The sequence below is a fragment of the Pollachius pollachius genome (assembly GCF_949987615.1).
Source record: "Pollachius pollachius genome assembly, chromosome: 2".
NCBI lineage: Eukaryota > Metazoa > Chordata > Actinopteri > Gadiformes > Gadidae > Pollachius > Pollachius pollachius.
In genome coordinates this window covers 8,620,970-8,678,504 of record NC_136935.1, presented here as the reverse complement: position 1 = coordinate 8,678,504, position 57,535 = coordinate 8,620,970, and the positions used below count along the sequence as shown (strand labels likewise).

The 57,535-nt window shown below is 49.2% G+C and overlaps 6 protein-coding genes across 8 annotated transcripts in view; 2 read left to right on the top strand and 4 right to left on the bottom strand.

Annotated features, from left to right (window-relative positions):
• Positions 1 to 874: 874 nt before the first annotated feature.
• kif11 (kinesin family member 11) lies at positions 875 to 15,835 on the bottom strand. 3 transcript variants are annotated; one of them, XM_079731076.1, is made up of 27 exons: positions 15,762 to 15,835; positions 15,535 to 15,662; positions 11,899 to 12,028; positions 10,275 to 10,372; positions 10,023 to 10,101; positions 9,346 to 9,531; positions 8,893 to 9,017; positions 8,644 to 8,734; positions 8,118 to 8,263; positions 7,733 to 7,829; positions 7,366 to 7,461; positions 6,277 to 6,365; positions 6,103 to 6,190; positions 5,793 to 5,866; positions 5,014 to 5,107; positions 4,856 to 4,927; positions 4,633 to 4,768; positions 4,180 to 4,352; positions 3,974 to 4,099; positions 3,674 to 3,832; positions 3,350 to 3,435; positions 3,097 to 3,257; positions 2,496 to 2,614; positions 2,128 to 2,347; positions 1,397 to 1,560; positions 1,159 to 1,260; positions 875 to 1,080 (listed from the first exon to the last, which is right to left on the bottom strand). In XM_079731076.1, exons 2-27 carry the CDS (start codon positions 15,591 to 15,593, stop codon positions 982 to 984), a joined length of 3,069 nt encoding a protein of 1,022 aa, XP_079587202.1. In that variant the 5' UTR covers positions 15,594 to 15,662; positions 15,762 to 15,835; the 3' UTR covers positions 875 to 981. The 3 variants fall into 3 exon arrangements, with proteins under 3 accessions (XP_079587202.1, XP_079587204.1, XP_079587203.1); XM_079731078.1 differs by having other exon boundaries at positions 875 to 1,077; XM_079731077.1 differs by having other exon boundaries at positions 15,535 to 15,659; positions 15,762 to 15,789.
• A 6,044-nt stretch (positions 15,836 to 21,879) lies between these two features.
• LOC307070555 (early growth response protein 2b-like) lies at positions 21,880 to 22,656 on the top strand (the record flags this gene model as incomplete). The annotated part of the gene is made up of 1 exon (XM_079729062.1): positions 21,880 to 22,656. One exon carries the CDS (start codon positions 21,880 to 21,882, stop codon positions 22,654 to 22,656), a length of 777 nt encoding a protein of 258 aa, XP_079585188.1.
• A 1,035-nt stretch (positions 22,657 to 23,691) lies between these two features.
• adob (2-aminoethanethiol (cysteamine) dioxygenase b) lies at positions 23,692 to 24,805 on the bottom strand. Its single transcript, XM_079758833.1, has one exon. The coding sequence runs from the start codon at positions 24,545 to 24,547 to the stop codon at positions 23,831 to 23,833; it is 717 nt and encodes a 238-aa protein (XP_079614959.1). The 5' UTR covers positions 24,548 to 24,805; the 3' UTR covers positions 23,692 to 23,830.
• A 2,299-nt stretch (positions 24,806 to 27,104) lies between these two features.
• On the bottom strand, positions 27,105 to 29,782 carry znf365 (zinc finger protein 365; the record flags this gene model as incomplete). The annotated part of the gene is made up of 6 exons (XM_079729061.1): positions 27,105 to 27,192; positions 27,749 to 27,789; positions 28,071 to 28,290; positions 28,586 to 28,880; positions 29,158 to 29,307; positions 29,620 to 29,782. 6 exons carry the CDS (start codon positions 29,780 to 29,782, stop codon positions 27,105 to 27,107), a joined length of 957 nt encoding a protein of 318 aa, XP_079585187.1.
• Positions 29,783 to 31,811: 2,029 nt separating this feature from the next.
• Positions 31,812 to 45,209, top strand: slc30a6 (solute carrier family 30 member 6). Its single transcript, XM_079730563.1, has 15 exons — positions 31,812 to 32,003; positions 32,481 to 32,527; positions 33,873 to 33,959; positions 34,695 to 34,779; positions 37,437 to 37,479; positions 38,109 to 38,174; positions 38,476 to 38,556; positions 38,658 to 38,693; positions 38,972 to 39,066; positions 40,540 to 40,588; positions 43,191 to 43,310; positions 43,791 to 43,893; positions 44,132 to 44,179; positions 44,252 to 44,320; positions 44,462 to 45,209. Exons 1-15 carry the CDS (start codon positions 31,817 to 31,819, stop codon positions 44,924 to 44,926), a joined length of 1,581 nt encoding a protein of 526 aa, XP_079586689.1. The 5' UTR covers positions 31,812 to 31,816; the 3' UTR covers positions 44,927 to 45,209.
• An 11,672-nt stretch (positions 45,210 to 56,881) lies between these two features.
• The window catches only part of LOC307091758 (forkhead box protein G1-like), a gene marked incomplete at both ends in the record, with an annotated part of 1,164 nt that continues 510 nt past the window's right edge, over positions 56,882 to 57,535 (bottom strand). Inside the window, one exon of the mRNA XM_079758544.1 lies at positions 56,882 to 57,535. This exon is cut by the window's right edge and continues 510 nt beyond it. Coding sequence (XP_079614670.1) covers positions 56,882 to 57,535 — 654 coding nt within the window.

Genomic DNA, 57,535 nt, shown 5'->3' with positions numbered 1-57,535 from the left:
GGGATGCAGGTCTTTCTAGGGGGATGCAGGTCTGTCTACAGGGTGAAACATGTCTTTCTATAGGGTGAAATGGGTATTTATATAGAGTGATACAGGCCTCTCTAGAGGGTGATACAGGTCTTTCGAGAGGGTGATGCAAGTCTTTTCTAGCCTGGGTCATCTAACAGCTTGCGGTTCACATCCGTCCCACATGCAAGATCAGGACCAGGTGTAATGCCGCCTTCAAACACTCAGTTTCCGGGAGGTTCGGACCTTAAGCTCGGAGGAAAGCGCTTTGAAAACGCTGTTGGGTCGGGTTTTCGCTCTGAGTTTCGTGCGGAAGTACAATGGCTGCCCATTTCATTGATAGACTAAAGTGAACTTGCTAGCACTAGAGGTGAACTTAACACCCATTCTAGCATTTAAATTACGATACATTATAGCTTACAATTATAATCACCTGATAAATTCTCTTTCATGTTCAACCATCGCAAGCAGTTCCAATAACTGATTCATCCAATTCAGCAAAGAAGCGCAAAGTCCCCGCGGTCATCCATACTTGTAGTTGTTATGAAGTCTGGTCTCCAGAACGATCCGTTTTATGTAATAGCCTACGAACTTCTAAGGGGCGTTTCCTGAACACTCTTATTTCGGAATAAGAGGAAGCTTTACGTAAAGTCACATAAGAGCTTCCGAACCTCTGAGCTGTTTTGTAGGCGGCATAAGACCAGGTTCAGAACCAGGGTTTTGGGAGCATGAAGCGGTCAGCTGCCTTGCTCAGGGACACCTGGACTGAGCTGGGAGCCGGGGATCAAACCAACAGTCCCAAGCGAGTGTGTTGAGAGTATTGCCCTGCCCACTTCACTCTGACAGCCTTCACAAAACACACTTCCAAAAATTTCAAAAAACATCTTTATTGATAAAATTCTCCATCAGAGGAGCAGACACTCATCATCATCTATCTTCTATCATCCATCATCCATCATCCATCATCCATCCCGGTCAGTTGTGGGGGTGGAGCGGGTGTCTGGACTGCCTGGGCGTAGCGGGACGCTCGCGCTCCTTCACCTTCTTCCCCGCCTTCCGGCCCTCCTTCTTCTGCTGGGACAAAAGGGCCAGAGGTCAAAACAGGGGTCAGACAAGGGGTCAGACAGGGGGGGTCAAAGGTCAGCGTCTCACCTTGAAGAAGGGGATCCCTCCGTCCTTGCAGCAAACGTTCTCGTCGACGTACGAACTCTCGCTGGTGATGCTCTCGAACATCTGCTCACCCTCCAGAGAGTCCTTCACACAGACAGGGGGGAGAGACACACAGGTCAGACAGGTGGAGAGAGACAGACAGGTCAGACAGGTAGGTCAAACAGGAGGAGAGAAAGGGTTGGAGAGAGACGGGTTAAACCAGAAGCCCTTGTATACGCACCATGCTGGCCGGGCCTCCCTGCTCCTCCTCCTCCTCCTCCTCCTCCTTCAGGGCGCTCCGCAGCGCCTCCTGCTGGCTCCTCAGCCCCTCCAGGAGCTCCCCTCTGCTCCTCAGCCGCTGCACCTTCAGGGGGAACACGAACTCCCTCCTCTGGGGGGTGGAGCCTGGGAGAGGGAGGAGCAGCTACTGAACAACTGGAGGCCACACAACCCTGCTACAGTGTGCTACCAACCCCGCAACGGCGGCTAACGGCAGCTAACTCTGCTGCAGTGTGACTAAAAGCAGCTAACTCTGCTACAGTGTAGCTGACAGCAGCTATATCTGCTACAGTTTGGCTAACACCAGCTAACCCAGCTACATTGTGGCAGAACATAGCGGCTATTATCCACGACACTAACAGCAGCTAACTCTGCTACAGTGTGCCTAAAAGCAGCTAACTCTGCTACGGTGTGCCTAAAATCAGCTAACTCTGCTACAGTATGGCTAAGAGCAGCTAACTCTGCTACAGTGTGGCTAAGACCAGCTAACTCTGCTACAGTGTGGCTAAGACCAGCTAACTCTGCTACAGTGTGGCTAAGAACAGCTAACTCTGCTACATTGTGGCTAAGAGCAGCTAACTCTGCTACATTGTGGCTAACAGCAGCTAACCCTGCTACAGTGTGGCTGAACATAGCGGCTAACAGGAGCTAACCACTTACTGACTGCTTATACAGTACATTAATTGCGCCAACCTGTAGGAACATCCTTTCGTAGCTCCTCCTGCAGGAAGTTGTGCACCAGCTGGCGTCCGGTGTCCATGTGGTTCTGTAGCTCCTCCCTTTGCTCCTCTAGCCCCACCCGGTCCCGGGAAACACACCCCTGGGTTTCCCGGGCCGTTTGATTGGCTTGCTGCCGGTGTTGCTCCAGCTGTCTGGACTCCTGGAGGATCTGAGAGCAGTGGTCGTCCACACCCTGGACACACAGCGGGTAAGCACTAAGCTAGCCTAGCACCGAGCTAGACTAGCTAACACATCTACAATGGGTTAGCACCATGCTAGGCTAGCAGACAAAAGATTAGCATTTGGATGTAGCCGCAAGTGGAGCTAGTGCTCCAGCCTACCTGCTGCAGGGCTTTGACGGCGGCTGAGGTCTGGCCCTGGAGGGCCAGCTCCTCCTGGGCCTGAGAGCCGACTCGCTCGGCGGCCCTGGAGGTCCAGGCTGAGTCCCGCTCCAACAGACCTGTGGGAGGGGAGGGAGGACTTTAAATACAGTCATAGAACTACCTGGATACCTGAGCACTCACCCCTTGGCTATTGGACTGTGTCGTCTTAATGTTCAAACTAATCATGACACTGGTCATTAGTTGACCACGCTGAATGGGCAGTAGTATTAGTTCTTCGGTTGTTGTATTGGGCCAGTAGTATTATTACTCCGGTGCAGTAGAATTAGTACTCATGTGTCACAATATTATTACTCCTGTGTTGGAGGCAGTGGCATTATTACTCCTGTGTTGGGTTAGTAGTATTAGTACTCCGGTGTTGGGGTAGTAGCATTAGTACCCCTGTGTTGGGATGGGGGCAGTAGTATTAGTACTCCTGTGTTGGGGCAGCAGTATTAGTACTCCTGTGTTGTGTTGGGGCAGTAGTACAAGTACTCCTGTTTGGGTATTATATATGGAGTATAAGTACTCCTAGTATTAGCCCTCAGTAGGGGAGTCCTACCTGTGGTGGACTTCTGCATGGAGGAAACGCCCCCCGTCACCTCCTCCAGAGCCTGCAGGCCCTCCTGGCCGAGGAGCAGCAGGGACGAAGACACGGAGCGACAGGAGGAGGAGAGGAGGTCCATCTGGTAGGAGGTCCGCTCCGACACTCTACTGGACCTCCTGCACACACACCACACACCACACACACACACGTTAAGAGCTAACCCCTGTGCTTAAGGGGAGGTGAAGAGAGAAGGAGGAGGAGGACTGACTGTAGTAGGTCGGTGTGGTGGTTCTCCATGGGCTTCTCCAGGGAGGAGGAGGACTGGAGCAGCTTCAGGTAGCGTTTCTGAACCCACTACACCACGCACACACACAGAGGGACACACACACACACACAACCACAAAATTAGGAACCTCATGAACACACCCACACGGCCCCTCCCCCAGGCGCCTCCCTTCGACCCCGCCCCTCAGACTCCTCCTTCCAGGCCCCTCCTTCGACCCCGCCGTCCAGCCCCCGCCCCTTGACCCCTCCCTCCAGGCCCCGCCCCTCAGAGCCCTCCCTCCAGGCCCCGCCCCTCAGCCCTCCTCACCTCCAGGTGCTCCTCCTGCGCCAGGCGGATGTCCTCCTGGTGTTTTTGGAGCTCCGCCTGCATGGCGCCAATGCCCAGCGCGCTGGCCTCCTTCAGGTCCTCAATCTCTTGCAGCAGGTAAGCCCGCAGCATCTCCCCACTCTTCTGCATGGCCTCCACCTGCAGACAGACAGGTGTTAACACAGCGCCCCCTCTGTCCTGGAGGCCTCCACATTCAGACAGACAGGTGTTAACACAGGGTGGAAAACAGGGTCCCTTAGACCTTAATGAGGGAGAACAAGGTCAGAGGGGGAGGAGCACCTTTTGGACCAGCTCCCTCTGGCCCTCCATGCTCCTGCTGAGGGAGGAGCCCAGGTCCTGGAGCGCCGACAGACCCAGCAGCACGTGCACCTGCAGCACATCCTCCACGTCGCGCTGGCGCTCCTCCTGAGGGACACAGGGTCGGGTTAGGTCAGAGCGGCCCTGGAGAGTTACGGGGTCAAGGTCAGAGGGCAGCCAGGCCTCACCAGACACTCCAGGGACTCGTCCCTGTTCTGCAGACACAGCGCCTCCTGCTGACGGCGCCTCCCCTCGCTCTGGGCCGCGCCTTCTGACATCACCTGCCGGACTCCATCCACCAGCGTCACCATGGCGACCTGGGCCTGGCTCAGTGCCACCTGGTTCATGGAGAGAGACTCCTCTACGGGCAGGAAGGAGTCAGACACACAGAGGAGTTAAACCTCCTTAAAGACTACAGGAGTTGACATTAGGCCGGGGTTAAAGGTAGACTACAGGAGGCTTGGGAGGGCAACCTGAAGGGAGGGCTCGGATCTTTTTCAAGTTTGATACTCTCACCAAACATAGTTGAACACACTGAGTAAAACAGTGTTGAAAGTAGGAGTTAGCATAGCTACACTTCCTGATTTAAGCAGTTTAACGTAGAGGAGGTAAACATGGAGGAGGTAAACAGCGGGGCTCACCAACGGCCTGGCTGTAGCTGCTAAACATGCTCTGCTGCCTGCTGCTCTGTAGGGCGATGCTGCTCTGCATGGAGCTGAACACTCCGTCCATCCGCTGGGAGAAGCTCTGCTGCACGCCACTGTTGTGCTGCTCCACCTGCACACCACACGCCTCCGTCAGCTCCCCTCACTCCCCTTTTATCCCTCACGTCCTCTGGGCACACCATCACAGCAGGGGTCTTACCTTGGTCTTGCGGTCCAGTTTGTCTTGAAGGCCGGAGACGTGGTGGGTGCTCTCCTGAGCCGTCGACAGCAGCTACAACACAGTCAACGAACACAGCGAGTTAACCTTAAGTTATTGGGTAGTCAACGTGAGAGCGGTGAGTCGTTAACTGGTCTCACCTGGTCTGCTGTGTTGTAGAGGTTTTCCTGGGTGGAGGTGAGCGCACTGCAGATAAACCTCTCCTGCTCCAGCTCCTCCTTGGTCTTCTCCAGCCTGGAGACAACAGCAGTCAGCACAAGATGAGCACCCCAGGACTACCCTGACCCACCCCAGGACTACCCTGACCCACCCCAGGACTACCCTGACCCACCCCAGGGTAGTCCTGACCCACCCCAGGACCCAGGGCTACCCTGACAATTACAATTACAATTAGGGCATTTAGCAGACGCTTTTATCCAAAGCGACTTACATCGGTTAATATACACATTGACACACCGACAGGCAGTCAACCAGGCTGCAGCCAGCTCGTCAGGAGCAGTTAGGGTTCTTGCTGTGTCTTGCTCAGGGACACATCAACACTCAGCTAGGAGGAGCTGGGGATCGAACTAGCAACCTTTCGGTTACAAGACAACTGCTCTACCTCCTGAGGTAGAGCAGCTCCTCTCCTCCTAAGCCGACCCAACCTACCCCAGGGCTACCCTGACGCACCCCAGGGCTACCCTGACCCACCCCAGGGCTACCAGGTCCATGTGGTTTAGAGCCCCACCAGACCAGGTCAACGTGGTTAAGAGCCCCACCAGACGAGGTCTACGTGGTTTAGAGCCCCACCAGACCAGGTTTACGTGGTTTAGAGCCCCACCAGACCAGGTCTACGTGGTTTAGAGCCCCACCAGACCAGGTCTACGTGGTTTAGAGCCCCACCAGACCAGGTCTGCGTGGTGGTCCTGTTTTATGTTACCTCTGCTCCTTCTGCTCAAGGTCTACGGTGAACTGGTCCAGACGGTCCCGCTGGTCCTCAAACAGCTCCGTCATCTGGAGGGAGACAGGGGTGAGAAACCAGTGCTCACAGGGACAGACAGACACGCAGGGAGACAGACACACACACACACACAGACAGACACAGGGAAACAGACAGACACACACAGGGAGACAGAGAGACAGGTAGAGAGACCTAGAAACATGTGTAGAGAGACCTAGGAGACAGGTAGACATGTGGAGAGACATCGAGACAGGTAGAGAGACCTAAAGACACAGGTAGAGAGTCCAACCTTTCGGAGCTCCTCCTCCATGACAGAGATCTGTCCAGCGTACTCCCCACTCTGCTCGTCCTGCAGCGAGAGGCGGGACACCATGCTCCTAGGGAGACCACACCTTTATGAGAACACCGCTTCAACATAAAAGCCCTCCTGGAGCCAACCAGATTTAAAAATAAGAGTCCTTACTCGTAGCTCTCAGAGGACAGGTACACTCCGTTCTTCTCCCGTGTGGCGGCAAGGTCTTTCTTCAGACGCTCAATCTCTTCTGTGTACTCCTGGAGAGGCCCCACACACACACATCAATACACCACCTCCATACATATACATCACCTATATATACTAGGGATGTGAATAACTCCAATTTTTCATGGTTGAATAATCGGTGGGTGGTATGAACGAATAATCGATTATTCGATGTGTGCCGACATTCACAAGGGCAGCCATGGATCATTGGCAAGAAATCACTTAATATCTAAACGCAAAACAACAACTACCTGCTAAGTAGTTCCAGTCAAATTGTCTGTTCAGCCCTCAAAACGAGAGCTGGTAAATTGTGAAAAATGCATTAAACTGTAATCCGAAAACGCGGTTATATGCTATAGTCCCTACAGTATCTGTGGTATAAAGGCTGAATCGCGACGGTCTACTTTCAACATAAAGAGTACGTATTTATAATTTGAAATTCATCCCAGCCTTCATACCATAAGGTCTATAGCATATAACCGCGTTGTCTGATTACAGTTTAATGTAACAGTAAGCTGACAACATCGCTAGTTAACACCGCAACTGCAAATTAACCGCACAGAGATAACCATGGCAACCGGTCAAACAAATTTTCTTATGGCGATAATTCTGCGTGTACATCCGCCGGGTTGATAAACAAATAAACCCCCTATAAATGAATGGTCTTCATTTATTTTCTATGGCAAGTGACCGTGGTATAAGCGGGATAATGCCCTTGGACACCTGTCCAACATTAGTTCCATCCATAAATTCTTGTTTATTTGAATTGGGAACATTTTTTTACGGTCCAAATGTTAAAAATCGACTTTGACCCTCGGGAACGAATAATCATTAATCGAATATTCTGACCCATCCCTAATATATACACACACGCACATCAATACTGTATGGTAAATGTACATGGCTATGGTGTGGGGGTTCTTAATGTGGTAAATGTACATGGCTGTGGGAGCGTTTGATGTTCTAAATGCATAGGGATCTGGGTGTGGGGGCTCTTCATATGTTAAATGCACAGGGCTCTTATTGTGGTACCTTGATGAGGGTGCGTTTGGTGAGCTTCTGGTTGACCTCCGGTTTGTTCATGATGTTCTTGGCCCGGCTGGCGTACTCCAGGGTGCTCATGGTCTCCTAGATGGGGTCAAAGGTCAGCCATCAGCTGCCAACATAATGAAGACAGTAATAATAATAATAATAATAATAATAATAATAATAATAATCTATGCTACGGCTAGTCTGTGTGTATGACATTAGCTGTCCCCGACCAAGAACCTTGTTAACCTAGCTACCCTAGACTAGCTACCCCAGCCTAGTTATCCTAGCCTGGCTAGCACAGCATAGTTATCCTAGCCCAGCCTGGTTAGCCTATCCTGGCTACCCTAGCCTGGCTATCCCAGCGTACCTCCAGGTTGCTAGAGGAGGGCGACACCGTGGCGATGATTGAGGTCTTGGTGCGGCCGCCCAGCGAGTCCTGCAGGATGCGGGTCAGCTTGGACTCCCTGGGGAGCACAGACAACGGGTTGGTCATCACCATGAAAACATGGTGGTCAACACCATGACAACATCAACCTGCCTACCGTCATGTACTAGAACTAGCACTACTAGAAGTAGTATTACCTGTAGGTTATGTGGGGTAGTATTAGTAATAGGATTAGGATTATTATTACCTGTAGGGTATGTGGGGTAGTTTTAGTAGTAAGATTAGGATTATTATTACCTGTCTGTTATGTGGGTTAGTATTAGTAGTATTACCTGTAGGGTATGTGGGGTAGTATTAGTAGCATTACCTGTAGGGTATGTGTGGACGTTTCTCAACCAGAGCGTTGATGACGCGGCCCAGCGTCAGCAGTGATTGGTTAATGTTTCCCGCCTCTCTGGCTCTCTTGTCCACCGCTCCCGAACGCCCGATGTTCTCGCTGCCGGCCAAGTCCACCTGAGAAGGAACAGGCGGATGTACATTGGAGCTGTGTTCAGGTGGAGGTACAGTGGGGCTGTGTTCAGGTGGAGGTACAGTGGGGCTGTGTTCAGGTGGAGGTACAGTGGGGCTGTGTTCAGGTGGAGGAGGTGAGGCTGTGTTCAGGTAGAGGAGGTGAGGCTGTGTTCAGGTAGAGGTACAGTGAGGCTGTGTTCAGGTGGAGGTACAGTGAGGCTGTGTTCAGGTGGAGGTACAGTGAGGCTGTGTTCAGGTGGAGGTACCGCGGGGCTGTGTTCAGGTGGAGGTACAGCGGGGCTGTGTTCAGGTGGAGGTACAGTGAGGCTGTACCTCTGCACGTGTGAGTACATGTGGTTGATAAATGAAGCCCAGGTGTTTACCAGGTTGAGCTTGCCGATCTTCACCAGCTCCTCCCCGTCCAGGTTCACCTCCTTCATGTGGATGGTGACGGAGAACACAGAGTGGGAGCGACTGCCGAGGGGGAGGGGTTACAGAGGGGGAGGGGTTACAGAGGGGGAGGGGTTACAGCAGTCAGGTCAACGTGTATAGACCAGACAACACACCTGTACTACCAGGGACCAGACTAGCGTGTCACCCGGACTAGCGCGTCACCCGGACTGGCGAGTTACCTGGAGTAGGCGTTCATGAGGGTGGAGGCCGTCTTCCTCTTGGCCGACCCCCTCTTGAGGATCTGGTAGACCTCGTCCTTGTTGTGGACCACCACCTCCTCCAGGCCTTTCACCACCACCCCCCGCTGAAACACACACACACACCGTTACCCCACGCTGTAACACACCATCACCCCCCTGCTGAAACACACAATGTTACCCCACGCTGTAAGACACACCGCTACACCAGCCCCCCGCCCGCAGAAACACACACAATTACCCCACGATCAGCCCCCGTTGAAACCCACACCATCACCACCCGCTGAAACACACACACACCATCACCGAAACACAAACTTACACCACCCTCCCCATGCTGCAACACACACACCGTTATAACCCCCCTCCCTGTTACACACACACACACACACACACACACACACCCCGTAATACCACTCTCCCCCACTGTACCACCTTGTTGCGGGGGTCGTCGAACAGCTGCAGGCGTTCTGTGATGTCATCGCTGGTACTGAGCAGGTCAAACAGCTCCTCGTTGTAGATCTCAAGCAGAGACACCTTGACGGAGAACTCGGTGTTGTTCTCAGAGAGCTTCTCAAAGATCTGGTGCAGGGTCCTGGGGATGATGCCTGCTTGGGGGTCCTGCACACACAGCCAGACAGTCGGACATGAGGTCAACAGCATGATTGGGTCCTTTAGAGGTGGTATGCAGAGCCCTGCAAGACTCTATTGGCAGTCGGGAGCCGGCCGGGCGGCTTCATCTCCTAAAGACCCCCAACCTAAAACCACACCCGACATCATGAGCTGACGTCACCTCGGCTGACCTCTCCATCCACGGGGAAGAGGCAGTACTGTGCGTTACCTGGTCAGCAGTATAAAGTATCTACAAAAACTCTGCATTGAGGGGTTTAGGGGGTCCGTAGTATACAGTATGTATAAGTACTCTGGTGGTCAGCAGTATACAGTATGTATCAGCAGTATATAGTATGTATAAGTACTCTGGTGGACAGCAGTATACAGTATTCATCAGCAGTATACAGTATGTATCAGCAGTATACAGTATGTATCAGCAGTATACAGTATGAATCAGCAGTATACAGTATGAATCAGCAGTATACAATATGCATCAGTACCTCCTCCCAGGTGAACTGCTCTCCTTCGCTCCTCTCTCCCTCCATGGTGAAGGTCTTCCCTGTCCCTGTCTGACCGTACCTGGAGAACAGGACGCACAACATGACACAACATCACACCAATACATGCAACAGCACATCCCACACCACATTATACCCATACACACAACATGACACACAAACACAAACACACACACCACATCATACCGATGCCCAGAGGTCATTGCGTCACACAAGGCCGCCAACACCACTCACGCGAACACGGTGCAGTTGTATCCCATGATGACCTCGTCCAGGATGGGGCAGACCACACCCCGGTAAACGTCAATCTGCTTCGCCGACTGGCCAAACACCTGAGAGAGAAAGAGAGAGTTACACCTGACACATAGAGCAAGAGAGTTACACCTGACAGAGTGAGAGAGAAAGATAGAGACAGACAGAGACCTGACACGGAGAGAGAGAGAGACCTGACACCAATGTTTCCCATACATAGACCAATGTGTGGCGCAGCGCCACAGAAACAACACTGAGATTCACCCGCTCCTCCTCTCAACGCGCCTACAAAGGAAAACCCGAAGCAGCGGGATATTTGGCACAGTGCAGACGGTCGGCGACATCTGGAGTTTACCAATGTGTGCTCAAACACACCTGCCCAAAATTATTGTTGACTCAGAAAAGATAATGTTAGCCTTATGAACTCAACGTTATTGATATTGAACATCCCGCACCCCAAGTCAGCATAGACAACTTGGTAACGGATTTTTTTTATATAGTTTAGATTATTATAGTTTACATCGATTACGGTGTTAAACTGGGTACCCCCAGCCCGTTCTGCCGGCGATTTGAATTCGCTGTGCAGCAGGGGCTGGAGAGCAATACATTTCTTTCTGTTTCCGATCCCCTTTTACTGGAGCCAACCACCAATCACCTTTTCCCCCTTGCGCGCTAATGGCTGGGTTAACACAATGACGACAGGGAAGCGATTGCTGCGATCGAAGCGAACGTTGGTCTGATAGTTTGAAGGACTTATTATTTTTATTATTATTTTTATATTGTTAAATGAGCAATCGCGAAATCCCCCACTCCCCCTTGACACAGAGAGAGAGACTTAACAGAGAGAGAAAGACTTGACACAGAGAGAGAAAGACTTGACACAGAGAGAGAGACTTGACAAAGAGAGAGAGAGACTTGACACAGAGAGAGAGACACTTGACACAGAGAGAGAGACTTGACAAAGAGAGAGAGAGACTTGACAAAGAGAGAGAGAGACTTGACAAAGAGAGAGAGAGACTTGACACAGAGAGAGAGAGACTTGACAAAGAGAGAGAGACTTGACACAGAGAGCGAGAGACTTGACACAGAGAGCGAGAGACTTGACACAGAGAGAGACTTGACACAGAGAGAGACTTGACACAGAGAGAGAGACTTGACAGAGAGAGAGAGAGACTTGACACAGAGAGAGACTTGACACAGAGAGAGAGACTTGACACAGAGAGAGAGACTTGACACAGAGAGAGAGACTTGACACAGAGAGAGAGAGAGACTTGACACAGAGAGAGAGAGAGAGACTTGACAGAGAGAGAGAGAGAGAGACTTGACAGAGAGAGAGAGAGAGAGACTTGACAGAGAGAGAGAGAGAAACTTGACAGAGAGAGAGAGAGACTTGACACACAGAGAGAGACTTGACACACAGAGAGAGAGACTTGACACAGAGAGACTTGACAGAGAGAGAGAGAGACTTGACACAGAGAAAGAGACTTGGAGCCTGTAGGAGACAGACAGCCATATGTAGTGGTGCCTGGGTCCATCCCTATGTTGTAAAGACCCCAGACTCCTGGACCACATGGCCCATGGATCAGGACCCCCCAGGGGGACTCACCATGTCAAAGGTGTAGGTCTTCCTGGTTGCCTTGTCATTGTGCCCCCCGTTCTTCAGAGTCACCTCCTTCCTGTTCGGCTCACAGTCCACCACGCAGGGGGAGCTCTTCCTCTCAGCGGCGTTGAACGGTCTGCCAGGAGGAGACCACAGAGATATGCTTTAGTTTCCGCCGTCTCCTCCCAGCAGATACACAAGTAGGGCCTGCACTTCAGTCCCACTGTACCAACACACATTGGCCCATCATAACCTACCCACCAGGGCTTTAACAATATGCGTATCGAAACCGAAATCGCGACAGTCAAAGCCACAAACCTGTCTCACGGTGTGAGAAGGCAGAAGCGCGACATGCCCTTTCTAACTCCCATTATCCTTCCAGTCAAGACCCAGCCATGTGATATGAGCTGTTAGTGCCAGGGTTTCCGTTGTACGGTAATAGAAAAATTAAATGTCAGACAAAATTGCATCTCTCCGGTCAAATTGTCAGATTGAAATTAGCCAATCTGTCTAAACAATAGTCTGCGACTGATTATGTCATTATTTAAGATACATAGCCTAATAAGAAGGGAAAATAGGATGTTTGACCGAAAACGAAACCTATGCAGGTCACTTTGACCGGCACTGTTGTCTCTAGCGGGAACGCTGGTTAGTGCTACCAAACTATTCAAATTACTATTATTTATTTGACATTAATATTTTCAAATACGTAAGCCTAAACCACAAAACTAGTTAAGGGTTTTTGCCTATCTGCAAGCATCCTCCAACTGCAATCTTTATTTATTTATTCATTTTGCTATAGGCCTACTTTACTAGTATTCTTTCTTTTCAAATCTGTTCAGTGTTCTAAATTATTTGTTATTAAATGTTACATTAATTAAATTGTTATAGAAGTGTTGCTTAAATAAAATGCTTTTTAAATTCAAAAAAATCGTGGGATGAATCGAACCGTGGGTCAAAAATCGTGATACCAACCGAATATTGAGTTGGTGTATCGTTACAGCCCTACTACCCACCAACCTCATTACACACAAACACACACACAGAATATGATCTGACCGCATAATAGCGGAGTGTAGAATCACCACGGGTTATTATATGATATCTGGTAAGAAGTAAAACACTAGGCTCTATTGTGAAAATTTAAAGATCCAACTAGAAAATAATGCATTTCCTGCAGAAAAACACAATTAAGTACAATACAAAAATAAAGTTAGCAACGCTAATAAATGTCATTTGTAAAATAAGTGTTATCTGTTTAATGTTATTTCGTCTTGTGACGCTCAATGAATGAGCGCGAATGTTCATGTACCTTCCTACGTCATCGCTCGAAAAAAAAAAAAAAACTGAAAATAACCACAAAGGTAAAGTTTCAATAGCGTCGCCATTATTGACTCTAGAGCCCCAAAACTTGTTCCATATAAGTATGGCCTCTTTATGGTAATACAACCTTTATTTCTGAAAAATATATTTTTTCTTATTTTTTAGGATTTTTTATTTAGCAACAATTTCAATAGCGTCGCCATTATTAACTCTAGAGCCCCAAAACTCTTTCCATAGAGGCATGGCCTCTTTATGGTCCTACTACAACCTTTAGCTAAGGTTCTGTGTGTTAGCTAAGGTTCTGTGTGTTAGCTAGTAGCGTCACCATTATTGACTCTAGAGCCCCAAAACTTGTTCAATAGAGGCATGGGCTCTTTTGGTCCTACTACAACCTTTGTGATGGGGAGAGGGGAGGGAGTGGGAAGATGCATGGGTTGGAGGCACAGACCTTTTAGATGTTGTAGTATTTGTGTTATGTGATTTTACTGTATAGGGTGGTTGTTGATATTATATATTTTTTGTTAAATATATGTAAATAATTGTTTTAAAGATTATACTTGTTATGTTCAATCTCTCCATATTTCCGCTGCTCATTACAAATGTACTGTATGTACACCCTTCTGGTGCCGGCAGACACATAGAAACCTCGCTTTTTAAGATTGCGAGCGGGAAAAAACATTTCTCCTCCGCTGCTGCAACTCCATCCTAGGGGAAACACTGGTGGTACTAACTATAGTAGTCAGTCGAGGCTTCTCCAGTGAGGAGAAGGAGGAAGATCCTCCTTAACATTTTTGAGAATAAAAAATGTAGATTGTTCAGACTACATTAATGAATTAATGCCCTTAAATAGGACTACTTTAATGCCTTTGTATATGTTATGTTCCGTTTCCCTGGGTAAAGGGACATTAGCATCCCCTATCGCCTATTGACAATTACTTCAGGGAGGACGTTCCTCCCTCAGTCTCCATTGACTCCCATTCATTTCCACGAAAGTGTTGGCGGCCGGTGAATAACATGGGGTTCAATGGGAGAGAGGTGGAAAGTCCTCCTCTGACTGGGTGTGACTAGCTAAGGGATCTGGATCCAACCTACGTCTATTCACAAATAGGCTGAAGCCCTGGTTGCGCTATGAACCAATAAGCAGGACTCCTGGCTGTGGAGCAGCCCAGAGAGAGGGGTTATCCCCTTAAGTCTATGCTACGAGAACCAACGAGCCCGCTCAGTCGAATGCCTCGTTTCCACCGAGCGGTGCGCTACTGTTCGTTGCGGTATAGTGCGGCTCTGTTCGCTTATATTGACGTTTCCGTAGCCCGAGGCCAGGCAAGGCTGCCCTTGGCTGGGCTGCCCGCGGCCGAGCTGCGAGCCCGCGAGGAGGGTTGACTTGATCTATAAATGAAGTCCCCTCATTCTTAATTAGTCCCTCATTATTAATTATTCTTAATTAACACCATAACCAACATTCTGAAACATCCATTAAAATCCTTTGCCTCAAACAATGTTAGGCTTGCAGCCCATGTAAATAGTTGTGAAATAATGTTCTTGTTGTTCTTTTAATTTTGTTACTGTTAATAGTTTGTTACTCTGACCATTGTTTGATATTTTGAAAGGATGTCAGTAAATGATTCAGAGCATGATGCATATTAAATGGCATACTTTTGGTATTGTGTCTTTATTTTTCTTAAAACAATTGTAGCTGAACATAACATAGCCAAATTACAACCAATAGCTTTAGTCATTGAGGGCAATAATAGGCCCAATGATGCCTGATTTGACTAATTGGCTTTGCATCCTTTCCTTCTGCCCTTGTAGTCCAATACATGATGCCCACCAGCGTTTAAAGTACAATGCTGCCACTGCTGGACTTGTATCAATTCACATAATTATCCCATCCTGCTATTTTGTAGTTCAGCAAAACACCCTGAAACAACTTGAGCGTCACATACTTTGGCCACTAACGGTGCGGGCAGGCCAATGGCAACCAATCACGCAGTCCTTCCTCCCTCACTTTAAAAACCACCAGCCGCCACTGATAGTAGTAGTACTACTAACTGTCGTAGTAATGGTAGTAGCCGAAGTAGTATTTGCTGAAGTAGCAGTAGTAGTAGAGGTTCTAGCTGAAGAAGTAGTAATGGTAGTGGAAGTGGTAGTATGAGCAGGAGTACTAAAAGCAGTAGTAGTAGTGGTGGTTAGCTTTAGTGATAGCCACCTCGGGCTGCAGCGACGAGACAAATTTAAGATACGAATTGTTCTTAAACCCTAACCCCCCCGGGTCCCAAGACTCCCCCGATGAGCAACCAGACGCCCCCCGAGTAGCCTCACCTGCACCGTACCGCCACCTTGATGTTGCTGCCCCGCTCGTCTCTCTTCAGACTCGACATGTTGACCCCTGGTCTCGGTCCTGGTCTTGGTGCTGGTCTCGGTCCTGGTCCTGGTCCTTCTCGGTACTGCTGGAGAACAGAGACGTCGTATAACCGAGGTTTTATCTCATTAGCTTGCTTGGGCTAATAAACAATAACAGCCTGATGCTAGCTGAAAAAGCCTCTTACCTGAATCGAACTAACGTCAACCCGGAGCGACGACTGGCGCGCTCTGCCGCTCCCCCAAAATCAAACTGAACGTTCAAAAGTCATCCGACCAATAGCAGGACAGGACAGTGTACCGGCCAACGCCATTGGCCAGACGGGACGGGATTTTTTTATGTGGTTAACAAGCTTTATTGACAAACATGGTAGGAACGCTACACAGAAAATTAGTACTGTTTCGTTACCCTTATAGCGCAATTGCCTAAGTCAAATTGTAAGGTTATTCTTGTAATTTGAGTAAAAAATGCATGAATCAAATAGATGACTTAGGCAGATAGCGATTAAGGAATGTAAAAAGCACTCCGGATTAGGTTTAGGATACAGCCAATGAGCCACATTGAAGTTAGGTAGTAACACAATTTGGCCAAAATATGAATTAGACAACTATGCTATGAGGCTAACGATTTGTATTACATTTGTAATTAAAATACAAATACAAGAGCACTAAAAATACCGTTAATTTATTCAAAAAATGTATTGAAGTTACTATCATAACGATAAATATAATACATAGGTATAATTTATACCGTATAAATTATATATTATATATATACAGGGTGCGATTTGCCGGTGGGGATGGTGGGGATTATCCCCCCCTCTGGTTTACACGTCCTACCCTCTGCTGAATTATTTTTATCCTCGGTGGGGATAAAAATTATCCCCCCCAACCAAAGTATTTTCACCATTACATCGTAATAATTAACAACCAAAATACACAAGGTCCGTCTTCATTTTGAAACATTTTAAAATGTTTCTCAAAATTATCCCCCCCTCTGGTTTTTTCACAAATCGCACCCTGTATATATATATATAATATATAATTTATACCTATGTATTATATTTGTCGTTATGATATATATATATATATATATATATATATATATACATACATAAATATTATCTGCCGTTATTATAGTAACTTCAATAATTTTTATAAACTATTAACGGTATTTTTTGTATTCTTGTGTTTGTATTGTAATTTAATTGTAATATATACCGGTAATTAATAAATAAATCATATACAAACCGGTAATATCACGTGCATGTGTTTGTGTGTGTGTGTGTGTTTTTGTGTGTGTGTCTTTGCATGGGTGTGTGTTTGGGGGGGGAAGGGGTTGTGTTTGCTTGTGTGTGCGTGTGTGTGTGTGTGTGTTTGCTTGTGTGTGTGGGAGTGTGTTTGTGTGTGTGTGTGGGGGGGGGAGTTTGTTTGTGTGTGTGTGTGTGTAAGACATCTATGTTTATTTCCTTGTCTTGCTCTCTCCCCCCAAATCTCCCCCCAAATCTCTCTCTCTCTCTCTCTCTCTCTCTCTCTCTCTCTCTCTCTCTCTCTCTCTCTCTCTCTATGTCTCTCTTTCTTTGTCTCGTCCCACTCACACCCTGGGTGACGATGACCTCTTCCGGGGGCGAGCGAGGAGGCAGGAGCGGGTAACTTCAGTCTCTCACTTCGCTCTCGGAGCGAGGACTCGCTTTACCGCTCCCTCCGTCCCCTCGCTCAGAACCAGAGCCGAGACCACCATCTCAACGCCAGGTAACCTCGCTGTGTGTGTGTGTGTGGTGTGTGTATGTGTATGTGTATGTGTATGTGTATGTTTGTGTGTGTGTGTGTGTGTGTGTGTGTGTGTGTGTCTGTGTGTGTGTGTGTGTGTGTGTGTGTGTGTGATAGGGGTAGAGAATCCAGAACAGAATATCATTTTTTAAATAAGTGAAACGTAGAATACGATGGACCACCAGAAACTGGCCATATATTATATTGCATCATAAATTGTATGTTATCACATATTACATAATATCAGATAAAGATTATATAAAGATATCAAAGAGTACTGTTTAGACCTTATATATCCAGAACAATTAAAACATTTTTGAGCAGATGGACTTTCTCTTGCTGCACTAGACCCTCTGTATACTTATAGTAATAATGAGAATTACTGTTGTAATGCTTATATTACTTCCCTTTACATTATTTATATTTATAAACAGTGTCTGTATCTTTTTTCTTTGTCGATTGTATTTATATGACAACTTATCATCATGTTTGTTGATTATGTTTAATGATCATATATGATACTTTTTTTGTTGATTGTATTGACATGATATATCATATTTAATGTAGGACACCGTATTTAGCGTATTTTCTAGGTTATGATAAAAACAATTAGTGACATCTTTAAGAGTAGGGTTAGGGTATAGGGGGGAGGACAGTGAATGCATCTCATAATTATCGCCAGCCTTGCTCTATTGGTGAGGTGTTCAACGGCTCATTGTTAGCGTCAGAGCACCCGAGCGCCCATTGTGCTGCTGGACCAGCAGAGACCAGCAGAGACACCTCTTTCTGTTTACAACTTTAATCCATGGTTTCCTCCGCGAACAGCAGACAAAGATTTGAAGAGTTAAAGTTGAAACTTTCTATATCCTTGTTTCATTCATTCACACAATATCCAGAAGCAACTTCAATGTACCATGAATATTCAATAGCAGGTCTGATAGTTAGCTTCTGCTGCTAGCCCCTAGCTTCTGGTATTGTGTTCTAATGGAGCCAGTACCCTTTAGCAGGGCTGGAGCCTGTAACCTGTAGCGGGGCTGTACCCTTGAGCGGGGCCAGAGTCTGTACGCTTTAGCGGGGCTGTACCTTGTACCCTGTAGAGGGGGCCAGTACCCTTTAGCGGGACTGGAGCCTGCACCCTGTAGTTGAGCTGGAGACTGTACCCTGTAGCGGGGCTGGAGCCTGTAACCTGTAGCAGGGCTGTACCCTGTACCCTGTAGAGGGGGCCTGTACCCTGGAGTGGGGCCGGAGCCTGTACCCTGTAGCGGGGCTGTACCCTGTACCCTGTAGAGGGGGCCTGTACCCTGGAGCGGGGCCGGAGCCTGTACCCTGTAGCGGGGCTGTACCCTGTACCCTTTTGCGGGGCCGGAGCCTGTACCCTGTAGCGGGGCTGTACCCTTTACCCTGTAGCGGGGCTGTACCCTGTACCCTGTAGCGGGGCCGGAGCCTGTACCCTGTAGCGGGGCTGGAGCTTGTTCCCTGTAGCGGGGCCGGAGCCTGTACCCTGTAGCGGGGCAGTACCCTGTACCCTGTAGCGGGGCTGGAGCTTGTACCCTGTAGCGGGGCTGTACCCTGTACCCTGTAGAGGGGGCCTGTACCCTGGAGCGGGGCTGTACCCTGTACCCTGTAGCGGGGCTGGAGCTTGTTCCCTGTAGCGGGGCCGGAGCCTGTACCCTGTAGCGGGGCCGGAGCCTGTACCCTGTAGCGGGGCAGTACCCTGTACCCTGTAGCGGGGCTGGAGCTTGTACCCTGTAGCGGGGCCGGAGCCTGTACCCTGTAGCGGGGCTGGAGCCTGTACCCTGTAGCGGGCTGCGGGGCCGGACCAAGACCCAGTCTCAAACTGCCACTCTATAGGATGGAGATGGAGAGAGAGATCCATTCATTATCTGGTTAATACACCACAACACTACACACACAGCATAACACAACACACAGAACCACACACTAGACTACAACACTACACACACGAAACTGAACACACAACACAACACATAGAACCACACACTATAATACATAACTAAAGACACAACATAATACAACACAACACACAGAAGCGCACACTACGATAGACCACTGCACAAACAACACTACTATAAAACACCACACACAACCCTAAACACAAAGCACTACACACAACTTACAGAACCGCACTCCAGCATAACAAACTAAAGACAACACACACAACACTTTGCTACACACAAAACACAACACACCCTACACGCTTACTCAGAACAACGTAGGACCCACCCTGTGGGCGAGGGGGGGGGGGGCAGGGGGTCCGGGGAGCAGCCGGCTGAGTGGCGGTCCGGAGGTGGACAAAGATCCATATCCACACAACACACACGTGACACATGATTAATCGGCAGGTTGCGCCCCAGCGGCCCAATAGACCATGTGACCCGCCCCCCTGCCCGGGCCGCTCCGAGGAGCGTGGGCGAAGGTGCAGGAGGGCACCCATCCACCCAGGGAGGGGGGTTGTGTGTGTGTGTGTGTGTGTGTGTGAGAGACTGAAAGTGTGTGTGAGACAGTGTGTGTGTGTGTGTGAGAGCATGAGTGTGTGTGTGTGTGTGTGTGTGTGCGTGTGTGTGTGTGTGTGTGTGTGTGTGTGTGTGAGAGAGAGCTTGAGTGTGTGTGTGTGTGTGAGAATGAGAGTGTGTGTGCGTGTTTGTGTGCGTTTGTGAGACTGAGGGTGTGTGTGTTTGAGACTGAGAGTGTGTGTGTGCAGGGGGGGGGGGGGGTGAGAGAGTGTGTAAGCTTAACTGAAGAAATTATGTTTCATTACTGAATGTCACCGAAAGTTATTCTGCACGTCTTAGATAGAGTTAGATAGAGTTAGAGAGAGAGAGAGAGAGAGAGAGAGAGAGAGAGAGAGAGAGAGAGAGGGAGAGTTCACCAGTGTCTATTGTGAGTTGTGAATCAGCGTGAATGAGTGAACTTATTAAATTATAATGTAGTCATACTCCAATGTTCTGTGTGTGTGTGTGTGTGTGTGTGTGTGTGTGTGTGTGTGTGTGCGTGCGTGTGGGACCTCCATCTGTCAGAAGGTGGGCGGCCCCCAAACCAACATTTTTGTATCTGTGGGCGTTCAAAAGACTGGCGAGAGAGAGGGGGGAGAGGGGGAGAGACAGGGCGTAGAGAGAGGGAGAGAGGGAGAATGAAACCTCTCTTTGTGTATTTGAGATGTTAGTGTTAAGATAAACCTCATTTCTTATGCTTACTATAAATATAATTACATAATATAATTATAATTCTCGCTTATTATTATTAATATTACCATTATTATTTTTATAATGGGGGCTGAGGAATTTTATATAATCATTCATCAATTTTAAGCTTCAAAAATAAAAATAAAAGGATGATCAAATTTATTTATACATAAATTAATTATTCTTAATTATATTTTAGATAGCACCCTTACCCTAATTCTGTATAATATATAATATGTAGAATTATAATAATTCATATTCATAAAAAAGATAATATCTATCAATGATTATATTGTTATAAGATATGTTAAGATAAAGAATTAATCTCAAACCAATCTAAATAAATAATGTAAACGATTCATTTTAGATATAAATGACATATTGGTAATGATAGACAATGTGTGTGTGTGTCACCCAAACTAATGATGACACGTTTGCATGCTTATTTTCTTCTTCTATTTCTATTCCTTGTAACTGATTTGTATTATAACGATCATCATCATCATCATCATCATCATCATCATCATCATCATATGGTAAAACAAGCACCCCTCCCTCAGACTGTATCACCTGGTCCACCAGGTGGGTCTCATACCTTCTCCTCTGGTCCACAGGAGGCCACGCCCACATCTCCACCAGCACCACCCAACGCACCACCCGACGCCCTGCAGAGCCAGGGTGGGGTTACCAAAGGAGAGAGGAGAGGGGTCCAGGAGAGAGGAGAGGGGTCCAGGAGAGAGGAGAGGGGTCCAGGAGAGAGAGAGGGGTCCAGGAGAGAGGAGAGGGGTCCAGGAGAGAGGAGAGAGGAGAGGAGAGGGGCCCAGGAGAGAGAGAGGGTTCCAGGAGAGAGGAGAGGGGTCCAGGAGAGAGGAGAGGGGTCCAGGAGAGAGAGAGGGGTCCAGGAGAGAGGAGAGGGGTCCAGGAGAGAGGAGAGAGGAGAGGAGAGGGGCCCAGGAGAGAGAGAGGGTTCCAGGAGAGAGGAGAGGGGTCCAGGAGAGAGGAGAGGGGTCCAGGAGAGAGAGAGGGGTCCAGGAGAGAGCGGGGTCCAGGAGAGAGAGAGGGGTCCAGGAGAGAGGAGAGGGGTCCAGGAGAGAGAGGGGTCCAGGAGAGAGAGAGGGGTCCAGGAGAGAGGAGAGGGGTCCAGGAGAGAGAGAGGGGTCCAGGAGAGAGGAAAGGGGTCCAGGAGAGAGAGAGGGGTCCAGGAGAGAGGAGAGGGGTCCAGGAGAGAGGAGAGAGGAGAGGAGAGGGGTCCAGGAGAGAGAGAGGGGTCCAGGAGAGGGGTCCAGGAGAGAGGAGAGAAAGAGGAGTCTAGCTCTCCCCCAGGTCCAGCACCATGGCCCACGGCCAGCCTGACGTGAGCCACATGTACGCGGCGCCCCACCCGCCCCCCTCGTACGCCTGCAGCGCAGACCTGTACCCCGACTCGTCGGCCAGCTACCTGGCCACCTCCACCTGCGCCGTGTCCTACCACCACCACCATCACCACCACCCTGCCCCCCCCTACAGCCCCAAGCCCCCCCCTGCCGACGGCCCGCTTCTCCCCTTGCTCCCAGACTACGGGGGCTTCTACCCCCCCGCCTGCCAGCGCGACTCCCCCGGGCCCGCCTTCCCGGAGAGAAAGACGCTGGCGTACCCGCTGGAGTCGCTCCGCCTGCCGCCCCCGCCCCTCACGCCGCTCAACACCATCAGGAACTTCACGCTTGCCCCGCCCGGCCCTGCCCCCCAGGGCCCCGTCATGGCGGCTGCGTTCGGCCACCACAGCCTGCCGCTACGCCCCATCCTACGGCCCAGGAAGTACCCCACCCGGCCCAGCAAGACCCCGGTGCACCAGCGGCCGTACCCCTGCCCGGCCGACGGCTGCGACCGCCGCTTCTCGCGCTCCGACGAGCTGAGCCGCCACGTGCGCATCCACACGGGCCACAAGCCCTTCCAGTGCCGCGTCTGCCTGCGAGCCTTCAGCCGCAGCGACCACCTGACCACGCACATCCGCACGCACACCGGGGAGAAGCCCTTCTGCTGCGACACCTGCGGACGCAAGTTCGCCCGCAGCGACGAGAGGAGACGACACCTGAAGATCCACCAGAGACAGAAAGACAAGAAGGCCTGCTAGGGTCCTGCTCTACAGCGGCCCTCTGACTCCCCCACAGCGGCCCTCAGCCCCCCCCCCCCCCCCCGTCACTCAACAGGTGCACCTCCTGGGGAGCGTCAGGTGGGCTCCCTTAGGGCCCTCCCCCTTAGGGAGCGTTAGAATGCTCCACTCAGGGATGTTAGTTCCTTTGGCAGTTTGTAGCGATGAGTTACAGGTCCCTCCGTCTGAACAGGACCCCATATGTCCCTGATAGTACAGGTGACCTCACAGGTGACGGTGTTCAGAGAGTGGTCTGGAGGACAGACACCTCACCTGTACTCCCCAAACACCACACCTGTGGGAGCAGGTTTGGAGGAGGAAGATTGAAGTTGAAGATTTTGAACTTTTTTTAGGAACCATACTAGCCTTTAATATAAAACTGTCTTTTGATAAATTGTGATTGAACGTTTTTCAATAAAGAGTGATCCTCCTGGTCCTAGTTTCATCAGACCTGTCTCACCTGGTCTCCATCAGACCTGTCTCACGGTAGCAGCGGTTATAATGTGTTCCACCACTAGATAGAGCTGCTGCACTCTTCACTAACACAGGAGGATTCTTACCGGGTTTATGTTTCACATGTAGAGTTGAACCTGAAGCTTATGCCAAAAGCTGCACAGGCCAGAGGCCCGACAGTAACACAGTAACAAAGGCCTGACAGTAACAGTTACAGAGGCCCCAGGCCTGAAAGACAGGCAAGACAGTAACACATTGCCTAGGCCTGACAGTAGCATAATACTGACGGTAACACTAACACAGGCCTGACACCGGTAACATTAACACAGGCCTGACAATAACAAAGGAATGTAACAATACAATGGTAGGGCGTTGCTCTCTCTACTGAGCTACGTAGGGAATAGAACCCCAGCCCACATATTAGGTTAGAGATGATTAGTTTGACATAAGGAATAGTAAAATGTCATTATCAGGGTTAAATCCCGTTTAGGTCGTGGTTCAGAGAGTGATTAAACACTCGGTTCTTCAGTGAAATTCAAACGCCAAATGCTTTAATTTGCGTTTATTTTGCCAACAGAACTGGATCGGATAAGAACAATATGAGAAGAACACGAACGAGGTTTCTATTGAGCGGCTCCGTAAGTCTGCTGCTGAAGATCTTCTAGTTCTGAAGAATGCGAGGGGACCAGGGGCCTCCTGGTCTTCAGAGACCCACTCCGGGACCGGGGTAGGGCTCCGAGCCGCACCAGAAGTCGTGTGGCTGGGAGATGTCCATGAGCCAGACCTCGGAGCCCTGGGGGGCCCCGGCCTCCCCCGGGACCACCTTGTAGTAGTGACAGTCTCTCCCGTCGTCAGGGTCGTACGGGGGGGCCAGGATATCCAGGAACGCCGTGGGTCCATCCACCGCATCGATCCGGTGGAGGTTGTCCCGGTGGGGGGCGAGGACGCACGGGCCGCTATGCTCCGTGTACTCCCCGGTGGACCGGAGCACCGACCGGCGGAGCGAGCCGGACGGCCCGGTGGGAGTCCCGGACAGCGGAGATAGGTCCAGCCGGTCGAAGCACGTGATCCGCGTCTTGCCGTACATGACTTTGAGCATACCGTACATCCCCGGGTGGTCGTGGAGGGGGATGGACGCCCCGCGCTTCAGGAGGAACACCCCCATGCTGAACTCGTCCGTCTCGCAGATGTGCATGTAGGTAACCGGCGGAGGGCCACCGGGGTACGGGGGCTGGGGGTCCCCGGCCCGGGGCTCAACCAGACGCAGGTCCGCCGCCCGGACCTCATTCAGCAGAGCCCGCAGTTTGCTCTGCTGCTCCGGGAAACCTCTGCCGGCCTCCCCGACACACTGGAAGGTGGCGAGCGCCTGGCGGGCGACCCGCTGCACAACGGAGCTCCGCATGTCGTCCCCGGGTCTCATGCCGAGCGGGCCCCGCGAGCCGCGGCGGCAGCCAGGGTCGAAGGGTCGATACACCTCTCGCTTTGAGGCGGTCGCTGAGTCTCCGCTCCGGCGGGTTCGGGACACTGTGAGCTACAGAGAGGAGCTCGATGACCTCGGTGCGTCTGACCGAGCTAAACAACACCCCGTCTTTGAAAAGCTGTCACACACGTCTCTCACGTCCGCACTCCGCACGACACTTTCACACATCACGTCGGCGCGGTGTATTGTGGGATTCGTAGTCCCAGTAGCCGCAGCGGTTGTCTGTTTGACACTCTCACAAGTGTGTGTTTAAAATAAAAAAATATAAATCAATCATTTCCGATCAATTTGATCAGACACGAGGAATTCCATGGGCACTGATCTAGAGTATAACAGCCTGGGGATCTAACTACAGGCGGTTCACTCCTATATCCCTCCGCTCTGCAGGTGTTTGTCTCCTGTATCCCTCCGCTCTGCAGGTGTATCACTCTTGTATCCCTCCACTCTGCCAGTGTATCACTCCTGTATCCCGCTGGTCTGCAGGTGTTTCACTCCTGTATCCCTCCGCTCTGCAGGTGCTTCCGATCGCCGGGAACGCGTCACCGCAGACTCTTACGTCACTGGGAGACGTCCCATGGTGCCGAGCAGCAAGATAGTGCGAAGGACATCGTGTATGTGTTGCTTGGCAACAGTCCAGTCGCGGAACCATTTTTGTTGGTGCAGCCAAGTAAACCATTTCATAAAATAGGTCCTCATGTGTAGGCGGTTCTCTAATAAATGGAGATGAACTGTTGAATAAAGGATGACTTTATCCTACGACCGAATCCCAGCTGATATTCAGCAGAACAGCCTCCGTCTGTGATTACACAATAAAAACTATGATCTTTAGATCCTTATATAGACATTGAGACCAATACGTGCCGTTGGTAATTAATAAAGCCCTTTTATATTTTCATATTGCAGCCTTGAACTTTTTGCTTCATGTCTTAGTTTTTTTAATTTAATATCGGTAGCTGCATTCTGCATTTATGTCTACATGTTCTTCCCTGCGCTAGCAACACACATCTGTCAATGCCCAAACTTAACACAATGTGACTCTTTGTGGTTCAGTTATGAAATCCAAACCAGTACGTAATTATATTTCATGGTATCTGTATATTAGTTCTGATTTAGAAAATAGTATTACTCTGAATGTTGCAATACACCTTTGTTTTCTCATGAAAAGTCCATGTTGTTTGTACTGCGTTTGTACTCACTTCAGTAAAGAAGTATTTTGTTTTCCAAACTCCTCGCTGCCTGCTGCCTCTTCTTGGATCCACCTAACCCAGACCGGAACAGAAGTTACATTTGTATTTCCGGTAGCAGAAAGACCTTCAAGAGATGTTGGATACATGTTTAATTCAGATCTTCACAGTACAGTGGTATACAGAGGGTTCCTCTAACGAGCTCTACAAACAGAACACAGGAAACTCTAACACCTTGACATCATAACTAACTCTACAGCAGTGACGTCATAACGTAACCTCCCACCGTGATGTCAAAACGTAACTGTACCATAATTACGTTACTCTACACCATGACATCATAACTTTACTCTACTAACATGATGTCATCACCTTACTCTACCACCGTGACGTCTTCAACTTACTCTACCACCTAGACGTCATCACCTGACTACCACTGTGACGTCATAACGTTACTGAACCACCAGGAAGTCTGTGTTTTCTATGTGCTGCTTCGTGTTGCTCTGAGCCGTCTGCTACCAGACTACCTAGAGCGCTGAATTAGCCCTGATGCTATGCCTAAAACACCTTTTATAGCTAGCACAAACACGCACACACATGCACACACACACACGCACGCACACACACACACACACACACACACACACACACACACACACGCACACACACACAATTCATTTCCCTTCTTTTATTAATCATCAGTTTAAATGTTCTCCTACCACAAGTTCTGGACACAGAATTTACAAAATATACTAACAGTTAAAAACCCAGAACCATTTACAGCAGAGATACGTTTAACCCCAGAGACCGGGCCGATGGGCAGTATACTACGTACAGGTGTGTGTGTGTGTAGCAGTGATCAGCAGACTCCATCGCCCAGAGGTTAAAGGTCAAAGGTTAAAGCAGGACCCCGGGGCTACATTCAGAAGACAGTAACCGTTAGTAACCGGTTGTGTAACGAGGCTAAGGGTTTAGGTGACGTTGCGTGGTCTCATTGTGTTGATATAGTGATCTTGTGTTATATACTGCTCTTGTGTTATTATGTATGTATGCATAGTTATGTTGTGTTATTGTGTTGTGTTTTGCTATACCATTGTTGGATTGTACTCTATTGTTGATGAGTGGTTCTATAATGCTGTTCTCCTTGTGTCGGGTTTGTTGTTGGGTTATATTGTTGTTGTGGTTCTAATGGTTCTAGTGGCGTTTAGTGTATTGTTGTGTTATAATGTTCTAGTTCTGGTGGTTGTGAGGGTCTCTAGCGGTGGAGGTCCAGGTCCAGGTCCTAGCTGGTCTCCTGAAGGAAGAGGTCTCCTCTAGACCTCGTAGCCCAGGGACCTGCAGCGCTGTCTGGGCTCCCAGACCCACCCCGGGTAATGGTCTTGGTCCAGGTCCTGGTCCAGGCTGGGCCTGGAAGAGGAGGAGGAGCTCCTGTTGTCATGGAAACCAGAGTATGGTTGACCCCCGGCTGACCTGAAAGTAAACAGACAGTCATGATGGTGATGATGTCAGGGTAGTGATGTGATGTTGGTGATAATGTCATGGGGTTGATGATGTCATGATGGTGATGATGTCAGGGTGGTGATGTCATGGTGTTGATGATGTCATGAGGTCACGGTCGTGATGATGGCATGATGGTGATGATGTCATGATGTCACAGTGTTGATGATGTCATGCTGGTGATGATGTCATGATGGTGATAATGTCATGATGGTGATGTCACGCAGGTGATGATGTCACGATGGTGATGATGTTATGCTGGTGATGATGTCATGGTGGTGATGATGTCATGATGGCGATGATATCATGATGTCACAGTGGTGATGATGTTATGCTGGTGATGATGTCATGATGGTGATGTCATGCTGGTGATGATGTCATGCTGGTGATGATGTCATGGTGGTGATGATGTCATGCTGGTGATGATGTCATGGTATCATGGTAGTGGGGAGCTACTTGCCTGCTCTTGGACATCCTGTGGCGAACTTGCTCCGCGAGCTGCTGAGGAGACCACAGACACGTAGACACATACAGGTCAAGGATAAATATAGAGAAACACACATAGAACTAGCTCTAGTAGTCTAGAATGCATTTGGGCTTTACCCTGTAGTGCAATTTACAAAGCACTTTGAAACTGTGTGTGTGTACCTGTGTGGGGACTTTTGTGTTTGTGTGTGTTCCTGTGTGCGGTCCCTCTGGTAGTGTGTGTATGTACCTGTGTGCGGTCCCTCTGGCAGTAGGTGTGTGTGTACCTTTGTGTGTATACCTGTGTGTGTGTGTACCTGTGTGGGGGGGCGGTCCCTCTGGCAGTAGGCCTGTACCTGTTTGGGGGGGCGGTCCCTCTGGCCGTCAGCGTGCTCCTCCCCCTGGTAGGACCGGACCCGCCGCTCTGCGAGGGCGATCCGCTCCAGCAGCGCCTCGATGAAGCGCTGGAGGCGGAGCCTCCCGCTGGCCTCCTGCCGCGCCGCCGCCGCCAAGAAGCTCTGGATGCTCAGGGCCTCTCTGGGAGCAGGGAGCAGACGCTGAGTTGTTAGCGCGTTGTAGCATTAGCTGCCCCTCGTGCTGCTCTATAAGGAGGTTAGCTAGGGGCTAGCTAGTGAACCAACCACCATTCTCTACTCTTTACTGAGGTCTAAGGGGCGGGGCTCCCCCTTCTGCTCTGAGTAGAGCCAGAGGGTGCTAGCTAGCTCCTAGCCACGGGCTAGTTAACTCCTTGCAACTCGAAGGCTAGTTCCTAGCAACGGTCTAGCTACCTCCTAGCGACAGGCTAGCTAGATCCTAGCGACGGGCTACCTACCTCTCACGCTGCTCCAGCTGGTCCTCCGAGGCGTTGAGCTGCTCCCTCAGGGCGGCGATCACGCTGACGGCAACGTCCACCTGGCGGCTCAGCGCGCGCTGCCGCTCTGCCGCCGCCTGCCGCTCGCGGGCCAGGTGGCGCCAGTGAGCACGCTCACACAGCAGCTCCGTGTCCGTGCGGGCTAGCTCCCAGCTGACACGCGCTAGCCGGCGCTGCATGCTGCCGTCGGCCGCGTGCAGCAGCACGGCGAGCCGGCCGCGCACCGCCGCTTCCAGCCCCGCCCACCGGGAGACATCTGACAGACAGCATGGGGTTATAGATCTATGACCACTAGATCTATAACCACATGGTTTTAGATCTATAACCATACAGATACTAGGGTCTATAACAACAGATCCTAGTATCTGTATGGTTAGAGATCTAAAACCATGTAGTTTTAGATCTATAACCGGCCGACACACCCCCCCCCCCCCCCCCAACCATACCACCATCTATATATCTATATATCTATACCTCTATACATCTATCTATCTTCAGGAGTTCTGGAGTGGATCAGCAGTAAGTTTCCTTACCGGTCCGAACATCCCTTCCTCCAAACTCCACAGACGACCCTGGACAACCTGGGTCTGACCCACCTCCTGGCGCTGGTCTAGGGTCTGGGTCTGACCCACCTCCTGGCGCTGGTCTAGGGTCTGGACCCGGGTCTGTTGGTGGTCTTGGGTCTGGACCCGGGTCTGTGGGTGGTCTTGGGTCTGGACCCTGGTCTTTGGGTGGTCTTGGGTCTGGACCCGGGTCTGTGGGTGGTCTTGGGTCTGGACCCTGGTCTTTGGGTGGTCTTGGGTCTGGACCCGGGTCTGTGGGTGGTCTTGGGTCTGGACCCTGGTCTTTGGGTGGTCTTGGGTCTGGACCCGGGTCTGTGGGTGGTCTTGGGTCTGGACCCGGGTCTGTGGGTGGTCTTGGGTCTGGACCCGGGTCTGTGGGTGGTCTTGGGTGAGGCGGACTGGGTAGACTGAGGAAGGGGATCCGACTCAGACCGTCCGCATATTTCCTAGCATCCTCCTCCACCGCCACCTCCTCCTCCTCGTCCTGGGGGCAAACGCCGGCGCTCCTTGTCCGGCGCCTCCTGGGGGGAGACCGCTGCCCCCTGCTGGGCCCCGGGGGGGGGGCATCGGGGGGGCGCTGGGGAAGGGGCTCCATGGTGGTCCGTAGCGAGGCCAGGGTCCCGAGGCGGTCCCTCCCCGCACATCGGGAGCAGCCCAGCGACAGCCCACCCCCTACGCTGCTGAGGCCTTCAGCGGGTCTGGAGCCCAACGCCTGCTGCATGACCGCTGGACAGAGAATACAGTATACAGTATCCTACTGTATCTATTACTGTACAATAGAAGGCCTGCTGCCGGACCGCTGGACAGAGAATACAGTATACACTATCCTACTGTATCTATTACTGTAGAATAGAAGGCCTGCTGCCGGACCGCTGGACATAGAATACAGTATACACTATCCTACTGTATCTATTACTGTAGAATAGAAGGCCTGCTGCCGGACCGCTGGACAGAGAATACAGTATACAGTATCCTACTGTATCTATTACTGTAGAATAGAAGGCTTGCTGCATGACCGCTGGACAGAGAATACAATATACTATATCATACTATATCATAGTACATAATATCATACTTTATAATATACTATATCATACCATATAACAAACCATATCATACTATATCTATTACTGACTACTATTACTGTATAATAGAACGTCTGCTGAATGACCGCTGGAAAGACAATAGAATATAGTATACTCTATCTTAATATACAGTATACTATATTATACTATATAGTATACTATATAATATAATATATAATACTATATATATTACTAACTAGTATTACTGTAGAATATAACTCATTCTGCATAGCCAAGAATAAAATATACTATATCATAGTATACAGTTTACCATATCATATCATATAGTATACTATATCATACTATATATTTTACTGATTACTACTACTAACTATAGAAGAGAATATATATTAGTATCTATTAATATACTAATATATGATAATACTATATAGTACAATATATATTACTAATATAACTGAGCAGGACCCACTGCAGACATGACACTTTATTGTACTATATCATACATTCTATACTACTATATCATAATACATTATAGTACTATATCTATTACTAATTTAACTGAGCAGGACCCACTGCAGAGGCATGGAGAATACATATAAATACTATGAATACAATAAATACTATATAATAGGCCTAAGTGTTGATCTCCAGACCTCTGGAGAGTTGGTATCCACATGCATCAACACTCCGCTCATTGTGTTGTGTCATTAAGATCCTTACCGCTCAAGGCTGACGGCTCAATCCCGGTTGGGCTAGGAGTCCGCTAGCGGATAGCATTAACACTAGCACTGTACCGGGGACCCTACCGTGTACCGGTGGTCCTACCAGGAGTCCTACCGTGTACCGGGGGTCCTACCGTGTTCCGGGGGTCTTACCGCGTTCGAGGGTCCTACGGGGCTGCCATGTCGCGGGGGGCGTCTCCTCGGCGCGTGTCACGGTGGCGGGAGGGACCGACGGAGGACACCGTCGACGCGGCTGGAGATACAAGCGCAGCAGGGGGTCGCGTCTCGTCACCGGCCGACACATCCCCCCCCTCGACCAATCACATCCCCCGACACAACCCCCCCCTGGACCAATCACATCCCTCAGATGGAGACCAGCCCCCGCCTATATATATATATATATATATATATATATATATATATATATATATATATATATATATATATATATATATATATATATATATATATATATATATATATATATATATATATATATATATATATATATATAGTGTGTGTGTGTGATCGTAAACCTAGTATTCGTTGTGATTATGTCACTGTTGACACTGTTATGTTCTGTTCTGTACCTACTGTTGTTGCATTGTGTGGACTAGCCTGCTATTCTGATATCATACGGTATTAAACTCTCTTCAATGAAACGGTGTTTGATTCTGTTCTGTGGAGAACTGTTCATGAAATCCGCTTTAAACGGAGTTAACGCGTGTGTGCGGGTCAGTTCCTTCTCCATCCGGCTGGGGGCGCCCGCGGGCCGTCTGAGGAATATCAGGAGCAACCGAGGAAGAGCCGAGCGTCGAGCCAATCACATCCCGTCGGAGGACTTCCGCCTGCAGCCTGAAGATGGAGGGCCGAACGTCCACGTCCTCAGCCGGAGCTCCGTACCACGGCGTCGGAGACTACTACCCCAGGAAGTACGGCTCAAAGCCGGACGTGGTCCCGTCGGGGGTGACCGAGCGGAAGGCGTTTCCACCGGAGCCGCCGCCGGACGCGGTGTCGGTGGACGTCCTCCACAGCGGAGACACTGGAGGTTTGTTGTGCTAACGGCTAACGGCTAACGGCGGCGGGGGGGGGGGGGGGGACAACATCATCAACATCATCAACAACAACAACCAACCGCCGACAACAACATCATCAACAACAACAACCAATGACGGCGTGTTGTGGTTGTTGTCGGCGGAGTTATCCCGTGTATCCATCCTCCTTAACATGTCGAGAAACAGACGACACAGGAGGTCCTGTGGTGTAGTGTGTGTTTACTGTGTGTGTGTGTGTGTGTGTGTGTGTGTGTGTGTGGTGTAGGGTGTGTGTGTTTAGTGTGTGTGGTGTAGTGTGTGCGTTTATGTGGTGCGTTGTAGTAGGTGTTTAGGGGGGTCCCGGTCCAGGGGGTCCCAGTCCAGGGGGTGCCAGTCCGGGGGGTCCCAGTCCGGGGGGTCCCAGTCCGGGGGGGTCCCAGTCCAGGGGTACGGGGGTTCAAACTGGTCCTCATTCGTTTCTCCTCCAACAGATTTCCTGATGCACCGGAAGAAGCAGGAGAACGACACGTACGTCCTGGTAAGACTCCGCCTACTGAAGCACTGACAGGGGTGATGGTGGTGTTTTTCATGTGTGGATGTGTTGATGTGACAGTGTGTGTTGTTGAAGTGTTAATGGGTTGATGTGTTGATGTGACAGTGTGTGTTGTTGATGTGACAGTGTGTGTTGTTGATGTGTTCATGTGTTGATGATGTGTTCATGTGACAGTGTGTGTTGTTGATGTGTTCATGTGTTGATGTGTTAGTGTGATGGTGTGTGTTGTTGATGTGTTCATGTGTTAGTGTGATGGTGTGTGTTGTTGATGTGTTCATGTGACAGTGTGTGTTGTTGATGTGTTAATGGATTGATGTGTTGATGTGACAGTGTGTGTTGTTGATGTGTTAAATTGTGTTGATGTGACAGTGTGTGTTGTTGATGTGTTAATGTGACGGTGTGTGTTGTTGATGTGTTCATGTGACGGTGTGTTGTTCATGTGTTGATGTGGCGATGTGTGTTGTCAATGTGTTGATGTGTTAATGTGACGGTGTGTTGTTGTTGATGTGTTCATGTTTTTAACGTGTTAATAATGTTTTGATGTGTTAATGTGACTGTTTGTGTTGTTAATTTGTTGATGTGTTAATGTGACGTGTGTGTTGTTAATGTGTTGTTGTGTCAATGTGTTAATGTGTTGATGTGACGTGTGTGTTGTTAATGTGTCGTTGTGTTGAACGCACCTGCAGTTCAGCTGCTGTGTCAAATGGCTCCCTGTAGAACCAGTTGCAGACAGTGGCTGTACTGGGCATCTTCCAGTAGAACCAGTAGCAGACTGTGTTTGAACTGGGCAATTCCAAGAAGAACCAGTAGCAGACAGTGGTTGAACTGGGCAGCTCCCAGTACAACCAGTAGCAGACTGGTTGTACTGGGCGGCTCCCAGTAGAACCAGCAGCAGACTGGTTTTACTGGGCGGCTCACAGTATAAGACTGTAGTGTTCTTCATAGTGACGTTATATTAGTATGTTTATTCTCTCCATCACCACCGGGTGGCGGTGTTGGATGATGTCTTCAAACTGCTGCTCCTGTCAACACATCCTCCACTTCAGCTGTGGGGCTGAGGCAGTGGGATGGGTGTCTGATTGGTCCCCATGTTTGATTGGTCACTTGTCTAATTGGTCAGCGTGTCTGATTGGTCCCTGTCTCTGATTGGTCCCTGTCTCTGATTGGTCCCCGTGTCTTATGGTCACGTGTCTGATTGGTCACCGTGTCTCTAATTGCTCCCTGCCTCTGATTGGTCCCTGTCTCTGATTGGTCCCCGTGTCTTATGGTCACGTGTCTGATTGGTCGCCGTGTCCCTAATTGGTCCCTGTCTGTGATTGCCCCTCCCCAGGGAACCATCCACCCCTTCCGGCGGACGCACCGCTCCGTGCTGGGGAGGCTGTCCCAGGAGCTCCGCCTGGTCACCTCCGACCGACGGGTAGGAGGGCATACACCAGATACACCACCTATACCATCTACACCACCCATACCACCTACACCTCCCACACAACCTACACCAGACCACCCACACAGTCTTATCTTTTTCCAACCCTTAGCCTCCGTTAGCTAAGCAGCCAGCCTTTGTTAGCCCGCAGTAAACTAGCATGAAGAACCACATGATGTCATACTGAGTCACACCCAGTAGAGGGCAGCAGCATACTGCGTGTGCATGAGCCCAGGGCAGGGACAGGCTTGTGCGTGTGTTAGTGACTGCATGTGTGTGTTGTCAAAACAGAACCGTAGGCGCTGAACCAACAACCCCTCCCCCCCCCCTTAAAGAGGTTATCTTTATGTGTGTGATGATGTTGCATGTGGTGCATGATACAGAGGAGTGTACCAGGGTGTATTCCGGGGCTGTGTGTGCTGTCAGAGGGTGAAGCTCCTTCCTCCGCTGGGAGGACCACCGGAGGAGTGCTTCACGACGGCCTTCTCTCCTCCTCAGGATGCTCTCTGCCTTGTCGTGGAAACAGGCTGGATGTAGTGTTGGCCCGTTGTTGAATGTTAGATGAGGAGCGCATTGATTCAGTAATGTTAAAAGCCAGAGGTGTCTGATTATTATTATATTATTATAAAAAAAAAGAATACACACCCTTTGAGGCTATCGCCCAATCACAATCAAGGGTTAGACCTTGCTGCCCGTACTGTATCTCTGTCCTCTGTGTCGCCCTCCCAGTCCTGGAGGATCCTGGCCTTCGGAGCACTCAACCTGCTCTGTACCGGATGTCTCCTGATGTGGTGCAGCTCCACCAACAGCATGGGTACACACACACACACACACACACACACACACACACACACACACACACACACACACACACACACACACACACACACACACACACACACAAACACACACACAGGATAATTAATACCTGCCCTGATTGATCATGTTTGTGGTTGGTGAGTTTTGTCCACTGAGAGAGATCCATCCCTCCGGAATATCATGGGACGCGGTAACCTTACCCACACTGACACTCAGACACACACACTCACAGACTCACACACACACTGAGGAAGGCTGATGTGGGAAAAGACAGGAAGAGGAAGGTATTGGAGAAGGAAGGCGACACCAACGTCTATACTCTGCCCAGTCTCCCTCCTCCTAGCCCCTAGACCACTCCTCCTAGCTCCTAGATCAGTCCACCTAGCTCCTAGATCAGTCCTCCTAGCTCCTAGATTACTCTTTCCAACTCCTACATCTCTCCTCCTAGCTCCTAGATCACTCTTCCTAGATCCTAGCTCCCTCCTGCAGTAGGTTAGGCCACAGCAGACAGGATGTAGTGTGTGTGTGTGTGTGTGTGTGTGTGTGTGTGTGTCTGTGTGTTGTGTCACAGCATAGAGTATAGTTTATGATTTGGTCATTTTAGTTCTGAAACATCAGCTCTGTGTCTGTTTCTGTGTGTGTGTCCTGTATCAAATTGTGCAGAGCCTCACTGGATCAGTTTACTGCTTTTTACAGACATCAGGTCCCTGACGCACACACACACACACACACACACACACACACACACACCTTTTGTTGTGTGTACGTATATATATTATCTCTACATGTCTGGACCTATATATATAGATATGTTAGGACTCTATTGACTAAATAAATATTTCATTGCTTTTGCAAAAAACTAATATTAAATCAGATTTGAAATAGCATCCATAACAATGGACTGTTATTGTCGACCTGTAGGAATCAAAGAAGCAACAATGCAGTGTAAAAAATTAGATATGATAATATCGTAGTATAGTTGGTGAAAAGCAGCATGTTTGTTTTCTTGTTTTTAGCCTGTGTGTTTGTGTGTGTGTGTGTGTGTGTGTGTGTGTGTGTCCCTAGGCTCTCAGTGTTCCTGTGTGTCAGAACACAGCTGGTGAGCAGTCGACCCATTGGGGGGGGTTGTAACACATAGACACACACACACACACACACAGTTTGTTTGTTTGATCAGGAGGTGCCGGTCAGGTTCCTGCCCTGCTAAAAGGACCCCGGGTAGTCAGAGGACACACTGTTTACATCGTCTGCATATTTATGTCCGCTGTGTCCACTGTTTGTGTGTGTGTATGGTGAGTGTGTGTTGTGTGTCTGTGTGTGTGTATGGTGAGTGTGTGTGCGTTGTCACTTCAGTAGTAGTCAGCATCCCCCCCCCCCCCTCTGGGTCAGGGTTTGGTTTCACCAAGGTGTGGGGGGAGGGACACTCCGTTCGATAGAATCATTTAGTTTACAGCATTAAACCCTGACCGGCAGTCACCTGATACCTGTGTGTGTGTGTGTGTGTGTGTGTGTGTGTGTGTGTGTGTGTGTGTGTGTGTGTGTGTGTGTGTGTGTGTGTGTGTGTGTGTGTGTGTGTGTGTGTGGCAGGTTGAAAGAGCCAGTCAGATGTTTCTGCTGCAGATGACATTAAATATTTATCCTCTAGCTCCACTTACTTCTCCTTTCTCCTCCTCCCCCCTGCGTTCCAGTGGCTCCTCTCCTTTCACCTCCTCCCCAACTTCTGTCTGCCCACATCTCCTCTTTACTCCTCTTTCTTTATCCCCACCTCTTTTCTCCCCTGTCCTCTCCTCCTCTCCTCTACTTCCTCCTCTCCTCCTCTCCTCTCCCCTTCTCCTCTCCTCTCCTTCTGTCCTCCTCCTCTCCCATCCACTCCTCCTCTCCTCCACTCCTCTCTTCTCTCCTCTTGTGATGAAAACAAACAGTTTTTATTCTGAGGATCTCATTTCGCCCACTGAGGACTCTGTCTGTTATGGGATATTGTGTATGTGTGTGTGTGTGTGTGTGTGTCTGTGTGTGTGTGTGTGTGTGTCAGTAATTGATTTTTTTGTGTTAAGAAGTTATTGATTAGAATGTTTTGGAGTTGTTCCTACAGTTAGGGGATTGAAAACAAACACTTCATTCCTCCTGATGCACCTATAGAAACTATGCATGATGATCACCTATAGAAACTATACATGATCCCCTATAGAAACTACATGATACACCTATAGAAACTATGCATGATACACCTATAGACACTGCTTTATTTATTTTATTTTTTTTACAGCATAACCTCTGGTCCAGCAGTCCTACTGGGTTATAGAACCTCTGGTCCAGCATTCCTACTGTGTTACAGCAGAAGCTCTGTGGGAGAGGGCAGAGAGCCAGTGGTTTTAAACCAGTAACTGCGAGGAGCAGAGCTATGCCTTATTTTCTGTTTGGTTTCGATGTGAGAATCAGGATCTTCTGGTGCAGAGAAGTAACTGTCCTGCTGAACGAGGCTGGTTGGACAGGCCACACGCTGGTGTCGTGGTGGTGATTGGAAACCTTAAGGAAGGTTTCTGTCTTACCACCAGGATCAGTTACTCAGATCTGAATGTAAAGCCTGATGTGTAAGACTGCTGCCTGCTGTAGGTTGGGGGATGTTACTAAACACACTTCTGTCTTTTCTAGCCCTTACCGCCTACACCTACCTCACCATCTTCGACCTGTTCAGGTAAACACCCCCGCCTGCGCCTCGACACTACTGACAGCCTGGTGACAGGTCAAAGGTCAACACTAGCCTGGTGACAGGTCAAAGGTCACCACTAGCCTGGTGACAGGTCAAAGGTCACCACTAGCCTGGTGACAAGTCAAAAGTCACCACTAGCCTGGTAACAGGTCACCACTGGCCTGGTGACTGGTCATCACTAGCCTGGTGACAGGTCAAAGGTCACCACTAGCCTGGTGACAGGTCAAAGGTCACCACTAGCCTGGTGACAGGTCAAAGGTCACCACTAGCCTGCTGACAGGTCACCACTGGCCTGGTGACCGGTCATCACTAGCCTGGTGACAGGTCAAAGGTCACCGATAGCCTGGTGACAGGTCACCACTAGCCTGGTGACCGGTCATCACTAGCCTGGTGACAGGTCAAAGGTCACCACTAGCCTGGTGACAGGTCATCACTGGCCTGGTGACCGGTCATCACTAGCCTGGTGACAGGTCAAAGGTCACCACTGGCCTGGTGACCGGTCATCACTAGCCTGGTGACAGGTCAAAGGTCACCACTAGCCTGGTGCGGGTCACCACTGGCCTGGTGACAGGTCAAAGGTCAACACTAGCTAACCCTTGTGTGTTTCTCTGTAGTTTGGTGACCAGTCTCATCAGCTCCTGGGTCGGCATGAAGAAATCCAGCCAGCTCTACTCCTTTGGGTTAGTACTAATACACACTATACATACTACTGTGTACTAATACACACTACTGTGTACTAATACACACTATACACACTACTGTGTACTAATACACACACTATACACACTACTGTGTACTAATACACACACTATACACACTACTGTGTACTAATACACACTACTGTATACTAATACTTACACTATACACACTACTTTGTACTTATATACACACTACTGTGTACTAATACACACTATGAGTGAGATGGTACGGGGTGAGGGGGTGAGGGGTGAGGGGTGAGGGGGTCTAACGTCCCTCTGTCAGCTTCCAGAGGCTGGAGGTCCTGGCCGTGTTCTCCTCCACCGTCCTGATCCAGCTGGGGGCGCTGTTCATCCTCAAGGAGAGGTCAGTTAGCCACTCTCAGTCAGTCAGTCCTTCACTCAGTCAGTCAGTGAGTCAGTCAGTCACATGTGTCTCTTATGGTGAACTGTTTTCTTTCTCTCTAGTGTGGAGCGCTTCATGGATCAACCTGAAGTCCATACGTAAGACACACACACACACACACACACACACACACACACACACACACACACACACACAGTAGCTTTGTGTTTATCCCAATGCTGACAGCTGTTGTCAGAACAGAACATTCCAACATCTGGGTCTCTCTCTCTCTCTCTCTCTCTCTCTCTCTCTCTCTCTCTCTCTCTCTCTCTCTCTCTCTCTCTCTCTCTCTCTCTCTCTCTCTCTCTCTCTCTCTCTCTCTCTCATTGTGATGAGGAGCCATGGCTGAGCTGTAGTTGTGTTTCTGTGTGTCCAGCGGTCGTCTGCTGGTAGGAACCAGTGTGGCTCTGTTCTTCAACCTCTTCACGCTGCTCTCGGTCAGGAACAAACCCTTCAGCTACGTCTCAGAAGGTAACACACACTCACATGCATTCACCAACGTGCTTGTGTTCGTTAAGAGAACAGGGAGGAGCTAAGGAACAGATGCCCCCCCCCCCCCCCCCCCCCCCCCCCCTCCAGACAGCTGATGCATCAAACGTTGGGCTGCTCTGATTGGTTGGAGGTCTGAAGGAGTATTTCACACCAATATACTATCCTACTATATATATATATATATATGTACAATACTACAATATATTATCATCATATATCAACCTAATGTAAGGGACACTGAGAGGGTGGAGGAGCATCAAGGGGAGCAGGGGGAGCAGGAGGTGGAGCAGGAGGTGGAGGAGGTGGAGCAGGAGGTGGAGGAGGTGGAGAAGCAGGGGGAGCAGGAGTAGGAGGTGGAGGAGCAGGAGGAGAAGGAGCAGGGGGAGCAGGAGGTGGAGGAGCAGGGGGAGCAGGAGGTGGAGGAGCAGGGGAGGGAGGAGCAGGAGGTGGAGGAGCAGGAGGTTGAAGGACTGTTGGAGACAAGTAGAGCGAGGGAGGTGAGGTCAGGCCACTGATGACCCCAGGACAGATTAACCTCACCACTGGTCTGCTGCTAACCAGACCGCACACACACTCTCTCTCTCTCTCTCTCTCTCTCTATCTCTATCTCTATCTCTATCTCTATCTCTATCTCTATCTCTATCTCTATCTCTATCTCTCTCTCTCTCTCTCTCTCTCTCTGATAAAATAGGTCAGAAGAGAATAACTGACACACAACTACAGCAGTTTGTGTTTGTGTTTGTGTTGGACCAGTCTCAACATCACTTAACATCTGACATTTCAAAAGGGAGGATGACAACACGCACACAGACACACACACAGACACACACACACACACACACACTCTCTCTGACTCACACAGCCTAGTGAAGTGAAAGTAAAGTGTGTTATGTAACATGTTCCAGACAGTGGTAATGTAGTGAAGCCACAGGGACACACACACACATTTAGCCACACACAGACACACACACTTTAACTCAACCACACACAGTGTAACTCCCATGCAGACACGGATCATAAATAAGTTACTCTGTTAGAATGTTTGTTTGGACTGAGTCACTCTAGCATGGACAGAATCTGTCTCACACACGCCTCGGGTGTGTGTGTGTGTGTGTGTGTGTGTGTGTGTGTGTGTGTGTGTGTGTGTGTGTGCAGGGTATTAGGAGGAAGGTGACCTGACGTAGTGCCTTTGGGCCTGGCAATGTAGTCAGGCTTCACCCTCCTCCCGTACCGTGCACGCTCACTGTGCAAACACCCACTGGCCCTGTTAAACAGTCTTAGACACATTCTCCATTTTATCACTAAAAGAGAGACATGTTTAACTTTATTAGCCATTTTTCTTGCTAGAGGACTGATAAGTAATAAAATGGTGCACTTTATTAGGTTTGTTGTCAGATGTTGAAATTTCAACCTTTAATCGTCTGTCTGTCTGTGTCTCCCTCTCTCTCTCAGCTGCCAGCAGCAGTTGGCTACAAGAGCATGTAGCAGACCTGAGTCGAAGGTAGGTTCTCTCTACCTTCTGTATAGCTATGAGTCTGTGCTTTTCCCTAGAGCTAGGAGTCTGTACCTTTCCCTAGAGCTAGGAGTCTGTACCTTTCCCTAGAGCTAGGAGTCTGTACCTTTCCCTAGAGCTAGGAGTCTGTACCTTTCTCTAGAGCTAGGAGTATATACCTTAGTTACAATAGTTATAGATGTAGTATAATTGTAGTTGTAGTTCTAGTTGTTAAATAATTGTAAATAGAGTTTAGGCAGCAATGGACGCACACATATAAAGACGCACACACAGACACAAGCACAGACACACACAGACACACACACAGACACGGCACACGGACACAGTGCTGAGCATGGGGAGCTTTAGTGAATGTAATATATTCTGGAGCGCTGAGGATTCAGAACATGAATTATGTAGTCATCCTGACTGTTGTAGAAGCTGCTAGTCTGAATATCCACACATTGATATATAAATTAAATATACATCATTATAATGTTATAACTAGTATAAATATACATCATTTTAAAGATCCCATGGCATGAAAATTTAACTTTAGGATATTTTCTAACATTAATATGAGTTCCCCTAGCGTGACTATGGTCCCCGAGTAGCTAGAAATGGCGTTAGGTGTAAAACAAGCGCTTGGTATCCTGCTCCGCCTCTGAAAAAACAAAGCTCAGCGCCGATTTGGAATTTTTCCCCATATGTTGTCATACGGGGAAATGTTACCTCCCCTTCTCTTCTTTGCCCGCCCAGAGAATTTGGCCCGCCAATGAGACAATGAGCTACGACTGTTGTACACTTCTTTGTTATTTGGATAACCATTCTGCTGTTGGTGTTATGGCGCATAACACGTCGGGTTCTCTGATGGCTCTGGTATTTCCACAACGAGACTCGTAGTGGGGGTTATCTCAGCCATGGTTGAGAAGAAATTGGGGGAAAAAGGAACTTTGGCTTTGACTCCCTGAAGTACATGACCCGCGAACATGTAGGAGAAAGGGATTGTTGCCCGCGATTGTCTCCCGCCGCTGCCCGCTGCCCACCACCACGAGGCACTACCGCCACGAGGTACGCTGCCCGCTTCCGAGGCGGTGGTGCCTCGTCAGCGGGCAGCGGGGCTCCGGCGGGAGACAATCGCGGACAACAATCCCTTTCTCCTCCATGTTGGGTTCAGTCTACTTCAGATTGATGTGGAAGTGGAAGAACCAGAGACGTCAGAGAACCCGACGCAGTCGTTTGAGATTCATGATATAGTCTGCAGGCGCACACAGCTTTTGGCCGTGATAATATATATTATATGATATAGATATCTATGTATAATATGATATTATTTAGGTATAGAGCTCCAGGACTCCCGCCAGAGCACCCGGAGTGTTCTAGAATATTTACAGAACACGGCCAAAGGCTGTGTGCGCCTCGCCATTGTGATACATCCACTGTCAACAGAGGGCATGGTACTGTGGCCGCAAGCTGCTCAGGGCCACACCCCCACCCTCCTCCTTGACCCGCCTCTCTTCTCCTCATTTGCATTAAAGCTACAGACACCGAAATGGCACGTTTGGGGAAAGCTCAATGTGCGACTGGCTCGTAGTGGCTGTAATTCTGCACCACGGCTGAATTTCGGGAACGTCTTCAAATACTGTGTTAGGGGCCCACTAATACCTATATTAAAGCATCCATAAAGTAGCATGCCATGGGACCTTTAATGTTATAACTAGTATGAATATCATCATGTTAATGTTGTAACTAGTATAAATATACATCATGTTAATGTTATAACTAGTATAAATATCATCATATTAATGTTATAACTAGTATAAATATACATCATGTTAATGTTATAACTAGTATAAATATCATGCTAATGTTCTAACTGGTATAAAGGTAGTTCAGAACAGTCCTAATGTATGGAGGTGGTTCAGAACAGTCCTAATGTATAGAGTGGTTCAGAACACTGCTAATGTATGGAGGTGGTTCAGAACAGTGCTAATGTATGCAGGTGGTTCAGAACAGTCCTAATGTATGGAGGTGCTTCAGAACCGTCCTTATGTATGGAGGTAGTTCAGAACCGTCCTAATCTATGGAGTTGCTTCAGAATAGTCTTAATGTATGGAGGTGCTTCAGAACCGTCCTTATGTATGGAGGTAGTTCAGAACCGTCCTAATGTATGGAGGGAGTTCAGAACAGCCATAATGTATGGAGGTATATCTGATGTTTTAGTTCATATCTAAAAGCACAGCTTGTCTTCCTCTGCTTCCAGCACCGCAGATGAATATTACATTATATTGTGCCCATCAGGGACACACACACACACACACACGCACACGCACACACAGTTTCTCTGCTCACAGGGCAGAAGTGAACAGGACATCGTAGCCTAGATCTGTGTGTGTCGGTGAAGAGTCACAACAAGTATTTTGTATTTGTTTATCTTTATTTAATCCCACTGTCTGGATTATAACACAAACGCTCTCTCAATCTCTTTCTTTCTTTCTCTCCTTTTTCTTTCTCTTTTTTCTTTTTTTCTCTCTTTTCTTTTTTTCTCTCTGTCTCTGTCTCTGTGTGACTCTCTCTCTCTCTCTCTCTCTCTCTCTCTCTCTCTCTCCAGTGTGTGTGGGGTTCTCCCAGGTCTCAGCAGTGTGCTGCTTCCTCGTATGAACCCATTTGTCCTCATCAACCTGGCTGGAGCCTGCGCCCTCCTCCTCACCTACCTCCTCATAGAGATACAGTAAGACTCCTCCCTCCTTATAGAGATACAGTAAGACTCCTCCCTCCTCATAGAGCTACAGTAAGACTCCTCACCCCTCATAGAGATACAGTAAGACTCCTCCCTCCTCATAGAGATACAGTAAGACTCCTCCCTCCTCATAGAGATACAGTAAGACTCCTCCCTCCTCATAGAGCTACAGTAAGACTCCTCACCCCTCATAGAGATACAGTAAGACTCCTCCCTCATAGAGATATAGTAAGACACCTCCCTCCTCATAGAGATACAGTAAGACTCCTCCCTCCTCATAGAGATACAGTGAGACTCCTCCCTCCTCATAGAGATACAGTAAGACTCCTCCCTCCTCATAGAGCTACAGTAAGACTCCTCCCTCCTCATAGAGATACAGTAAGACTCCTCCCTCCTCATAGAGATACAGTAAGACTCCTCCCCTTCCTCTTTGTTTTTATCAACCTTTGTGTGTGCGTTTGTGTGTTGCAGTAACTTTGTTGCCGTGGATACTGCCTCCGCCGTCGCCATAGCGCTGATGACCTTTGGGACCATGTACCCCATGAGCCTCTACAGCGGCAAGGTGCTGCTTCAGGTAGGAGGGTGGAGGGGTGGAGAGGTGGAGGAAGGTGATAGTGTTAGCTCCTACAGGATGCAGCACCACCTTCCGCACTTACGAAGATGGTGTATGAAGGCAGATGAAAGTGGAGGTGTTTAAGAGGAAAGGTGTGAAGGGAGGGAAGGGTGGTGCTCTGAGCTCATTAGATGGTCAAAAGGCGATATTCAACGAGCTATTGAACTCCTGCTCTAACCACCTCCTCCTTCCTCCCCAGACCACGCCCTCTCACGTGATTGGCCAACTGGACAAGCTGCTGCGGGAGGTGAGGCTCATGATAAGAGTGTGATTGGTGGACTGTTGTGATTCTGGGTGCTGATTGGCCGCTGTGTGTCAGGTGTCCACACTGGAGGGCGTGCTGGAGGTGAGGAACGAACACTTCTGGACCGTCGGTTTCGGCTCGCTGGTACGTATCCCGGGATACCGTCTTCATGGAGACCAGTCTGCCTGGCAGCATGTCATTGCCCAGAACAACACGATCAGTGATCAGTGGCTGCATGTCTTTCCATAGCAACAACCTGTCCTAACCCCCTCTCCCCCCCCTCAGGCTGGCTCCGCCCACGTGCGTATCCGCCGTGACGCTAACGAGCAGCTGGTTCTGGCCCATGTGACCAACCGCCTCCTCCCATTGGTTGCCACGCTGTCCGTCCAGATCTTCAAGGACGACTGGAGCCGCCCCGCCCTCCTCTCGGGGCCCCTCCCCCACGGGGGCGGGGCGGGTGACGGCCACGGCCACGCCCACCTCTCCTCCTCCCCCCTCCCTCCCCTCCTCCCAGACCCGCTGACCTCCACGCCATCCAAGCTCCTCGGACCCCCCCCTGAGTTTTCCTTTAACACACCCCGCAGGCCGCACTCGGGCCTGGGCCTCGCCTACCCGGCCGGCCCCACACCACGGGGCCTGCGCCCAGGCCTCCTCCAGGGGGCCCCCGCCCACAGCTACCGCACGGCTCCTCTTGGGTTTGGAACCAGCAGCCCGCCGCCCCAGAGCCAGTACAGACACTACCACCCTTGACTCTTAGCTCCGCCCCCTCTCTCCGCCCAAAAGGGAGGGGGTTAATCTGCTGACCGGGAGCCACTCCCCCTCGTCTGCTGAAGGGGGGTCGATGTCTCAGAGTGTCTGTAGAGGGCGGTATCTCCTGCTGTACCTGAACGCACCGCAGCAGCCAGCTGCAGTAGCGGTGCGTTCAGGTACAGCCTGGTTTGTGTATATTTTCTACTTTAAGGGTTATGCCGAGATATGGGAGGGGGAGAGGGGGGGACACATACTGCTGCTTTAATAAAGAATACAAACTCCTGCTTTGTCTCCTCGTCCATCAGTCGGATGCTGGTTATACTGGGGACCTGCCCAGTACAACCATTCCGTTACTGGTTCTACTGGGGGCTGCCTAGTACAACCGCAAACAATGTTTCCATGGGGATGAAGTCATCTAGTCGCTCTGTGTCTCCTGTCACCGTTATGTCCGGGGGGTTTGGTGTGTGTGTGTGTGTGTGTGTGTGTGTGTCACCAGGGGGCGCCATACAGCAGGCCGGAGGACTGAACTTCTTTGTGTGTTTCCTTACTTTATTAATCATAACGTTATTGTTATACCAGTAATAATAGCATACAATCAGCAAAGCATTTATTTTTACATAATGAAGTTAGTGTGGCCATTCATATTTTTTAGAATGAAGTTATGTTCTTTGCGTTAATGTACGTTTTTTTATAATTTTATACGAGTTATGTGCAATTATTATTACTGAAGCAAGCTGAATATATACACACAGCTATGAATCTCAAAATCGAGATTAATGAAGTTATTCACTCATTGCTTTATTATAAATGCTCATAGGGAGAAGGATTAAATTAAAGTCATAACATTAAACAACAGCACTAAACCATAAATATGAAAATGGATTGAACTAATTGATTAATATGAATAACAAATAACTTAATGAATCATTAAGTAATTGTGTATTATTATAAAAGGAAGGATTTTTTCATGCTTTTCCTCCATTAAACGGCAACATTTTGAAATGTACGTCAAAGTGTAACATTAGACGTTATTAGATCATCAGTTAAATTAATTTATATTCAATGAACAGTTTCAAAAGACGCAAAATCGGCTTCAAAGCGCTCGCGGTAGCAGAGTCCTTTGTGGGTCTTGTGTGTGTGCGGGACTGCCCGTCGCTGCCCGTCGCTCATCTGATTGGTTCATTTAGCGTCGGTTTTCAATAACGGCTGGCTGGACGTGCTGGCTTTGTGTGTGTGTGTGTGTGGGGGGGGGGGGGGGGGTGAGCGTGCGTGTGTGTGTGTGTGTGTGTGTGTGTGTGAGCCCGCGTGTGTGTGCTTGTGTGTACGTGTTGTAGATTTCTACAACACATACACACGCCCGCCCGCCCACCTCGGTTCATGATGTGATGACGTACCGTGGTGAACCTCACGGCTCCATATTAGGTCCGCAATAATTTCTTAATTTATCGTATCTTAAACTTTTCAATTATGAGGACAATACAGAACTTTATTTGAAGGCAATATGAAAAATTACAATGGTCTTATTATTATTGTAATATATATAACAGATTACAAAAGATGTTTTATTAGGAAAATTACATCATACCAGTCGAGTCATCAGTGATCATGATGATGATGGTGGTGATGATGAGGATTATGATGAGGTGATGATGATGATGATGATGATGGTGATGAGGCTGATGATGCCGTGATGGTGATGATGAGACGACGATGATGGTCATGCTGGTAATGATGATGATAAAGACGATAGTGAGGATGATGATGAGGATGATGACAGGGTGATGAAGGCCGCAGCAGACTGCTCCCCGGTCCGCGGTCATGCTGTAACTCTGATGATGAGGCGGATCTACTAGACCATCACAACCTCTGCATCGCCATGGAGATGAGAGGACGTGTTGTGGTGGTGGTGTGTGTGTGTGTGTGTGTGTGTGTGTGTGTGTGTGTGTGCGTGTGTGTATTACTGTCTGGTCATGTGATGGTCTAACTGCAGATGCTAATGATGTGAATCTGTATTCATCTGTTTTGTTTTAAACTTGTGGGTGTTTGTGTGTGTGTGTGCGTGTGTTGTGTGTGTGTGTGTGTGTGTGTGTGTGTGTGTGTGTGTGTGTGTGTGTGTGTAGGAAATATTAGGAAAGGAACATCCTCAGCCATCAAAAACAAACCAAAGCGTTTGAGACCAGATGTCACAGAACGCCGGCTCATGAGCTGTCAGCAGATTCTCTGTTCAGCAAATAACCTTTCTACCTCCATCTATCACTCTATCACTCTATCTATCTTTATCTATCTATCTATCTATCTATCTATCTATCTATCTATCTATCTATCTATCTATCTATCTATCTATCTATCTATCTATCACTCTATCTATCTATCTATCTATCTATCTATCTATCTATCTATCTATAACTTTAATTCTCTCTCTCTCTCTCTCTCTCTCTCTCTCTCTCTCTCTCTCTCTCTCTCTATCTATCTATTTATCTACCACTGTCTGTCCACTTGTCTTTTAGAAGACAGAATGGTTGCTGCTCAACAGACAGACAGACACACGGACAGACAGACACACACACACACACATACACACGCAGACAGACAGACAGACAGACAGACAGACACACAGACACACAGCCACACAGCCACACAACAGTCAGAGAGAGAGATCACTAAAATAGGGATTTTAAAAAGATGAGCGAAAGAACAGCGGTGGAACGTTGCTTAGCATAGCAAGCATAGCTAGCCTAGCTAGCCTAGCGTATAAACAACAGATAAATGAACACATCCCTCTGCTCAGACCTTCAAGATCTTTGACCTCTGAACTTTGACCTCTTTCCCCATTCGGTTCCTTCCAGGTCATCAAGGGTTGACGAACCCTGATTCAGCTCAGACTGAACAATAAAGAAGATGTGTTATCTCCATGGGCTAGTTAGGCTAGTTCAGCTGGTTCAGTTAGTTCAGCTCGTCCAGCTGTTTCCACTGGTTCCACTAGTTGAGCTAGTTAGGCGAGTTAGGCTGGTTCAGCAGGTTCAGCAGGTTCAGCCAGTTCAGCCGGTTAGGCTGGCTAGGCTGGTCCAGGGGGTTGTTTCCGCGTTCTTACGAGCCATGAAACAGCCTACCCACAACCCCCTCTCCAATCCCCTCTCCCCCGATGGGGGGGGAAGGGGAGGAGAGGGGGGGAGGCTGTATCCTCCAACCACCGTTTACTTAACCTCTGCACCCCGACACTGCAGGGGGGTCACCGCCGCCCCCCACCTCGGCTGCTCGTTATTGCAATCACATCACAGCTCGTTAGAGGCTAGCCCGGCCCCCATCGGCCTGAGACCGACTGGGGCTCGACACCATGGCTAACTGAAGCTAATGTAGCACTGCTGGTTAGGAGGCTAGTAGCAAGCCATAGGGGCGGCCTTTCCAGGAAGGGGGTCGCGCGCTACAGCTAGCCCATAGGACAGCTGCTGTCCTGACTAGCCCTCGCTAAGACGCTACACCTTAGCCTCCGACACCACCTCCTCAGATCAGAGAAGGAGCAGAAGCAGCTAGTGGAGGAGCAGGAGGAGAGGAGCAGCTAGTGGAGGAGCAGGAGGAGAGGAGCAGCTAGTGGAGGAGCAGGAGGAGAGGAGCAGCTGGAGGAGGAGGAGCCAGAGCAGCTAGTGGAGGAGCAGGAGGAGGGGAGAAGGAGGAGAGGAGCAGCTAGTGGAGGAGGAGGAGCCAGAGCAGCTAGTGGAGGAGGAGGAGCCAGAGTAGCTAGTGGAGGAGAAGGAGGAGAGGAGCAGCTAGTGGAGGAGCAGGAGGAGAGGAGCAGCTAGTGGAGGAGCAGGAGGAAAGGAGAAGGAGGACAGGAGCAGCTAGTGGAGGAGAAGGAGGAGAGGAGCAGCTGGAGGAGGAGGAGCCAGAGCAGCTAGTGGAGGAGCAGGAGGAGAGGAGAAGGAGGAGAGGAGCAGCTAGTGGAGGTGCAGGAGGAGAGATGCAGCTAGTGGAGGAGCAGGAGGAGAGGAGCAGCGAGTGGAGGAGCAGGAGGACAGGAAGTGAGATAGCTGAAGATTAAGGATGCGAGGCGAATGGAGTCTCTCGCCCTCGCAGGAAGGACTGTTCTGATTGGGCGAGAGGGTGGTGTTCTGATACGTGTGTTCTGACTGGGCGGGAGGGTGTTCTGATACGTGTGTTCTGACTGGGCGGGAGGGTGTTCTGATACGTGTGTTCTGACTGGGCGGGAGGGTGTTCTGATACGTGTGTTCTGACTGGGCGGGAGGGTGTTCTGATACGTGTGTTCGGATTGGGCGACGGGGGGGGTTCTGATACGTGTGTTCTGATTGGGCGACAGGGGGGTTCTGATACGTGTGTTCTGATTGGGCGAAAGGGGGTTCTGATACATGTGTTCTGATTGGGCGAGAGGGAGGTAATGTTTCATCACTACGGGGGTGGCCCGGGGTTTAGTAAATATTGATGTACTGTTGGGGGGTCGGGGGTAGGGGGAGAAAGGGGGGATGGACATTATTTCTGACACTCTAAAATGGCCGCTGGACTTGCTGAAGTTTCTCATGGCGTTTGCCTTGTGTATCCTTTGCTCTTTGTATCTCAGCTTTGAGTCAGCTTTGTGATGCAGTTAAATGACGGTTATGTTAGCCTCGTTCTAGATATGAGCTGGCATTATACTAGAGTTGTGTTAGCTTTTCAGCTGGCATGGTATTAGCATTATGTTATATCTTATCTATCTATCTATCTACCTTGTTTTAGCCTCTAAATTATTCTTCCCATCCCGAGAGAAACAAAGTATTCAGTTAGCGGGACAGGGAGGGGTGTTAAAGCTCTCGGTGATGTGGAGGGAAAGGCCTGATTCCCCCACCTCCGGCACCTCCACCACCTCCAACACCACCAACACCACCTCCACTACCTCCACCATCTCCAGGCTCCACTACCTCCAGCATCTCCACCACCACCACCATCACCACCACCATCACCACCACCTCCCCCACCATGGGCCCGACCCCTCCCCTTCCTCCACCAGATCTTAGAGGAGAACGCATCTCCATTGGCTCCTCAGGAGGAGAAGAACGAGGAGAACGAGGGGGAAGGGAGACCATGTGGAGCTTGGAGGAGGAGGAGGTGGAGGAGGAGGAGGAGTGGGAGGAGGAGGAGGAGGAGGAGGAGGAGGTGGAGGAGACGCTCAGATGATCTCAACAGAAACGCTTGCAGAGAAGGAGAAACAAGATGGAGTAACCCTCTCTCTCCTCCCCCTCCCCCTCGGTGAGAGACAGGACCAGGGTGTGTGGAGCTCTGAGAGGCCCAGGAGGAGGAGGAGGAGGAGGAGGAGAAGGAGGAGGAGCGGAGGAGGTGTGGTCAGGGAGGTGGCTTGATGAAGCGAATACCTGGCCAGCCAATGGGAGGGTCCGGAGGAGATGGAGCTCATTGTAACTAGGAGTGACTTGGCGCGGTGCTGATCCCCGCCCGCTATTAGTGTTGTCACGAAACCGGGACGGCGCTACTGAGCATGCTCAGTCCAGCCCCGCAACACGAAGGTCATCCCCCCCCCACCGCGCCAAGTGGCCGCGCTCTGCACGCGATCCTCGGGCCGGGCGGGGCCGGCAGGGCGGAGTCCCCGGCTCGCTCTGAAACAGAGCAGCAGTTCATGGACGAGGTCAGCAGCCTCCACTCTCTGACTGCAGCGGGGCCTCGGCAGCTGCTCCAAGGACCCCCTTCACCACCACTTCCTGTGCAGTGATCACAGCCTCCTCCACAGTGAGAACCCCCCCGAGGTCCGGACCCACAGGGGCCATGAGACCACGGAACCTCCTGGAAACATCCACAGATGTTCTCCAAACGGCCCTGGAAACATCTTGCGTCTGTGCATCAAACATGATGGAACCTACGGCGAAGTGCTGTATAATAGAACAAACTAGAACCATAAAGAGGAGGGGGGGAGCGAGAGAGAGAGAGAGAGAGAGAGAGAGTGGGGGAGAGGGGGGGTGGGGTTCAAAGGTCTCCAGGGCTCCCCCGGTCACTCAGACACAGACAGGAGATTCCATGTGACACGCACTAAACGGGTGTCCTTCATCTATGAGGATGAGGACGAGGATCTCCAAACTCCTCAGTTCCCTTCATCTTCCAACTCCTCTCTCTCCTCCTCTCCTCTCTCTGCTCCTCTCCTCTCCTCTCCTCTCCTCTCCTCTCCTCTCTCCTCTCTCCTTAGTTTAAACTCGTTCCAAGATTCAGCTCAACAGTTAATCAGTGAGTAAAGTTCCGGTCTGAAGGCCTGTGTGTTAACAAGCTTAACAAGGCTGGGTGTTGCTGGGAGGGTCGTTGCTGGGACCCCTGGAGCTGTTGGTCTGACCCCTGACCACTGACCCCTCCCGTGGGGATGGAGGGCCCTTAGTGAGCCTAACCCCAGGACCCTGAGGCCCCAGAGAAGCTGAGCTCACAACAGGTTAGAACCAAACGCCTCCACTGCGCTCAAAACATAGCCCTACGATTAGCCTACTACCGGCCTCCAGGCTCAGCCCTAGAGGCTGAGGTCTATATAGACTGAGGTCTATGAAGACTGAGGTCAATGTAGGCTTGTCTATGTAGGCCGAGATCTGTAGGCTGAGGTCTATGAATGCTGAGGTCTATGCAGGCTGGTCTATGTAGGCTGAGGTCTATGTAGGCTGGTCTATGTAGGCTGGTCTATGTAGGCTGCGATCTATGTAGCCTGGTCTATGCAGGCTGGTCTATGTAGGCTGGTCTATGTAGGCTGAGATCTATGTAGCCTGGTCTATATAGGCTGGTCTATGTAAACTGAGGTCTCTGAGGCTGGTCTATGTAGGCTGAGGTCTATGTAAGCTGAGGTCTGTGTAGGCTGGTCTATGTAAGCTGGTTTGTATAGGCTGAGGTCCATGTAGGCTGGTCTGTGTAGGCAGAGGTATATGTAGGCTGGTCAGTGATAAAGGTCATTATTGTATTATTTTGATTAGCCTTATGTTTATAGTTTTCATTATCATATCATTGTTATTAGTACAAGTATTACTACGAATCTGTTCATGTTAATGCTTTTATATGTATTATTATTATTTATATTATTATTATTATCCTATTGCTATTGATATTTCTATTATTCGTTTATTATTCTTAATTGTATTATTATTTGATTATTATGAGCTGTCAGATAGGCTTACCAGATTTCGTCTGATCTATATATTTATATTTTTATCTGTATTTATATATTTATAAATAAAAAATATATATAAATAAATAAATGTAGGCTACAGGATATATATATATATATATATATATATATATATATATATATATATATATATATATATATATATATATATAAACCGTAGCCTACATTTATTTATTTATAATAATTACGGATAATTACGACCATTGGTTAGGACGATATTTATATATTAACGGTATATATATGTATACATATACACACCGTCGTAACATCTTGTGTACCGGAGTATTTATCTACCTATAAAGATAAAGGCCAATAGACCAGTCACCCTGCGGTATAACCCTAACCCCATATATATAGTATCTACGTAAATAAACATTTTCACATTTTATTTATAATATCATAAATAACGTTCATGTATTTATTTAGACTATTTATTTATGGACTATTGGTTGCACTATAAGAATATATATTGTATTTATTTGTGTAAACCTAAACCTCATAGGTGGTGTTAAATGTGCTTCTAAAGATAAAGGAGTAATCTTTAGATCTGTAGCCTGTAAATTAATTAACCTACATGTTTCTAAATGGTCTAACTAATGGGCCTATTTAATACTACAGACCTCAACACTATGCATTATATATTTAAGTAAAAGACCTAGGCTATTTAATACTACAGACCTGAACACTATAGGTTATATATTAAAGTAACAGGCCTATTTAATAATACAGATCTCAACACTATATCTTATATATTAAAGTAATTGGCAAATTTAATGCTATAGCCCTATAGGTTTCATTATGGTCTATATAATGTTATAAAGTATTATGAAAGTCTAAAGCCCTATAGTCAAGAACTATTTTATACTTTGAAGTAATATTACTATAGCCCTGTAGGATTCATTGTATTATACTATAAAGTAATATTAAATACTATAGCCCTATACCATAGTATAATACAATGAATTAGGATTTCTTATGGGCTATATTATACCATGTTATATTTAACATTTTTTTAGGGACCATCAACTAATATTAAATTATATAGACCTTTAGGTTTTCAAAGGGACATAATTATTATCATTATTAGTAATATTATTATTATCGTGACTTACGTGGCTGTTGTTGACCCGTTTAATATGCAGGTTATATAGCCTACTATGTTTGTAGGCCTGACCCTGGGGCCACGGCTAGGAAGACATACCTAGAGGGCATATATATATATATATATATATATATATATATATATATATATATATATATATATAAATGATCTGATATGTTGTGTCTGCTGTCTCTTGGCCTGACAACGTGTTAGACAACATTGCTCCGGGGGACGGGAATCAAACCTGTGGTTTGTCGCCTGACGTCTGCTGCTCTTCTCTCTTCATAACAGCCTCCTACTGGATCATAACATGTCATCCACCTCCTACTGGATCATAACATGTCATCCGCCTCCTATTTAACATCCTACTGGATCATAACATGTCCCGGTCCGACCCGCGTCTCAGTCCGGTCGGCCGCAGTCGGATTCAAACCGTCTCTACCTTTCCCAACTCAGCCCTCTCACCAAGTGTTTTAAATGTTACTGTTTCTTAACAAAATTCACATAAAACAAATATAGCGCTATTATTATTATTATTATTATTATTATTATTATTATTATTATTATTATTATTATTATTATTAATATCATTAGCATAATTATCATTCTTCTTCTTCTTCTTCTTCTTATAGTTATTATTATTCGGCTCTTAACGGCTCTTAACTTCTGCGGTTGTGTAACGACGCTCGAGCCTCCCATCGTTACACAACGCGTCCTCTGCTTGGCGGGAACAGTCCATTCCTCAATTACATCACGAGGCCGTTCGGGGCGACTGCCCCCCCTGCCCCCTCTGTCTCTCCCCCCCCTCCCCCTGATTCCCTCGCAGCGTTGACCTAAATTCCCCGGTACGTCTCTTAAAGTGACAGCACACAGATAAGAGCACGACCCGATAAACAATGGGAAATTTAACTCCACCTGCCCTGGGAAAGGTGTACAACTCCACCCGGGTTAGATTTTGACGATGAAGAGTCTGTTGCCAGGCGACCAGTTAACAGGCTACATGGCCTGAGCCAGACAGCCCCCTGCACAGTTAGCTATGTAGCGTTAGCCTCCTATTGTTCTAGTAGCAACCAGAACAAACACTCAGCCTACCAAACAGCTAATGCTACGTGTAGAGGGCCGCCTTGCTACCAGCAGCCGGTCTGGTGAGCGGCCCCAGCAGAAGGACATCGATCCACTGCAGATATATCAGATAACCACAAGCTAACCCTACTGCAGCAGGGACCAGCCCCTCTGAGGGCCCTGTCGCCCCCCAGATCTGAGGACACATAGACCCACACCTCTAGAGATATGTCCTCTATAGATCCACATCTCTAGAGATATGTCCTCTATAGACCCACACCTCTAGATATCTGTCCCCTATATATCTGTCCCCTAGAGACCACACCTCTAGAGATCTGTCCTCACCTCTAGAGATCTGTCCACTAGAGATCTGTCCTCATCTAGAGATCTGTCCTCATCTAGAAATCTTTCCATCTGGAGGTTGGTCCTCTAGAGATCTGTCCTCTAGAGATCTGTCCATCTAGAGATCTGTCTTCACCTCCAGAGATCTGTCCTCTAGAGATCTGTCCATCTAGATATCTGTTTTCTAGAGATCTGTCTTCACCTGTAGAGATCTGTCCTCATCTAGAAATCTGTCCATCTGGAGATCGGTCCTCTAGAGATCTGTCCATCTAGAGATCTGTCCATCTAAAGATCTGTCCTCACCTCTAAAGATCAATCCTCTAGAGACCTGTCTGTTTAGAGATCTGTCCATCTAGAGATCTGTCTTCACCTCCAGAGATCTGTCCTCTAGAGATCTTTCCATCTAGAGATCTGTTTTCTAGAGATCTGTCTTCACCTCCAGAGATCTGTCCTCTAGAGAGCTGTCCTCAACTCTAGAGATCTGTCTTCTAGAGATCTGTCCTCACGTGTGTCCCCGGTCAGTCGTAGGCCTGCAGCATATCCTAACCAATCACAGCGTCGCTCTGTAGGCCTGCAGCGTATTCTAACCAATCACAGCGTCTGTCAACACCTCCTGAGTTCACATATTTTAAGTACAAATTGTTCATCATGAAAATGTTCATCATTTTAATACATTTTAAAAACAAACAGCAACAAAACAAACCTTTATCATACAACGCTGACATCAAGAAGTGCAAAACGTTGAAAAAAACTTAACGAAAAACATCAAAATGCTGTTGTGAGATAAATAATAGAGTTACAAAGTTACTATCAGTTATCTGAGTGGAGATTTTTAGACTTAAAGACTTTAGTGTGTGTGTGTGTGTGTGTGTGTGTGTGTGTGTGTGTGTGTGTGTGTGTGTGTGTGTGTGTGTGTGTGTGTGCGTGTGTGTGCCTGAGTGTGTGTGTGTGTATGTTTGTGTCTTTCATCAGGTAGGCCATGTCCAGGTGAACAGACCTGTCTGCTCGTTATTCAAACGGACTGAACGTCTCTTAAAGTCCAGACGTGGACGCGTTCCCGTCACACCGCGTGGGCCTCCGAAAGCAACATAGATTTATAGATTTATATATGAAATAATGAAGTTATTACGGTAAATACTATGCTAATACATGTGTGTATATATTACTAATAAATATATTACTAAGATATATAGATCTATATTAGGATAGTATTTACCTGAGTGAGTTCATATTTATTTTAACTTCAGTAAACGTAACTCGGTGCTCGTGCTGCTCTGCGCCACCGGGGCCGGAGCGCAAGGTGCCGGTTAAAGGGAAAACACACCGGAGACCGGCCGGCGGGCATGCGCTGAGCGAGAGCCATGCGGGGCCCCGGGGGCATTGCGGGGCCCCGGGTCCGTCACGACCTGCGACCAGATAACGGGGTTCGGAAAGGGAGAGTAGTTTGCATATCCGGGCTCTTCCCGGTAAAAGACTGATTTACGGCCGTGAGGAGCGTGGCGGGGCCTGGGGCGCGAGTCCCCCCGCCCCCAAGGGCGCGAGGCCCCCCCAGGGTGCGAGGCCCCATCCCCCGGGTGATATGTTGGAGGCCTGTCGGAAGCTTTAAGGCGTTTCTCTTCAGATATATCATTTATTAAACCCCATATTCATAAATAACTCTTAGCTGAGACGCTCCTTTCCTGTGTATTTAAATACTTTAAATACGTTGAACAATAAATACAAAACATAAACAAACCTCAAAGTACACGAGGTCTGGAGAGATATAAATAGCTCGGATATACGTGACGTCCCCTTTGGCTTTTCTAGATCCACACCGACGGTCACCCTCTCTCCCCCTTTACCTCCCCTTCTTTCCCCTTTACCTCCTCCTCTCCCCCCCTTTACCTCCCCTTCTCTCCCCCTTTACCTCACCCTCTTTCCCCCTTTACATCACCCTCTCTCCCCCTCTCTACCCTGGTACCTCCCCCTCGCTCCCCCTTTACCTCACCCTCTCAACGCCTTTACCTCCCCCTCGCTCCCCCTTTACCTCCCCCTCTCTCACCTTACCTCCCCCTTACCTCACCCTCTCTTTCCCTTTAACTTCCCCCCCCTCTCCCCCTTTACCTCACCCCCTCTCCCCCTATACCTCACCCTCTCCCCCTTTACCTCAACCCCTCTGTCCCTCAGACCCCTCTGGTGGGGGGAGGGGGGTGGGGGGGGGGGGGGGGGGGGGGGGGGGGGGTGTTACTCAGTGTTACCCCTCCTATCGGCCTTCTAGTTCCCGCGCGCTGCGTGCGTCCTCGGCGGGTCGCGCGGAGGTTCAGTTTAGGAACGCGTTCGGCGTCACGCGCTTCTGGTGGGAGAGCACACCGGGGAACCCGCTCGAGCCTCCCGGGGAAAAGGACGGGAGAGTCGTGGATCTGAGCGGGTCCGTGAGCTGCGAGCCGCTCGTGAGGCCGCCGAACGGCGCGTGGCCGCCCTGCGGCAGGTGAGCCGGCGGCGGCGCGTGCTGGCTCCCGGAGACGTAATATCCGGTGGTCTGTCCGGACAGCAGCCCGACGGGGGGCGAGCATGAGCCCATCCCGTAACCGTTCGTCATGCCCAGCGGACCGGGGCGCGAGAGGTCTCCGTTCCCGAGCTGCTCCACCGGCGGCAGCAGCGACCCGTAGCCCGCGTGCGCCTGGCCCAGAAAGCCGTGGGGGGGCGCGGGTGCGCCGGTGAAGTGCGCGTGGTGCGGGTGCAGGGACAGGAACGGGGACAACTGCCAGTACAGCGGGCTGCTTGCGCGCTCGCTCATCCCCAGGCTCAGCGGCGCGAATCGGAGCCCGCGCTTCATGGCCAGCTTGCCGCGCGAGGTGGCGGAGCGCCGACGCAGCTTGCCGGTGGTCCCGCCGATAAACACGTCGTCACTGCTGGGATCCAGCATCCAGTAGTTGCCCTTCCCCGGGTCGTCGTAGTGGCGCGGGACCTTCAC

What these genes read in the sequence shown, in the direction of transcription:
- kif11 (XM_079731076.1), bottom strand. Translation starts at nt 15,593, where the DNA reads ATGTCGAGTCTGAAGAGAGACGAGCGGGGCAGCAACATCAAGGTGGCG. An exon ending in AGCAGTTCACCTGGGAGGAG is followed by an intron (nt 9,532 to 10,022) that starts GTACTGATGCAT and finishes CTGTGTGTGCAG; the next exon opens with GACCCCCAAGCAGGCATCAT. An exon ending in CCGTCAAAGCCCTGCAGCAG is followed by an intron (nt 2,348 to 2,495) that starts GTAGGCTGGAGC and finishes CTGTGTGTCCAG; the next exon opens with GGTGTGGACGACCACTGCTC.
- adob (XM_079758833.1), bottom strand. Translation starts at nt 24,547, where the DNA reads ATGAGACCCGGGGACGACATGCGGAGCTCCGTTGTGCAGCGGGTCGCC.
- slc30a6 (XM_079730563.1), top strand. Translation starts at nt 31,817, where the DNA reads ATGGAGGGCCGAACGTCCACGTCCTCAGCCGGAGCTCCGTACCACGGC. An exon ending in TACCTCCTCATAGAGATACA is followed by an intron (nt 43,311 to 43,790) that starts GTAAGACTCCTC and finishes TGTGTGTTGCAG; the next exon opens with TAACTTTGTTGCCGTGGATA. An exon ending in CCGTCGGTTTCGGCTCGCTG is followed by an intron (nt 44,321 to 44,461) that starts GTACGTATCCCG and finishes CCCCCCCCTCAG; the next exon opens with GCTGGCTCCGCCCACGTGCG.